At 34.0% G+C, this 72,089-nt stretch overlaps 2 protein-coding genes and 2 long non-coding RNA genes across 6 annotated transcripts; 3 read left to right on the top strand and 1 right to left on the bottom strand.

The window, feature by feature from the left end:
* The first annotated feature begins 19,000 nt into the window (after positions 1-19,000).
* LOC108201194 (zinc finger protein GAI-ASSOCIATED FACTOR 1-like) lies at positions 19,001-19,414 on the top strand. Its single transcript, XM_017369489.2, has one exon. The coding sequence runs from the start codon at positions 19,001-19,003 to the stop codon at positions 19,412-19,414; it is 414 nt and encodes a 137-aa protein (XP_017224978.2).
* Positions 19,415-35,521: 16,107 nt separating this feature from the next.
* Positions 35,522-38,002, top strand: LOC108200961 (uncharacterized). Of its 3 annotated transcripts, none has more exons than XR_010287726.1 (3): positions 35,522-36,082; positions 37,568-37,630; positions 37,765-38,002. It is a non-coding gene; the product is annotated as an uncharacterized LOC108200961 (long non-coding RNA). The 3 variants fall into 3 exon arrangements; XR_010287727.1 differs by having other exon boundaries at positions 37,512-37,630; XR_010287728.1 differs by lacking the exon at positions 37,568-37,630.
* Positions 38,003-39,420: 1,418 nt separating this feature from the next.
* LOC108201193 (protein FAR1-RELATED SEQUENCE 5-like) lies at positions 39,421-40,873 on the top strand. The gene is made up of 2 exons (XM_017369487.2): positions 39,421-40,130; positions 40,204-40,873. The coding sequence occupies exons 1-2, from the start codon at positions 39,421-39,423 to the stop codon at positions 40,871-40,873; spliced, it is 1,380 nt and encodes a 459-aa protein (XP_017224976.2).
* A 10,834-nt stretch (positions 40,874-51,707) lies between these two features.
* LOC108201958 (uncharacterized) lies at positions 51,708-53,946 on the bottom strand. Its single transcript, XR_001802974.2, has 3 exons — positions 52,963-53,946; positions 52,753-52,838; positions 51,708-52,019 (listed from the first exon to the last, which is right to left on the bottom strand). It is a non-coding gene; the product is annotated as an uncharacterized LOC108201958 (long non-coding RNA).
* Positions 53,947-72,089: the final 18,143 nt, after the last annotated feature.

Here is a 72,089-nt window from a genome sequence, read left to right as displayed (position 1 = left end):
CTTATCTTCTCTAGTAACTCTGGTCGAAAAGTCATTGTATATAATCCAGCTTTCGAGGGTTCACTTACTCTAACTTTTATTTCCAGCCTTTCAAATTCTTTATATATTTCCTTGGGTAATGTCAACACATTCAGTCTTTCTTTTCTACTCAAAGCATCTGCCACTACATTTGCCTTTCCGGGGTGATAATTGATAGTGCAATCATAATCCTTTATCAATTCTAATCATCTCCTCTGCCTCATATTAAGATCTTTCTGCGTAAAGATATACTTTAAACTTTTATGATCCGTGTAGATTTCACACTTTTCTCCATATAGATAATGTCTCCAAATCTTTAATGCAAACACTATGGCTGCTAGCTCTAAATCATGTGTAGGATACTTCTGCTCATGTGGTTTGAGTTGTCTGGATGCATAAGCAATGACCTTGTCATGTTGCATCAACACACAACCCAACCCCTTATGAGAAGCATCACTATAAATTACAAAATTCCCTTGCTCATCTGGAAGTGATAACACTGGGGCTGATACTAACCTTTTCTTCAATTCCTGGAAACTTTCTTCACACTTTTCAGTCCACACGAACTTTTCTTCTTTCCGGGTAAGCCTTGTCATTGGTACTGCAATCCTTGAGAAGTCCTGAACAAATCTTCTGTAATAGCCTGCCAAGCCCAAGAAACTTCTGACTTCTGTTGGTGTTCTTGGCCTTTTCCAATTCATAATTGCCTCAATCTTGGAGGGATCTACTTTAATTCCTTCTTTACTGACTATATGACCTAGAAATTGAACCTCTTGTAACCAGAATTCACACTTTGAAAACTTAGCATACAGCTTTTCTCTTCTCAACGTCTCTAAAGCCATCCTTAAGTGGGTTGCATGATCCTCAGTGGTTTTGGAATAAATCAAGATATCATCTATGAATACAATCACAAATTTATCCAAATATGGTTTAAAGACTCTGTTCATTAAATCCATAAAAGCTTCGGGGGCATTGGTTAATCCAAAGGCCATCACTAAGAACTCATAGTGGCCATATCGGGTTCTAAAAGCTGTTTTAGGTATGTCTTCCTGTTTAATCTTTAGCTGATGGTATCCCGATCTTAAATCAATCTTCGAAAAATATCTCGCTCCCTTCAATTCATCAAACAAATCATCTATATGGGGTAATAGGTATCTATTCTTAATAGTTAACTTATTAAGTTCCCGATAATCAATACATAACCTCATACTACCATCCTTCTTCTTCACAAACAACACTGATGCTCCCCACGGGGATACACTAGGTCTAATCACTCCCTTCTCTAGTAATTCTTGTAACTGGGTTGCCAATTCCTTCATTTCTACTGGTGCCATCCTATACGGGGCTTTAGATACTGGTTCGGTTCCAGGTGCTAAATCTATTGCAAATTCAATTTCTCTGTCTGGAGGTAATGCGGGTAACTCATCTGGAAATACATCTGGGAACTCATTTACTATAGGAATATCTTCAAGCTTCACAAATTCTCGACTCTGATCAGTTACATATGCTATATAAGCTTCACAACCTTGACGTAATAATCTCTTCGTTTGAATCATAGTCAAAAACTTCTTTACCTGTTTCTGCCCTCGAAATACTATCATCTTCTCGTTCGGTGCTTTTAACATCACCTTCTTATTACGACAATCTATCTGAGCATTATGCTTCGATAACCAATCCATTCCTAGGATAACATCAAACTCTCCCAACTTGAAAGGTATCAAGTCGGCACAAAACTTATTTCCTAAGATCTCAACATCACAATTCCTATAAACTTGACTAACAGGGACACGTTCCTGATTAGCCAACTCTATATTCATAACCTCATTAAGCAATTCTATAGGACAATTCAACTTAGGCACAAAATCTTCAGAAATAAATGATCTGGTAGCTCCAGAATCAATCAAAACCTTGGCACATAAAGAATTCACAGTAAGCGTACCTGCTACCACATCTGCATCTTGGACTGCATCTCTCATAGTCATGTTGTAGGTTCTGGCCTTGGGAACTTCTGGGACTACCGGAGTGGATCCCATAATTCTAAGTGTAGGGTTACCTGGAGCTGGTACCTTGCAATCCTTCACCATGTGTCCTGGTTTTCCACACCTAAAACATGTTATTCCAGCCGCTGGATTCCTGTTAGGTTGGTTCCACGCTGGTTGGTCTCGAATCATTGGGTTCTTTGCTGGTAGGTTCTGACATTCCCTAGAATAGTGCCCTTTCTGATTACACTTATAACACACCACATTCAATCTGTTACAGACTCCTCCGTGTCTTTTTCCACATACCTGGCACTCCGGCAGTGGAGGCCTTGGTTGATTTCCAATAGCTGGACGATTACCTTGTCAACTACCACCTACATTTGACTTCTTAAAAGTGGGATTTCTCCCCTGCTGGAATTTCCCTTTCTTCGGGTTGTTAAAATTCTGAAACTTCCCCTGCTGAAACTGTCCCTCATGATGCTTTGGTTTACGCTTCTTTCCCTCTTTCTCCTTCTGAGACATTTCGCTTTCCGTTTCCGCTATCATTGCCTTCTGAACTACAGCTGCATAAGTATCTAATTCCAATATGGCTAGCTTTCCCCTGATCCATGATTTTAAACCCTGTTGAAAATCTCTTAGCCCTTTTCCTATCAGTATCAATATAGGTTGGAACAAACCTGGCCAACTCAGCAAACTTTCTCTCATACTCAGCCACAGACATGACCCCTTGCTTCAATTCTAAAAACTGTAACTCCATTCGATCCTGGAGAAATTGAGGAAAGTATTTCTCCAAGAATAATTCCTTAAACCTATCCCATGTAACATCCTCTGTCTCTTCCATTGCCCTCACTGACTCCCACCAATAAGTAGCCTCCTCCTTCAGATAATAACTAGCAAACTCAGTCTTCTGCTCATCTCTCACTTTAACTAGCACAAATGCCTTTTCAATTTCCTTCAACCATACCCTAGCCTCAATAGGGTCCGCTGAACCCTTAAACTCTGGGGGATTAACAGACTGAAAGTTTTTGAAGGTAACCTGGGGATTAGCCTGCCTTTCCTGCTGCTGAGTCAGGTTGGCAGTCTGTTGGGCCAAGATCTGAAGAATCTGGGCCATTGTAGGTTCTGGATTATTATTATCATTGTTATCATCAAGGTTGGATGCACGGTTCTGTCTTATGGGAGGCATAGCTCTGTAAAGAAACAAGCAGTTTATTTAATCTCCAAAACTTTTAACAATTGTTTTTATAAAACAGAATATTTCTTTTTGAAAACATTTTTGATCCTTTAATTAAATAAATCGCATGCTTCTTTACAGAACAGAGCAATGATGAAAGAAATAGGGTACAATAATATCACAGGGTTTATATCAGGTACAGTTTGCAAAATAAATTAAACAAGTGCAGTATGTAAAGTAAATAAGATAGGTGCAATAAAGTAAAAGACAATATGAAAAGGAAAAGTTCTGATATATATAAAGAGCTGGGGGTACATCAGCGCAAGCGCTTGTCAAAAGTAAAACATAGCATCCAACCTACACACTAGTCAGCACCGCTAGTCTATACAGGGTCAAAATTGGCTGACGATATACTACACACTACACACTAATGTACATGGTACCGCCACTCTGTAACTACCACTGTCTAACTCCAGGGAAAAGTAGGACCTCCGAGCTTGTCCAACTCCTTCATCATCCATATGGCCCACTCTACTAGATCATTGTAGGTACTCTGGTCTTCAGCTACGACACCAAGCTTTGCCCTTGCGATCTCCCTGACATCCACAATCTTCTGCCTCAGCTCTCACTCAGCTCTACTAGGGTCCATCATCTGGATAACACGCTCTAACTCCCTAACCTGCCCAAGAAGGTACTGGCGCTCCATCGTTATCCCGTCATACTCATGGTAAGGAACAGGGTGTTGTGTAGTACGAAAGGAGGTATGAACAGAGGAACCTCGGGTGGAACTAGGGGTACTGGGTGGGGGTCCACGTAAGAGGGGCCTAGCACGAGAGGTCGAGGCTATGTCCCTGGGAGGAACTACTGCTGCTGCAGCCAACACCTCCTCCAGAGTGGGTGAAACAGGAGGGCAAGGCTCTGGTATCTGAGGGGGTGGGGGTCCATTAACAGTGGTGTCTGAATGCTGCGGATATGGGGGAATGATAGGGTCTGACATCGTGAATACCTGAAAGTCATATGATAAAACATATATAAGAATTCCTGATAATAAGAATACCTGTTAGTCACTATTACTCACCTCTCAACGTTCTATTTACCTATCACTCACTTCTAATCTTAATCCCTCTACCCAAACCCGATAGTCTAGGCTTGTTTCATTGACTCATAACCTGTAGCTCTGATACCAACCTGTGGCGCCCTCCAAGTCCGGGTCATAGATTTGGGGGTCACACGACAATATAAACCTGTTAACAATAATAATATATGCATTGACCCTAAACATCCACGAATCGCTCCAGGTTATAGTATGAAACAAGCCACAACTTAACTTATATTACAATACGTCGAATCCCAATCAATATCCTACAACTTACAACATAAAACGCAGTGCTTACACACAAAAGATACTCAAAAGTTCATAATATCAGCAACTCCTAGCAAGGCTTCCCAACATTCATCCTGATACCTTAGCTTGATGACTAGCCTGTGGGTCCTCGCTAACAGTAGTCTCTCTTTTCACTGGAAAAGAACATAAGGAATCGCAAGAGTGAACTTACAGCTCAGCAAGTAATATAAACAATAAACTGAAGTTCAACATTTATCAACAAGAATGAATTAAGACATCAAGTTCCTTTTTAAAGCGGTGATTAGAATTGGATATTCATGTTTTTATTTAAAAAAAAAAACCAAGGTTAGGCTGCTGATCAGTCACGCACTAACCCCGAGCAAGGTCCATACCAAGCTCTATCACTGGATCCAAGGCACACATTGGCCTAATGACCACGAATCTGGTCTGACCACGAATCTGGTCCACATTTATAAAACAATCCAATTCTTTAACAACATAACGAATTCAACAATATCTCAATAACCCAGAATCAATACCGTTTGAACAGAAGTAATATTACCAAATCAGAATCATTATAATCAGTGGTGCAATACATATCGGGATCAAAGGACAATTCAGAGATAGGTTTAAGTATCCTCACAAGATGTCTGAAGAATGTCTTGAGGTTGAAAGAACGATCGAGTATATGGTAAAAACAGTCTGGTGTTTGTAGAAGCAACAAAGATATGTGAGAATAGCTTGAGGTTGTAAGTGTGTTTACTTTGTAAAAATTTCAAGTGTTAGGGTGTATATGTGTGAACATTCTTCAAAAGAGTAATATAGGTATTTGGTAAGACATTGCATAACTTGATGAAGTATTGTAGTATATAGGCTTGTACTGTTTGATCATTTAAGGATGGAAGAATATCAAAGCAAATGATTTGTGTTGTCAAGTCTCAAGGAAATGGGTATAAGTACAATTGAAATCAAAATCCAGGTTCAGCTTGTAATTCAGGTGTTGAAAGGGTTTATTAATAATCAGGATCAATAGTATAATATATCATCAGATGTACTTTCAAATCTATTCAGAACAACAATATCATATGCAGAAGAGTACCCAAGGAGTTTACAGAAGTATAAGTTGAGAATAGAGCACTTGCCTTATCTTGAAGATTCACTTCTTTCTATAGCTTTCACTAAACAAATCACTCCAACACTACTTGCTTTCCCTTTCTAAGCCTGTCCTTCTCTGATAATCACAATATTCATCTATCAATACTCAATCTTATATTATCTTATTTTTTTCATAATCGAAACAAGCTTCTATCTACCCTTCGTTTCACTTAAATCCGACTTATGGTTCAAAAGATACGAATAAAACAGTCATACAATGTTCAGATAAGCATTTCACATATCAATCAAGTAACACATAGCACATAGCACATAAGATAATCAATAAAATAGCTTTTTAGAAAAGGTTTGGGGTTAAAATGATTTTTCTGGCATTTATTATGAATTTTCAAACATCTTTCGGAGTAAAAACGGGTAAAAGAATCAATTTATAACTAAATGAGCAAGTTCGAATACTCAAAATAAGGTTCGAAATCACTTAAAATCAATTAACGAACCTTCAACATATTTTAGAATAATTTTTCAACGCTTGAAACTATTTTTCTAGATTTTTAAAACAATTAAAACAATTAAATCTAATTAATAAATCAATTAGAATCAATTAATAAGTAATTAAAACAATTAATCAATTAATATTTAAATTAATTAACTAATTATAATAATTAGTTATTAATTAAAATCAATTAATAAATTAAATTAGATTTATTTTCGAATAAGGAAATAATTAAAAACTATTTTTGAAAATAATTTGGGGTGTTAAAATTATCCGGTGTACACAATGATTGATACGATAAATAATAATAAAATATTCATAAAGTCGTTCTGAAATTCTTTCACGTAAATCCGTACACCAGATGAGAAAAGTTAAAACACGAAAGTTGTTCAGAATGTCTTGAATAACAAACCGGCGAAATTTTCCCGGAAGCCCCCCGGGATTTAATTATCGAGTAAACGGGTTTAAAATCAATTAATAATAATATTTTATAATATACTTAATTAAATCCTTAAATCAAATATCAAATCATATAATAATCCATAATTTACGAGGTAAGTGCCTAAATTCTCCATATTTTGATCTGATCATATAACAATTACTCCCTCCTTCCCATTTTAATTGTCCACTTAGCCAAAATCACACATATTAAGAAATCATAAATATAACTCATTTTGTCTACTATCATTGCACGGATTACACAAAAAAAGATAAAACTCATCTGCCATATTAATTACTTACTGAATACAATGTTAGACTTGTTCACATATACTCCAGCTTCACAGCCAGCTTTACGTACTCCCGTAGGAAATTTATGGGGATTGTGCATATGGGGAGTAATAATCACTTCTTGAAACTACAATATTTGCTTTGAATGAAGAACTGGACTAATATTATGGGAATTTTTTTTTTTGCTAAGTGGACAATTAAAATGGGAAGGAGGGAGTATAATCTCACAAGCCATATCACACATAGACAATCATTCAACAAGTCACTTAACATATAATTCACAATTAATTCACATAATATTCAAAATATTCACATACTACTATAATTCAATACACGTCGAATTCCCGGATATTACAGTAAGGCTATCACAATGAACAGGTATTGCTCGTAGCGGTCGACTTACTACAGGTTTCCCTAACATAATTGTAACCAATCAGCCTTTGTCCACATGACATTAATGCACAACTCAGCCTCAAAAGCGAACCGAGTTATAATAGTCTGTCTGGTTGAATTTCAGGTTACTACTCCACCCACAAGGGTAAATCTAGTCACTCCATTGGAAATAGACCTCTTAGCCATCCAACTTGCATCATTATATCCCCAAGCACACCATAAAACATCCTGTAGTGCAAACCGAGATATATAGTATCTTTTGGATATCTAAGTACAGTGTCCAGAGCATCTCAATAAGATTTGTGTAGACAGCTTGTATATCTTGCTAACTTAGACACAGAATACGAGATATCTAGTCTAATACCATTAGCTAGATACTTCAAACTCTCAATAATTTAAGAATATCATAACCGATACATATATAGGCACACTTGATTCATTTTTCATAAGAGCGACTTTAGGATCATATGTTGTACAAGAGAATCTACAATCCAAATAACTGTATTTTTCATGTATAGATTTCACTATATAATGAGATTGTGACAAGGTTATTTCCTCAGTTGCCTGAGTCAACTTAAGTCCACAAATCACACTAGCCTAACCCATATCCTTCATTTCAAAGTACCTTTCCAGAAACTCTTTGTCTCGTTAATGATATCAATATTACTTTTATACAGTAGTATATCATCCACATACAAGCACTATGTTCATTTACTTTAACCTTATAGTAGACACACTATTCATTATCATTAACTACAAAATCAAGTCAAAATAAGTTTATCAAATGTGCCAGTCTCTAGGAGCTTGTTTGAAGCTATAGATAGCCTTGTCTAAATTACATAATCTTCTCTTGTTGTCAGATGCAACCAACCCCTCAGGGTGATCCATAAAAATATCTTTTTCAAGATCTCCATGAAAAAAAGCTATCTTTACATCCATTTGATGGACGATAAGTGTTATGAATCGAAAATGAGAGGGTGAGCTTCATGTTTTTGACTGCTCTCATTAGTCGAAGCTCGAATGGTCCTTACGATATGCCTACGTATCTTTACTAGTCTAAAAATTCAAGTAAAAAATTCTAGTTGTGTGGGGGTTGAGCCTTATATAGTAGTTTCCCAAGTCTTTGAGATGGACTAGGTTTAGGTTTTAGAGTTTGAGATATAATACAAGTATGTTTTTATCATTACCTATAGTTGTTCTTGATTATCGAGAAATCTTGGTGGTTATCTTTTGGGAATTTGGAAGCCATTTACAACTCTTAGTGATAAGATTCTAGATCCTCTCTAACTGGACTAGAAATTCAAGATACGGGTCATGATGAGGTTGGTGCATGGTCCTTATTTTTTAATTTTTCTAAATATTGTTGGTTGTAAATTCAAACCTTTAAAAAGAACTTACAACCCTCATCAAGAATCTACAATTACAACATGCATACACTTTGAAAATATATAAAAAAAGTTGTTAACGAGATATACTTATAAAAAATTTCATTGTTTCTTTGTTAGCACTTATACCCAAATCTAAAAGTGAGTTGGAATTTTTAACAATGCTTTAATTCCTTTCAAGATAATAGGTACTCCCTCCGTCCCACCCAATTGTTTACATTGGGTTTGGGCACGGAGGTTAAGAAATATGTATAAAGTAGTGAAAAAGAGGAAGAAAAGTGGGTGAAGTGGTGGGACCCATCGATTTTTAATATATAAAAGAGAGATAGTGGAGTAAAAGTAGTGTGAAAAGGAAGGAAAAGTGATAAAGTGGTGGGACCCATTAACTATTTTGGGAAAGTTTTGTAATGTAAAGAAATGGATGGGACGTCCAAAAGAGGTAACTGTAAAGAACCTGGTGGGACGGAGGGAGTAATATTTTATAAAGTGAAAGAATATATGTTTTATGTACTATAAAATAGATGTAAAAAAAACCAACTTTTTATATTTGTTGAATGACCCACAACTTGCACAATGAAAGGTAACCACATGTTAATTGGGAGTACTTGGCTCCAACTATTGACAAAAGCACATGCTCATCATTAATTAAAAAGTGGGAGAGAGTAATATGCAAGATTTGACAAATATATAAAACCATCTTCTCTCCTTTTCATAAGGGATTTTAAAGAACAAATGAAGTGGAATAATGTAAAAAAAAGATTTAAAAAGATCCATAGACAAGATACTTGTGAAATTCATGATTTATTCTTGTATAAAACTTTTACAGGTTGAAGAAGAAGTGGAAAACTAAAAATAAGAAAAAATAAAAGAAATAAAGATTTTTCGAATTTTTAAGAAGCTTGTCTCGCCATTAACTTAAAGACAAATAATTCATGAAAAAAGAAACAAACACACAAATTTTGAAATAAATAGACTAAACTCATAGTGTTTATTCACATTATTAAAGTTATTTTGGCAAATGTTAATTTTATATTAAGTAATAATATTGTTCATTACAGACCTCATTCAGACCATCTAAATTCTATAATTGGTAGGAGTATTTTGCAAAATTGTTGAGAATATTATTTTCTATATTTCATAAAAAGAAAGTAATATTAAAGATTTCCCCCCTTTGGTAAAATTCGGTATTGAATACTCACTAATTTGTTAAATATAATAGAAAATCAACTTTATTTCTTAAATTGCTTCAATTTTCTCCTTCAAGAATTTTAGATTTTTTCCTTTATTAAGACATCATAGGTCAAAAATGTCTTGTACAACGACTATACGTAGCGAGCCACTCTACTTTCTAACCTCACAGTGGGGTTTGGTAGGGTTTGTTTCTCCCAGCTGCTTAAAATTTTCTTTTGATTTTGTAAGTAAATTTCTCCCTTCAACACTGATTATATTTTTTTTTTTTCATGTTCCTATACAAGTATATATAATGTACGGTAACTTCATTTGGATTGTTGATGCAGACTTGATTTGTTAGTTGATGCAGACTCATTAACAATTCAAACTTGATTTATATACACTGTGGTATTATTGGCAGCCATTGCAGTTATGGATTCTTTCAAGGGACAAGAAGATAGGAAAGGCAAGGAAAACATGGAATCGACACCAGAGGAGAAACCAAAGCCCCAAAAGAATAAACCAATATGTCCCCACTTAAGAGTTCCCATGTCTTTAGAAGAGGTTATGGAGGATATGCGCCTCATGACGGGAAGCCGTCCAAAACGAGTGTCTGATAAAAGACCCAAAAAAGTTAAGCAAACTTTGGAGGTAAGACATCTATTTTTATTTTCAATAAGAATGATACTGCAGTATTATTTAACTAAGATATATGTGAAAAATGAATCTGTGATTCTTTGAGCAGTTTAGTTTAGCCTGAAAATTTTCTTAAACATTTATCTATGCAGACCCTTTTTCCCGGGACACAGTTGCATACAATAAGACCAGATGATTATGATGTACCTAAAGGATCTTGAGGCTAAGGCTAGAGAGGATTGTGATACCTAATCAGTCTTCATGCCAAGGACTATGCGATGTTATTGTGAGCATCATATATATAAAAATATGTCACCTTTGGTGTGGATTAATTGATGGATTCATAGTTTAGTTGGCTTCTTTATTATTTTCATTATGTATATCAATTTTTTTATGCCCTCCTGGTATTCAAAAGTTGATTTGTTCATAGGTTGATTACCTAAAATGTTCTTTGTTTTGCTATGATTTAAAATATTCCTTGGTGAGATTAAGATGATGAATTTGTTTTTTAATATTTACTTGTGGAATTGTCTGAGTAACAACAATGCAAACCTACGTTTTCGGTGTTTAGTTTCTTGAGACTATTGGATTTGTCTATATTATCATTCTTTTGGAGGTTTATGAAAACACTTTTGTGTTTTTGAAAAAAATCATAGAAAGTTGTTATTAGGATTGTAAAATTATTTTTAAAATCCAAAAACCAATTAAAGCACTAATATGAAATCAAGCAAAATGTTGATCTTTTTTTCAAAAAATTTTTAAAAATAGAAGATTTTCCTAAACTTTAACTTAATACGAGAACTATATCATTTTTTCCTTTCAATATTTGAAGACACAGTTGTAATATATATATATATATATATATATAATCTTTTTCCAGTTTGGTATATGGGAATAAAAGACCCTCACAGCTATTATCATGGACAACACTAACTATCTGTCAATATTATAGGATGTATTCAATCGCAAATTTAAAAGATTTTATTTCATTTACCAAATGCGTGTGTATTCAACTAAGATTTTGAAAAATGTACGAGGAGGTATTAAATTAAGATTTTTAATTATGCTAGGTGGTATTCACTTAGGATTTTAAATTAAGCTTAAAAATATGATGGTATTCAATTGGGATTGTTTATAATTCATCACAATCGGATGATATCAAATGGTGATGAATTTTTTTGGACTTCATAGAATTTTGGATTTTGTACGATATTTAGTGTATTTTAAGTTTTTTTAAATGCCATCAAAATCTCATAATCTCTATTAATTCTATAATATTTTATCCAATTAAATTCAAAATCAGATACAATCAATCGAAATTCATAGTTTAAAAATAATCCATCTCAAGACAATTAAGTCACTAATTTATCCAAAACTATAATAAATGAACAACAATTTAATTCATTTTCCGTATGTACCTTCACTACAAAAACAAATGGCCTCAAACAAAATCCATTGCACAACGATTTGAAAAAAGCCTTTGTCCCAATTCCAATATACAACATCTAAATATTTTTTTCTTAATATACTGTTGTCTAACAGCATAACAGATGGTGGTTATAAGACTTATTGTTAACTATTGTCTATGTGGTACCGCAAGCTGAACATATTTAGCATAATAAAAAAGTGGTCTCCAATAAAAAAGTTGTCTCTATAGATAACACTCTCTCTCTCTATATATATATATATATACATATGATCTTACTCGAATAGAAACATCCTTATTCTACAAAATAGAAACTATCACCAAGTTTCTAAGAGAATATCACTAAATTCTCAAACAACCTCACTTTCTCCTTCTTCTTCTCCAACCCAGCATCTGCCTCCACCTCGTCACCCCTGTCAAGTCTCTTCTGCTCTCTCCACCTCGATGCCGCCCGACCCTCCATAACACCACCTCCATGTCGGCCTCCGTTATTTATATCACCACCAAACCCCCATCCACCGCCCCTTCCATTCCACCCCCACCTCCACCTCCATCTCCACCTGCACTTTCGTCCTCACCTCTAGTACCGTCTACCCAGCTTAATGCCGATTTCAATTCCAGATCTTTGCCAAAAACTTCCGGACAGAACTAAAGGCTATTTCCATGTCCACCACCTCCATCTACACCTTGACCTTCATTATCTCCACCACTGCAACCACCACTTGAATCGGGAACTAGAACAGATCTGGAGATTGTGAGCTGTTTCTGGAACAAATCTGGAGATTCTGGGCAGTTTCTGCAAGTTTTCACTAATTCCTGCAACACGGATCACTAAATCCTAAGGAGAATATCACTAAATTGTACTGAGAATATCACTAAACTGAATTGGTTTTTAGTTTTTATCTTAAGGGTGGTTTGTATTTGATGATGAGCCTATATATATGTGTGTGGTTTTACTCGATTGGAAATATTTTAATTAGAAATTGAATAAAAATCATTGCTATTAAAGAATGGAGAAGGGTTATAGGGTCCGAGAATGGACTCCGAGGTATGCATTGTTGGGATCGAGATGGTGCCTAGTGGGGGCTCTTGATCTTGTATATTCTTTGTGGGGCTCTAATGGGCTTAGGAAGGATTGAGTGGGATTAGGGTGGGCTTCGGATATGTGAGGTCATTGGTGGTTTCTCTTGGTTTCTATTTAGTTTCTATTTAAGTATTTTTCCAAAATTATCACTTTATAAGCTATCATATTCGAACACGTTAATTGGCTCTTATCTATTGTCCTTTTCTATTTTTCACAACCTTCTTGCATGTTAGAGTTGGTTTCTTACCCTTTTTCTGAATTTTTTAATTAGGTAACATATAATTTATAATTAAAGAATTCGTTAAAACATATATTGTATAAATATCTAAAAAGAGATAGCAATATAAAAATTCCTAATCTTTTATGTTAATGCTTGACAACTTTGTTGTTAGTTCTATTTTCCTTGTTCATTAACTAAAAAATATAAAGTATATAATTATTAATAAAAAAAGTGAGATTTAGATTTTTTTTACTAATGATTAACTTTTGAATAATATCCTCTTAAGCTTACATATAATCATTTAGTATGTAAAATAGTTGTTGATGTATTATAACATATTACATTTTGTGCAGCTCCTTCCTGAGTGTGCTCCACAATCGGTTTCTTATATCCTCGAATTGTTGGCCACACATCACTGTCCTGGTTGCCACTTGTATCGTGCAGAAAACCACATTCAGGATGTATCTTATTAACATTCTATTTATTTTCACTAGTATCATTCTCCACAAAGCAGGTACTATAAGCTGTTGCATGTATATGAATATCTCATTTGAATTTATTAATCTATGTAGCCTATTTAGGATTGAATCATCCTCTTGTTCTTATAGTTCTTATTTATAGTACGTGTTAACCTTCGTGATCTCAACCTCTTTGTAGGCTCCATTTGGCCCTCCTTTTGCGATGATCCAAGGAACACTAGAAGCACATGGGACCATATTTAACAAAATCCTGAAAGAGCTCTCTTACCAGATAAACAGAGGATCAGTTGCATGGATTGGTTCTGGACCAGAATTCTTCATCGGCTTAGCCAATCATAATGAATGGAAAAATGAATATAGTGTTTTTGGCTTTGTTCTCCCAGAATACATGAAAGTCATGGAGATCATCTCCCAATTGCCTACCAAGCCAGACTTGTGGAATAACATCAATGTTTCTGTCTTAAAAAAAACAGTTCCTATAAGGTTTCGGAGATTTAGTGAGGATCTAGCTGCACAATAATAGTACGCAAATGTACTGATATAGGTTTTAAGTTAAGGTACATATTTCGATCAACTTTGTGGAATTATTTCAAGTTTTAATTTTGAATGAAAGATGAATAAGAAATTGGCGGTTATGAAGACTTAATTATTAGGTCTCCTCAATGAATAATTATTAGTTTCCAATTGTATACTCTCATCAATGCATTAACTTTTATGTAATTCTTGGAACTAATTAAGATGTAAAATTTTGGAAATTGGGTTATTGTGAAATAAAAATTAGGGTAATTAATACGCAACTAAAGTAACTAATTGTGACCTTCGTAATTTAAATGAAAGAAACGATCGTAAAGGTTTTGTATGGAGAAACGAGGGTGATCGTCAAGACGGGGTTGCTGTCATTGTAATCAGGACTAATTAATCGGTTCTTAGCAAGATGCGTATGTATCCCAACCTTATGTAGAGAATCAAGTCCGAAAAATATTGTTCTGAATAAATGTTTGAATGTATTTATAGAGGTTAGAGGCTCTTACACTTTGCATTGTTCTAAATAAATGTTTGTATGTATTTATACAGGTTATAGGCTCTTGCACTTTGCATTGCTTGTGCTTATAAAGAGCCCAAATATTCTCTGTCTAACCGATTCGGGATGTTAAATTTATAACATCCCAAGCCAACAACTAGATACATAACGGACCCAACAACCCACCACAGGTTGGCCCAAAAGTGCTCGCAAAGGTATACATTAGTTATTTCCTTGCTTATAAAGGGCTTACTCTCTGTCTAACCGATGTGAGATGTTACAATCGTTTATTGCATTCTTGGTTGATTTATGTCTTCTAGTTATATTCTTGTATAAATGACTACTTGCTGCTTAATTGTGAAGTACGGAAGTAGCAAATAACAGAGAAATAGTTTAGAGTAGTTGCATTTGACCCCTTTTACAAGTACTCCTGATTAACAAGTAGTATCACACTAGGTTGATTTAATTCTCAAAAAAAAATATCTATAATCATGTTGGAAACAAGGATGATAATTCGATGATTTCTACAGTGAAGAGGAATGAGTACATGAGATCACGACAAAGGCCCCAAGCCAGTGAAGAAGAACGTGAGATCTCTTCTTTTACAGGAGTAGGAGAATTTTGAAGCTAAATCTTGAGAGATTCTCACTAAGATTTATGATAGGTTTACAAAACTCGTTAATGATATGATCATGCATGTTATATATTACGAAAATAAGGATTTGAAAATTAAATTCATGAGGTCTCCACCAGATATGCAAGGTGAAAAATCAACAGCATTAAGAGAAGCTAATTATCTTGGTAAAATTTTATTAGAGGTTTTATATGGGAAACTCTAATCTATGGTACTTGATCCTGAGAAAATGTAAAGTGTTAAGAAGTTGATATCTTAAAAATCGCACTCTGAATGGACTGTTATCAGATGAAAATAGGTATGTTGATCAACCGAGGTGCACATCGATCTGTTTGGTTATTTAAGGGTCATAATGGACTACCCATTGTTAAAAACCAACTGGCATAATTGATAACCTTCAGGAAGGAGTGGTCATTTAAACACTTGAAGGTGAATTAGAGTTGATGGTAAATTGGAGCTAGTGACTGTGGTCATTTAATAATTTTTTGTTGCACCCTTGACCCGAATCTGAGAGTGAGTAGGATTTTTTGATAATTGGTTCAATTCCTTCTGAGATAATAAGTATAGAAAAACATTCAAGTATTGGAGCATAAAATTGAATAAAATATAATTTAGTCATTTAAATTTTTTATAATATTTTTAAACATCTGACAACCTACATATTATATTCTACAACATAAACATCGTAGAACAATTACTTATATAAATCGTAGGACACTATTATCTACAATATAACTCATAAGCAGAACAATAATCTTAATGCTTGTTAAAGTTGAAAGATATTAATGATTAATTGATAATTATGTTTAAAACTACTTATAAATAATAAATTATATACAAATGTGATAATCAAATTTATTATTTATAATTAAACTAAAAAATTATGACTGATACTCCTATCCTTCACTATTTTTTTTGTACTCCATAGAACTTGAACCTTCTTCAATTTATTTTATTTTGCATTACAAGGTGAAAAATATTTATGTGGGTATAATAAAATATATGTAAAAAACCGAGTGTGAGAGCTGTCCGAGTGAAAACGGGGCCTTACTTTGATTTAAAGGGTCACAGGTTCGAACCTCACCAGCTCCCGGGCGTTCACCCAAGTTGAAGAGACAGAGGGGACCTCACCAGCTCCCGGGCGTTCACCCAAGTTGAAGAGACAGAGGGGACCTCACCAGCTCCCGGGCGTTAACCCAAGTTGAAGAGACAGAGGGGACCTCACCAGCTCCCGGGCGTTAACCCAAGTTGAAGAGACAGAGGGGTTCCTATATCCCCGTATCGCAGGGAAGTTACCTTCGCCTTTTGAAGAAAAACAAAGCACATGTCCATCATTATTTATAAATTACGAAAGACTAATATCAAGAATTTAACAAACACTACAATAAACTCGAGTTTTTACAACAACTTTTTAACACTAGATTCGTCATAAATTCGTCATAAATAGTAGTTATTACGACAAAAAATTTCCGTCGCTTTTGCCCGCGTCTTAAGTTCAAAAATTGATCGCCTGTATAAATTTCGTCACAAATTGCGTGATAAGTTAATATACGGTGGGCTGTGGTCCACCTCAAAGTTATGACGGAAAAAATGTCAACTTTAAGTGTGGGTCCCATCAAGCAAATTTTTTGTCTGAATGTACGACAAAAATCTTCCATCATAAAATTGTTATCTTGGGACATAAATTGCGTTGTACTTTAGGAGTGGGTCCTAGCTAGGAATTTTCTTTGTGGACTTACGACAGAAAATGTTTGTCATAAATGGTTTTCCTTACGACGGAGGTAATGTCATAATTTAAGTGTGGGTCCCAACTCCCAACTAGCAATTTTGCTTCTGGATTTATTACAGAAAACAATTATCGTAAATGGTTTATGTTGCGACAAAAATAACATCGTAATTTAAGGGTGGGTACAAACTAGCGAATTTCTTCTGAGCTTATGACAGAACAATTTCATCATAATAAGTAGTCTATTGCTACGGATTTAAGAGTTATTTTTGATTAATAATTCTGTCGTAGGTTTAGAAAGAAATTCGCTAGTTTGTACCACCCTTAAATTCGCTAGTTCAGAAAGAAATTTGTTAGTTTGTACCCACCATGTTGTTTCCTAGTTTCCCGCCATGCAATCAAACTTCTTAAATTCCAAAATGTAAGCATATTCGTAAACATACAACGATATATTCGTACATTCATATTGGAAATGCCAAAATTTAAATATTTGTTACAAAAGTTTGTCCATGGCTCTATGCGATCGTACAAAGGCTACAAAAGCTTCACCGATTCTTACATTTACTATAAAAGTTTAACCCTATTACAAAAATAGTATTCATGCAACACTTACACAATATCTGTTTGCTCGGTTCAAACACCTTTTTAAGTGAAGACGGTTTATCAAGTATTAAAAAAAAGGTTGTTGCAAACAAGGCAAACAATGGTAGTTATAGACCGCCATCTCATGATATTGATGTTTCTGTGCACAACCAATCCAAAGAAATTGGAGGAACGTGACAATGTTAGCGAGAACATGATTATTTTTTTAAAAAAAACACAACTTAAATTACGATTCGTTGTGCTTTAAATCGTTAATTACATGTAGGAATTTATTTTCATTTTTTCACTCATAAATTATAGTCTAATTTTTCAATTTTATATACTAATATTGGTATTGCATCGAGATGTTTACAATATCAAATTTATATTATTCTAATCATTAGTATAATTTTTATAGGCCGGCATAAATTTATTTTATTCTACAAATATTAATGTCGAATCATTAAAATAATTTTTATAAGCCGCCGCAACGCGCGGCGTCTCAACTAGTTTCTTAACAATAGTGTACCCCCTACATATACAACAACCACACCAATCAAAATATATTAAATATATAAAATTCGGCATGTGTGATGGGCACACACTAGACAAACCCTTTGATAAATGTAGAAATCTCTGAATATTGACCATAACATTTTTTCAGATGAAAAATTGAAAAATATTTAATATTAATTTTGAGAATATCTTTTCCATAGCTTTAAGTAATTTATCTGATTAAAATACTAATAACTCTTTTATAAAAATTCATTTAAATTTTAGTTGAAAATTGATGAGAAATAATGAATACACGAGTGGACAAAAATGATCAAGAACAAACTAAAATCTGGCGCATTCAATAGATATCTTTTGATTAGTTTAAGATATCTGGCCTAATGCATTTATGACTTATTGTATATATAATGACACCTTCATGCCATTAATCAGACACACAAAAACTCATTCATCCCAAACAATGTCTTCACCTAAAACTCAAAAAATGTAGCATTCATCCTTCTCCTCCTCCATGAAAGACACACATCCTTTTCCCCCCACTTCCATTGATAAGACTAGGCCCAATTCCTCATCATCTCCCATGATTAATGCACCGCCCATAAACAATGAACACCCGATTATGACTTCTTTTGGGACTGCAGATGCTGCTTTTGATATCCAAGTAAGATCTCTCATATATGTGTGTGTGGGTGTGCTAGTGAAATTCTATGTTTTTGGTTTTATCTTTGTGTCTTTAAGATACATCTGAATAAATCAGATGTCTTCTAGCTTGTGTGAAACCCTGATCTGGAGATTTAAAGGGAATGAATAAGATGTGGCATATGGTTTTTGATTGTTTGATCTGTTTATTTGTTTTTAATTATGTGATATATGTATGTAAATGACAGATCCTGATGCTGAGGTTGGTGCGCTTTCTCCTGAATCTCTTACGGCCAAGAACCGTTTTGTATGTGAGCTGTGCGACAAGGGTTTTCCTCGGGAACAGAACTTGCAACTCCACAGGAGAGGGCACAATCTGCCCTTTAAGCTTAAGAAAAAGGCAGATCAGGAGGTGCAGAAGAAGGTTTACATCTGCCCTCAAATCGGTTGTGTCCATCATGATCCATCAAAGGCTCTCGGAGATCTCACCAGAATCAAGAAGCAGTTTGCTAGAAAACACCGTGAGAAGATATTCAATTGCAGTAGGTGTCACAAGAGGTATGCTGTGCTGTCTGACCTGAAAGTTCACAGCAAGATCTGTGGCACAAGGAGTACAAGTGCGAGTGTGGATTTACCTTCTCTAGGTAATGATTAGGGGCCATTTAGATAAGTTTAAGATAATTGCTTCTTGCTTAGAAATAAAGAAGTGAAGAAGAATTAGAAACAAGTGAAGACTTATAAGTGATTAAAATGTTTGAGAAAGAAATACAAATTATGAAATTAAAGCTAGTATATTTCTCAACTTTTCATAAGTACGGTATTCTTAACTTTTTACCCAAATGGGTACGAATAATTGTTTCTAACTTATAAACTCCGAAGCCGGGTTCTTAACCTCGGCCAAACATCCCTTATATCACAAATTTTTCTTTAATTAATTTCACAAATATAATTCTTGATTACATGCTCATTGGTGTTAATCATAATCCTTTCTACATAAATAATTTAATTTGTTTTTGTCTTTTTTTTTACAGAATTTGTTTTTTCTTGTACTCTTGTATGTGATCTATTAAACGGAAGTGTTTGTATGTATGATTTTTGATTGCATGCCCATTGGTGTAAATCATAATCGGGCCTCTTAGACCGGTCTGTCAATTTCCAACTAAAATTAATTATGTGAACTAATATTTTTATAAGAAAATTAGCCAACTAAAATTATTATGTAAACAAAATTGGCGAGTAAAAAGGGGAAGAGGGAAGATGTTATGTTAGTGAGGTAATTAATTATTATATACTCAAAATTGCAATCGGAAAATTGTTCAAACTCCTTTATCCAAACACTCACATTATTATATTTAAAACTTTTTTGTTGATGATGAGGGATAATATTAGTAGTTAGATGAACATTTATTGTTAATCTATCTTTATTAATATTATGTAAATAAGAATTTTTTAATGTATATAGCTTATCGAATCGAGTTCGAGTTAAAGTTTAACTATTCGAACTCGAGTTGGAGTCGTACATCTAAAGATCTCGGATCGACTTGTTAAGCTAATCGAACAAAGTTGATCATTAAACTCGAGCCCGTTAATGAGCCGAGCCAAACCGAGTCGAGTCGAGTTTCTTAACGACCAGCTCCGTTCGTTTTGAGCTTCATGAACCCCTTAGCTATTAACATAAAGATGTTTCCCTTGTGACTACGGGTTTTTGTTTATTGAATTAAACAAAACAAACTCTTTACATTTATATATAAAATATATATAGTCGAGATTTACCACTACTTGTATAAATTTAGTAGTGTTCACTAGAGTTTATTATATTAGGTTAGTTGACTCATTATTAGGGTTTGTTATAATATAATCCTTATTTTTAGTTGTTAGTCTAGTTTTTTTTTCTACAAGAATTTTACTATTTGATTTTATTAAGTGTTTATATTAAATAGAATTTCCTCAATGTGGCAATAAGAGATGGAAATAATGGTGAGCTGAAACAAATAACCACAGATTATGTTCTCATCATTGTTACTAGATTATTTTCTTTTAGCATTAATGCTACATTTGACATATCACCAACTTATTAATTTTGATATTAGCTTAGTCACAAATATTATGTTGCCTCGGTGAAAAAGTGTTGAAGACTGCAACATGCTTGTTTAAGTGTTGTCTTAGATTTTTAAAAGATAAAATTTTAATTTTTGTTAGTTAACATGAAAATTAGAATAAGTTTTAAATTTTCGTACTACTTAAATCAAATAAGAGTAATTGACACATTTGTTTCAATGTACAGATTGACCATTTTTTGACCAACAATTAAGAGCAATTCTTTTTTATTTTAAAAAACTGAAATTGCATTTTAAATTGATTGCATGTATTTTATAATGATATAATTTTTTATAATATTCCACTACACGATATATTGGATTCAACAACACTTTTTTCAGTGTTACAAGCAAAAGTGTAGTCTTATATGCCTCAAAATTGATCTATGGCTACACTATTTTTTGTTGTTACCATTAATATGAATAAATGTTACTATATACATGATTTGATATCTATGATTACACTGAACCCAGTGTAGCTGTTGCTCCATATAAAAAGTGTAACTAATTTAATGAAAAATGGGCGGGCACATAAATTTATCAAGGAGGGTCAATCAGCGTGTTATCAATAAAATTTTCACTTCGGGTTAATCAAAATTTTCATTCTCACTTGGAACTTTTAAATATCCTATTTTGCCTTTTTGATTAAAAGTGCTGGTAATTTGCTTGCAAAGGTGTAGCCATTAAATCCAAATTGTTAAGTTGTATGTGTTGGCAAAAGAATTAAAGAGTGTAGTCAAAAATATATACAAGTCCGCAGCAACACTGTTCTTGGTGCGTAACTATCGAAAAAACAGTGTTAGCGTAAATCTATAGTTACAAATAAATCGGTGTAGGTGCAGAGCCCAATGTGTTGGCATAGGTGGTCTGGAACTACACTTTTAGTGGTGTTGTCATAAAAAACATAAAGTGTTGCCTCAGACCCCTATGGTAGCGGCTATTTTTGTAACACCCTCAAATTTGGCACAAGTGTAGCCATAGCACTTTTTTTTGCTTTCGGTAACAGTTTTTTGGCTTTTGAACACAATTTTTCATGTGTTGCTCAAGGTCATATATGGTGTAGTGTACTTTCAATTATAATATATATAAAATTGAGTAAAACTTTGGTCAATTTGACAACAAAAAGTAAAAACCGGACAATTAAAAAAGGACGGAGCGAACACCAATTTGATGCCCTTTACTTTATTTTTCTAAAATATGATTTGATGAATAAAATTATTGAAAAAACTATATGGATTTATGAAATTCTCGACCCCAGATATCCTTGTTCTAAACCCCAATCTTTTGCCACGAAACCCTAATCGCATACTACTAAATGCTAATCACGATTATCAATCTTGAGAAAAAGACTGAGGCAGATTTCTAATGCAGTGAAGGAAGGCAAAATCGAAGAGGGCGATGATGTAAACGTTTATGGTCTACCAAATAAGAAAGAAATCCCCGACCATGAAGGTATAAATCTTCATTCCTTGCTTGAGTTTTTGAGTTCTGCATGTCAATTTCCCCTTTTGAGTAGCATGCATTTAAACTAGGGTTAAAAATAGATTTCTTGGCCCCATTTAGGGTTTAATAGAAAGTTGTGGTGCCAATATGTTTACATTTGTTCGAACATACCATGTTTTATTCCTTTCAAGTGTTGTGCTGTGTTTTATTTGTGCTCCATTTTTTATTGCTAGTGGTCATGTTGCTTGTCTCTCAGGCTTAGTTTAGAGTTTTTTATGGCTAATTGTTATCTATAAAACTGGGAAAATGTGTGATATGCAGAGAGCACTTTTACTTCACTTCAAAACTACATTATGGTGGGAAATTTAATGAAGAATGTAGTGCTTATGAGGGGGGATTACTTATTTTGACATGTGTTCTGTGAATGGTCTGACTTTACATAAATAAAACCAGTCAAACTTGCTTCAAATACACTTAAAAATACAAATGAATGTTACATCAAAAATCTCATGCATCTTCACCCTTGCACAAGCAGTAAAGCAATATAGCTATCCATGTACAAATAAGCAAACCGAGTGATGTGTTGCAACCACAATTGAGTTGAACTTTCTTCACCTCTTTTTTTCTTGTTTGGCTCGAAAAGGTGAGACCTTCGTTCAACCCTATCACCAAGCCATTACTGTTAGCTCGATTTAGCTGGGATTCAAGATGGTTGATTCTACATAACAGACCTGGGATGATGATTCTTGCATGCTCACATAATGGAGCAATATCAAATCCACCTAAAGTACCTACAACGCTCACAAAAAAAAACGGTGGCCGGGACTGGAATCTGTCCAAGCAGTTTTGGCAACGACGATGTTTCCACAAGCACACTACTCCCTCATCTTTTCTCCAGTTGGAAAAGCAAAAAACAAATAAATTAGAGCTAATGAACATGGCTTATATAGAGTAAAATGGGGAAAGAAGACCGTTAGAAGTGGATTTTCCCATTTTATCCCGGCCTAAACTAACGTTAAATATTTATATTTAACAGAGGTTGACCGAAAGGGTACAAATTACCGCGCAGAAAATACCTGTGGGTGGCGAACTGCAATTATCTAAAATTTGCATACTAAAGTGTTTTTGGGCCGAAGTCGGGTTTGAATTGCAATCAGCTCTATATAAAAATAATATTTTAAGATTAAATTTACTAATTTTCCAATAATTATTTGAAAACTCATTTAGTTACAAATTATTAATTAACAACCATTTACAAAATTTGAAATATTTTTAATAAATTTAAAAATATAAAACTACCCGGATTTGGATATATTTATAACTTTAATATGATAAATAATTGGTATCGATAATAACCAATATAATTTCTCGATTTAAATGGCAATTTTGAATCATCCAAAAATAAAAAAAAAACAATGTTTCTCATACCAAATCCAGCCATGAGTGAATTTAGGCCGTCAGTGATGAAAAAGAACAATGGTTGAAATGGCACTAAGTTTGTTATAGGGAATGCATTGGCCTTGTCAGTTTTGAGGGGAAACAATTCGTCATTCAATTTATCTTTTGAAGAGACTACTTGTGCTGCGTCCGGAGAGTTACACCATATGAAGCCTAGTCTGGAAACAGACCACATATTAGACCCAGTGGCGTTTTTGGGTGTGTATCATATATTAAAATACAGAGTATGAATTCGAAGAAGCTAGATGACAGAAGTAGAGTAGTGATTCATCCCCGGAAAGTGCCTGGAATTAGATTGTTTGACCTAGAGGTAAAAGGTGTACGTTAGCAGAGATATTTATGCAGGTAGTTGAGTTAGAAGATGATGAGCTAGTTCTCATAGGGGTGGATGAACCTGTGAATTACACACAAGCACCGATAGAACATAAATGGAGGGAAGCTATGAAAAGGGAAATGGAAGGAGTTATGAAAAATAAACCTGGGATCTAACAACACTAGCTACCACGTGGACAAAAACCAATTGATATGAAATGGATTATCAACTTGGTAAAAGGATATGTGCAGAGAATATTTTAAAAAAGGAGACACCTTAACCAAGGCTCTTGAAAATTCCAGGTTTGAAAAATTGTGAAAACACCTTGGTGTGAAGGACCTACTTGCACAAGTTTATTAGGGGGAATTTGCTTGAATTAATCTAAACTTGAGCATGCTTTGTTTTTTTTTTTGTCAGCCTCACGTAGTTGTCTACTGAATGAGTCTTTGGCTGGAGATTTAGTCTTTAAGTGCGAGTGAGATCGTAGGAGAGCAGTGGAATAAAGTAATTAGTGGATTAGTATTAGGAGAGTTGATTTATTCTGTTCCTAGTTTTTAACTAATAGTCACTACAACAAACTGGGCTATTTACGACGGACAATATCCGTCGTTTTTCTCAAGTAGTAAGTTCGAAAAGCCGTCACAATTTTCCACGAGTGTCGTAAGTTTGATCAAGCATCTCAAGTATTAACAAGCGTCGTAAGTTGACCTGGTGGGGCCCACAATTCCAGCATATTTTTGGTTCCGTCGATAGTTATCTCACGACTGAATCTATTTAAGAACATCCATCGTAAATTATAGAGAAATCTCGGACTTATGACATATATATTCATCGTAAGTTTAGATTTATATTTTAAAGCACTTGCTGTTTTCTATATTTCTGCCATTTTATATCATTCGAGAATGGTCAAAAACCTGTCCATGAAAATATTCAATACCTAACAAACATTTTAACTATTATACCAATCCAAGCAAATAATCAATCCACAATACCATAGTTTTCATTAACCAAAACATCCCAAACACATAGTCATACACAAACAAAAGACCAAAACATCCAAAAACATCCCAACAAATTCAATTACATTCACACAACTTAACATCAACCCTTAATAACCGGACCTCCCCTAGAGATAACAACACAAGGATGACTCATATCATGGACTTCGGAGTCCGTGCTTTCATTACCACTTCTGGCTTTATCAACGTCAGCTTCATCCCCAGTGTCGATAGCCTTGCCCTACAAAATATACATACAAAATAATTCAGTAAAAATTGAATAGAAACTCATTTCTATATTCTAGATAGAAACATGCACCATATGTTTTTTTTCTTTAATGTACGCCCCTGTCTATAATTTAGGTTATGTTTATTTTTCATGTATTTCGTCTATGCTTACAATTAGCCGACCTTACTTGTCTATTTGAGTACAGGTGGAATTAAATTTATAGGCAAGTTTGTGTCCACAACATTTATGAGAATGAGATTGCCCTGTTGCATCATTTCTCATATAGTAGTATATGACTAACACAAGCCTTTTATTTTACTCTTCAACTGGTTATAGATAATATGCATCTGATATGTTTTAGAGCTTGTAATTAGAATTATTAAGAAAATAATAATTTGCACATAAAAAGATATATCAGAGAATATATTAATATATATATATATATATATTTGAGAAAAAGGAGGTGAGGTTAACCTCATTTAAAATAGTTGTTTACATGAGGTTAAACGACACTGCTGTTGTCGTTAGGTTAACGCATCCACCTTATTTTACTTAAAAATAAAAATAACTCTGTTTTACCTAATAACATGTAGGTACGTATATCAAAGTAAATCAATTCTTCTTTCTTGGGAATGGAACATCAGAAAGTGGGACAGCAAACACACGCATCCGAGGTGAGTATAAATTCAAAATCATTTTCTTGTCAAGTGGCTTATCACTCACTTAACATTTATATGCGTGTAATTTACATATCAATATGAATGATGCAAGTATTAGTATCATTATTACCTTATGATTATATATCATGCCACATGTTTGATGAAAATCTTCTCAGAATATACTTCAAATTTTTCAGGAAATAAGCAATAAGTGTTGGTATTAATCTTGAATTAACATTAATATTTCATGTCTTTAGGTGTCTAGTCAGCTGTGCAACGTTAATATTAATATTTCGATTAGGTCGTGGTTTATCAGAGTTATTTTAGGAGTCTCAGCAAGTAATGGATGTAGTGGATGTAGTTTAGGAGTGTAGGTTTCTATCTGTTCCTATTTTGTAGCCACTCTGTGGGCAAGTTATTTCTTTTATTAGCATTGTATTGTTGGTTTTGAGTATAGGATTCTAGTATAATTTAAGTATAAAATATAGAACAGAACATAAAAGGAATAGTAAAACTATTTTTTGGGAATATTTGTTGTTCTGATATATTAAAAGATATTACAAGCTTCTCCATTTATAGTAGGAGAGTTCAGATCATCAAACAGTTACAAACTTTTTCAATTCCATGGATCACACTTAATAGGAGACTTTACGTATTTCTCTACAAATACATTTTCAGGTTCTATGTATGTGTGTTCTGCCTTCCAGAATATTCCTCAGAATACAAAGAGTTAAGTTTATCCAACATATTCCTCCCTTAAACTAACTGTTTTCGATCCTTCATTCCCATCAACCTTTTGTAAGCATCAAACAAATTTCTGGACAATGGTTTGGTCATCACATCCGCAATCTGATCACAACTAGCAACATGGCACAAATGCACATTCTTCTCCTTCACATGCTCACGAATAAAATGGAATCTCACATCAATGTGTTTGCTCCTTTCATGATGAACAGGATTTTTGGCAAGCTCTATTGCTGACTTATTATCAATTCGAACTTCAGTAGATTTCTGATGTGGACAATTTAATTCACTAAGCAACCTTCTTAACCAAATAGCATGACAGACGCAGCAAGAAGCAGCCACATATTCTGCCTCACATGTTGATAATGAAACTATAGGTTGCTTCTTAGAATACCATGTAAACGCCGTATCTCCCATAAAGAACATATATCCAGTTGTACTTTTACGATCATCCACATCTCCACACCAATCACTATCCGAGTATCCCAGTAACTTGTACTCCGCAGTACTTGAATAGAACAATCCTAGTGACTTTGTTCCTTGAATATACCTTAGAATCCTTTTAATTGCTTTCCAATGTGTCTGTTTTGGATTTTCCATAAATCTGCTTACTACCCCAACACTATATGCAATGTCAGGTCTTGTGCATGTAAGATACCTCAAGCTCCCAACCAAACTCTGATTTAAATTTGCTTCTACTGGATTTCCTCCCTCAAATTTAGAAAGCTTTGTGTCTAGTTCCATTGGTGTTGCGACTGGATTGCAGTGTTCCATTCGAAATTTCTTTAGAATACTATTAGCATATGCTTCTTGAGAAATAAAAATACCTGACTTATCTTGCTTCACCTCAATGCCAAGAAAAAATCTCATCAAGCCCAAGTCAGCCATCTCGAATTCTTGAGTCATCTCCTTTTTAAAATCTTTAACCATCTCCTCATTGTTGCCCATAAAAATAAGATCATCCACGTAAAGTGCAACAACTAGTAAATTACCTTGCTTTTCTTTGACATATACAGCAGGCTCATAAGGACATTGCACAAAACTGTTCTTCCGGAAGTAGGCATCAATACGAGTGTTCCATGCTCGTGGAGCTTGTTTTAAACCATCGAGCGCCTTATACAATCTCAACACCATTCCTTCTTTACCTTCCTTTATATATCCGGGTGGCTGGTTAATGTACACTTCCTCTTCGAGCACTCCATTTAAGAAAGCAGACTTCACGTCCATCTGGTAAATAGGCCATTTGTTTTGAGCTGCTTGAAAGACGAGAAGTCTTATTGTCTCCATTCGGGCCACGGGTGCAAAAACTTCATCATAGTCGATTCCGGCCTTTTGACGGTAGCCCTTTGCAACTAACCGCGCCTTGTATCTTTCTATTTCTCCTTGAGCATTCATCTTCTTCTTATAAACTCATTTAACATCGATGGGCTTACAACCTTCTGGAGGTTCCACTAGCTCCCAAGTTTTGTTCTTTTCGATTGCTTTGATTTCTTCATCCATTGCATCCTTCCACTTCTTGTCTTTCACTGCTTCTTCAAAAATAACATTCTCTGCATCGGCCACCAAACACACCAGATGCACCTCATCTGTTGTTTGATATAAATCTTGCAAACTTCGTATTCTAGGATTCCGGGGCTCATCCTCATTTACTTCATCATCTTCTGGTGCATCAATATTTGTAGGTGAGATTTTAGAAATTAGAAAAACACCTTCCTTTGGTTCTTTTTCTGGTTCTTTACTCCAGTTCCACGCATAGTCTTCTTGTACTTGTACGTCTCGACTTATATCCACTTTCATAGTGATAGGATCAAGAAGTCTGTAGGCTTTTGTCTTCTCATCATATCCAACAAATATATATTTTTTGCTTTTGTCCTCCAATTTCGTTCTTCTTTGATCTGGTACATGAGAGTATGCCAAACTCCCAAAAACTTTCAAGTGAGATACAGTAGGCTTCTTTCCATTCCACAATTCCTGAGGTGTTTTATCTCCCAAAATTGAGTGTACACAGCGATTCTGAATATACACTGCACACTAAACAGCTTCTGCCCATAGTTCCTTTGGTAGTTCCTTGCACTTTAACATTGATCGAACCATGTCTAAGATAGTCCGATTTTTTCTCTCAGCCACGCCGTTCTGCTGTCGTGAATATGGGGCTGTTAGGAATCTTCTAATGCCCTGTTCTTCACAGTATTCCGTGAAAGCATTTGATGTATATTCTCCTCCACTATCTGAACGCAATGCCTTGATATTCTTTCCCGTCTTCTTCTCTACCAACATTTTGAATTTCTTGAATACTTTCAACGCCTCAGATTTTTTATTTAAAAAATAAACCCATGTCCTCCGAGAATAGTCATCAATAAACGTAAGAAAATACCTCTTGGAGCTATATGACTTGGGTGTGATAGGCCCACAAATATCCGTATGCACCAACTCGAGAGGCTTTGTAGCACGAAAGATGGCCTTCTTTTGAAAAGAATTTCTTGTTTGCTTCCCCAATACACAATCTTCACAAAAATTTCCTGAAAAATCCATGCGTGGTATTCCATGAACTATTCCTTTATTTGACATCTCCTTTAGACCACCATAGTGTAGGTGTCCAAGTCTCCTATGCCACAAGGTTGCTTTGTCCTCCATCTTTACTTGCATACATGTCTCCTGTATATTCCTCAAGTTTAATTTGAGCATCCGATTATGAGACATTCCCACACGAGCTATTGTTCTTCCACTTTTGTCCTTCAAGAACATGGCCTTTTCTTCCATAAAAATTGAGTATCCTTTTTCAACCAGTTGTCCAAGGCTAAGAATATTGTTCTTCATGTCTGGAACATAATAGACATCTTCAATTCTGCCTTGTCTGCCATCCTTGCTAGAAAAGCATACTTCACCTTTTCCTTTGACTTCAATCTTTGAGGCATCTCCAAAAGAAACAACACCAGAATCTAGTTCTTTTAAATCAGTAAATAGATGTTTGAGCCCTGACATATGGTTGCTGGCACCGCTGTCAAGATACCAAAGAACCTCCTCTTCCGGAATAGTATCTTTGCAGGCCATTAACAAAACTCCATCTTGTTGCTCTCCTGTTTCAGCTATGTTTGCCTTTTCTTCAATCCTTTTGTTAAACCAGCAATCTTTGGCAAAGTGACCAAATTTTCCACAATTATAACATTCGATGAACCTTCCACCTCTTCCAGAATTTGATCTTCCTCCTCTGCTGCGATCACATCCTTGTCCTCGCCAGTTTGGTTGATTTGTCTGCTCTCTTCCTTCAAATCTATTGCTTACATATCCACGTCCTCTGCCTCGGTTAAATTTTGATTTGCACGTCCACGGCCTCTTCCTCTAGTATGTTGTGAATACAGCAGCTTGTCTTTGTCTTCAACAGAGGCATTAGTTTTTAACACATGGGATTCCGTCTCCTCCTTTTTCAATAATCTTTCAGAATATGCTTGTAATGATCCCATGAGTTGATCAGTGGTCATGGTTTCCGTATCATTTGATTCTTCAATAGATATTCCAAAAAGTTGCAATTTTGTATTCAAAGATCTCAGTATCTTTTCATTGACACGAGAATCTTCGATTTTTTCTCCATAATTCTTCATTTGGTTTACAACATAAGAAACCCTTGTGAAATAATCTGGGACTGATTCTGATTCTTTCATATGCAATGCTTCAAATTCACCACGTAGGGTTTGTAATCGTACCTTTTTTTACTTTGTCAACCCCTTTAAAGTTGTTCTGCAGAATCTCCCAGGCCTCCTTCGCTTTTGTTGCTGATGCCACCTTTTCAAACATGGCTTCATCTAAGCCCATGTGTATAATTGACAAAGCCTATTGATCTTGTTTTCGTGCTTTCAGTAGATTATTTTTCTGAGCATTCAAGGCTCCCTCATTCTCAGGTTCATCATAGCCTCTATCAACAATTTCCCATGCTTCCTGTGATCCTAGCAAAGCGTTCATTCGGATACACCAGTGACCATAGTTTTCTTTGGTAAGTTTTGGAACAGCAAAAGAATTATTCATGGTTGTTGGCTCTGATACCGATTTGTTGGTTTTGAGTATAGGATTCTAGTATAATTTAAGTATAAAATATAGAATAGAACATAAAAGGAATAGTAAAACTATTTTTTGGGAATATTTGTTGTTCTGATATATTAAAAGATATTACAAGCTTCTCCATTTATAGTAGGAGAGTTCAGATCATCAAACAGTTACAAACTTTTTCAATTCCATGGATCACACTTAATAGGAGACTTTACATATTTCTCTACAAATACATTTTCAGGTTCTATGTATGTGTGTTCTGCCTTCCAGAATATTCCTCAGAATACAAAGAGTTAAGTTTATCCAACATGTATTTCGTTTCAGAATAGTAAGAGAGAAACCAGAAAAGTTGCTCAGCAAATATTGTTGTCTTGTGGTTTTTACAAAGTTCCACTATCATCAATACCTGATATCAATTCTAAAACATCATTTGGTATCAGAGCTTGGTTTAAGTATCAGATATTCGTTGAGTACATATGTCAAAACAGCAGGCGATGGATATTGGGAAGAGCAAAGGAGGGTCGATGGGCTTGAGCTATCCTATGTTAACTAGAATGAACTATACCGTCTGGGGAATGAAGATGAAAGTTATAATGCAAGCACACGGTGTGTGGGAAGCAATTGAACAAACGGATCCTAAGGTGGCTGTAGAAGAAAGAATGGACAAGGTGGCTCTTGCTATGATCTATCAAGGCATTCCTGAGGAAATGTTATTGTCTCTCTCTGAGAAGAAAAAGGCAAAAGAAGCCTGCGATGCTATACGAACTATGAGCCAAGGCGCAGATAGGGCGAAAGCAGCAAAAGTTCAGACCTTGAAAACAGAATTTGAGGCACTGACCATGAAGGAGACAGAGCTGCTGGATGATTTCTGCTTGAAGCTCAACGGACTCGTAACAAACATACGAGCACTTGGAGAAGATGTGAAAGAGACCTATGTCGTGAAGAAGTTGCTCCCTGCTGTGCCTCCAAAATTTCTGCAAATTGCCTCCACCATGGAGCAATTTGGAAATTAAGGAACTATGACACTAGAAGAAGTGGTTGGTTCGCTTAAAGCTCATGAAGAAAGAGTAAAAGGAAATTATGAAACTCCAGGGAATCAATTGTTGCTTACAGAAGAAGAGTGGAATTTGCGGGAGAACAATGAAAGCAAGGACTGAAGATGACGAACCGGCTTTACTTCTGGCCAAGTGTGACAAAGGACCGAAAAGATCGATGTTGAACGAAGAAAGTGTGACACCAACTCTGTTGGCTGGCAGACAAGAAAAGAATGGAAGCTCGAATGTTTAGTACTTGGACAACGGAGCTAGTAATCACATGACGGATGACAAAGAGAAATTTGAGGAATTAAATGACAAAATAACTGGATCAGTCAAGTTTGGTGATGGTTCAACTGTTCAGATCAAGGGAAAAGGATCTATTGCCTTCCGGTGCAAGAACGGAGAAGAACTTGTGCTTCGTGAGGTATATTTCATTCCTTCTCTTCGTAGCAACATTATTAGTTTGGGTCAGCTATCTGAAGAGGGAAATAAAGTAGTTTTAAAGGGAAGCTTTTTATGGTTGTATGAGGAAAATGGTAAACTATTCATGAAGGTCCAACGTTCACAAAACAGGATGTATAAGTTAATTGTAGAAATTGTGAAGCCAACATGTCTGTTGTCGAAGTATGATGAGTTGTCAAACTTATGGCACACTCGCTTGGGGCATGTTAACAATTTGTCTATGGTGTTGATGTCAAAGAACAAGATGGCATATGGTTTACCGAATTGGTCAGCATCAAACGAGGTGTGTACAGTATGTCTTGTGTCAAGGCAAACAAGGAAAAGTTTTCCGAAAAAGGCCTGCTACAATTCCACAAAAGCTCTTCAACTAGTGCATGGTGATTTGTGTGGTCCCATCGAACCAACCACACCAGGAGGAAGTAAGCATTTTTTCTTGCTGGTGGATGACTTCACTCATGTCATGTGGGTATATATGCTCAAGAGTAAAGATGAAGCTTTCAGTGTGTTTAAAAAATTCAGAGCTAAAGTCGAGAACGGAGATGAGAAGAAAATTAAAGTGTTTAGAACCGATCGTGGAGGTGAATTTAATTCGAATGAATTCAAAGCTTATTGTGAGGATGCTGGAATAGAGCGTCATTTTACAGCTCCCTATACGCCCCAGCAAAATGGGGTCGTGGAACGGAGGAATAGGACAGTCGTTGAGATGGCACGAAGTTATTTGAAAGACAAAGGTGTGCCAGCAAATTTTTGGGGTGAAGCTGTTCGGCATTCGGTGTACGTCTTGAATAGACTACCAACAAGAGCCTTATCAAATCAGACTCCTTATGAAGCATGGACAGGTGAGAAGCCAAATCTAAGTCATCTACGGGTTTTTGGGTGTTTGAGTCACATGAAAATTCCTAGTGTTCATATAAAGAAGTTAGATGACAGGAGTATGCAGGTAAAAAATCGTGGGAGTGAACGTGGCACTAAAGCATATAGGTTATTTGATCCCGTGGGAAGGCGTATACATGTTAGTAGGGATGTTGTTTTTGAAGAATCCAAAAGTTGGCCATGGCAACATCAAGAAGAGAATCATTCACGTTTGTCAAGTTCATTTTCTGTTCCAGATGAGTTCGAGAATACTACTGAAGAACAAAATGAAATTAGTCACGACGGTACTGGAGACTTCGGGGGAGCTGATCACGTGACACTAGAAAATTCGCCTGTGAGGAACAGAGTGGAGACTGGGAGCATGAAAGCAACATAAGCCTCACATGCAACTGTTAGTGCAGATAGATATGATGACAATGGTGAACCTCGACGGTTCAGAGCAATTCAAGATGTGTATGCAGAATCAAAAGAAAAAACATTGGACGAAGAATTGTTGTTTGCTGGAATTGATGAACCACAGAATTTTGAGCAAGCTGTAAAAGAAAAAGTCTAGAGAATAGCCATGGATAAAGAAGTCGAGTCCATTGAAAAGAATGGAACTTGGAAATTGACCAAGTTACCAGATGGGCACAAAGTAATCGATTTGAAGTGGATTTTTAAGCTAAAAAGGGATGCAAGTGGTAAAGTAACAAAGCACAAAGCACGGCTAGTTGCGAAGGGGTATGCACAAGAGCATGGCATTGACTATGAAGAGGTGTTTGCACCAGTCACTAGGATGGAAACTGTTCGGTTGTTGTTGGCATTGGCGGCAAAGAACTCATGGCAAGTCCACCACCTTGACGTCAAAACTGCGTTTCTAAATGGGGACATCAATGAAGAAGTGTATGTTGCTCAACCAAAGGGGTATGTCAAGCAAGGTTATGAGAACATGGTTTGCAAATTATATAAGGCGCTATACGGGTTAAAGCAGGCACCCCGCGCATGGTATTCGAAATTAAACAATTGCTTGGAGAAACTTGGTTTTAAAAGATGTCCATCTGAACATGGTGTTTATACTCGAAGTGACAAAGGTGATTTACTGATAATTTGTGTGTATGTGGATGACATTTTAATTACTGGAAGTAATGTGTCAAGCATTGATACATTTAAGAGACAAATTAGCGAAAATTTTGAAATGAGTGACTTGGGTCTGTTAACGTACTATTTGGGAATAGAGGTGAAGCAAGGAGATGGGGTTATTGAGTTGAGACAGACGGGATATGAAAAGAAGTTACTGGCGCAAGCTGGGTTAGAAGAGTGCAACCCAACGAAATTTCCTATGGATACAAAGGAACAGCTGACTAAGAATGAAGGTGGGAAAAGTGTTGACAACACTAAGTATAGAAGTCTGGTGGGTGGCTTAAGGTACCTGGTGCATACCAGGCCTGACATTTCTTTTGCGGTGGGATGGTAAGTCGTTATATGGAACATCCCACTGTGCTGCACTTAAATGCTGTGAAGAGGATCTTGAGGTACGTTAAAGGGACGTTGGAACTGGGTCTGGTGTACTCAAAGACAAGTGGAAACAATGTTTTAACGGGGTTCTCGGACAGCGACTTGGCTGGCAATCCTGAGGACGGACGAAGTACAAGTGGGATGGCATTCTATTTAAATGAAAGCTTGGTGACATGGGTGTCTCAAAAACAGAGGTGCATGGTTTTGTTGTCGTGTGAAGCGGAATTTATGGCTGCAACTGCAGCGGCATGCCAAAGCATATGGCTTCGTAATGTTCTGCAGCAAGTTACAGGTGAGCTTATGGGTCCAGTGACATTATATCTTGACAATAAATCTGCTATTGATCTTGCCAAAAATCCAGTGTTCCATGGTCGTAGTAAACACATTGATGTGCGATATCATTTCATTCGTGAATGCATTGAGCGTGGTGAGATAATTGTGAAGCATGTGCCAAGTGAAGCTCAGCGTGCAGACATTTTAACGAAGGCTTTAGCCACTGTGAAATTCGAGCAAATGAGGCTCCTTCTGTGAGTTAAGAACGTTGGTGAATCAATTCAAGATTAAGGGGGAGATTGTTGGTATTAATCTTGAATTAACATTAATATTTCATGTCTTTAGGTGTCTAGTCAGTTGTGCAACGTTAATATCACTACACCATATTTGGCTTATTGCAACGGCAAAAGTCAATATTGTTGCAAAAAATGTTGCTATAGGCAAAAAATAGCTACCCTTTTGTAATATTTTTTGAAAATGTTACCTAAAACTGAAAAGTGTTGAATGCCTCATAAGTTTTTCAGAGATTTAAAAATTTTGATACCAATTGTAACATTCTTGTCAAACGTTACAATAGTTTGCAAAATTTTTGTCAAACTGAACAAAAAAATAGGCGGGCTTCTTTAATTTAGTTGGCGGGTAAAAACCAAAATCCCGAAAATTAACCCCAAAACCGAACTCCCCAAAACAAAATGAAACATTAAAACATATAATCTGCCGTCTTCTTTGGGAACCCTAGCCCCCTTCTTTCTCATTCTTCAATTTGTTCATACAAGCTCCGATGCGCTCATTCTGGTTGAGTAAAAGCTTATACAAGCTCCTATGGTCAATTAGAAGGTCATACAAGCTCCGATTTGTTTTCTTTAGAGTTTCGATTGTTCGATTTGCTCATACAAACTCATAACACCTCCGGGAATGTCATTGTCTGGGTCTTTCTTGCATAGATTTGTTTCTTTGTGTCAAGGATGTATGTGTCTAAGAACTCAATATTTCAATTAGCTTCTTTTTGTGTTATTTTGGTTTGTTTACTTAGGTGGGTCAATTTTTTCGATGGGGTCATGTGGGTGTAAGAGGGTCAAGTGGGTTTCGACCGAACTTTAGAGCTTGAAGTTCAAGTGGGTTTCAATTAAAATTTGGAGTTTTGGTTTGTGATTGGAGTTTGGATGTTTGGGTTTTGGTTAGTAGCGAGGTAACCAAAGTGAGGTATTATTCTATTCTGTTACTTCGTTGCTTTCTTTTTTAGTACTTGGTTTCTTAGTGTATTGCTTGCTTGGAACTTTGCTCGTTTTTTCTTTATTAGTGAGTATGTATATGTGTTTCTCTGTTTTAATGTATAAAGATGTCATGCCTGTTTGTTATTTTGTCATATGCCTGATCCACATGCCAAATTGAGTTTTATTATAGTGACCTTTATTTGTATTTTCTTTGACTTTTGGAAATAGTTAGATACTAAAATGGTTAATTGGTTGTGAAAGAGCATATGTCCAGCTATGTGTTAGTATTTTCACTTTGACATAATTTTAAACACTATGCTGCAGGACAAGATTTAACGAAAAGGAAAACAATAATGAGAAATAGAGAACTAACTGAAACAAGGATGATTTAAGTTGATTCTCTCATCCATCACACATTGTGTTAATATTAACAAACCATTTACATATGTTAGCTTATAATAAATCTGAGATGAATGACATAAATTGTATCAGGCTCTAAAGGGGGATCTGTCTTCTTTAGAATTGCGGCCAAAGGAAGAGTTTGATGCACAAAATGCTACCAAGATGGTGTTTTATTTATACATATCTTTTTATATTTAATTTTCTAATTTTGTTTGTATATGTTCATTATTGATTGTTTACTCACTTTTACTCTCTGTTTACTTAGCCTATGTGTGATAAAAGCTAACCATTACTTACAAACAACTTTGAAACTTACTTTAATACTACCAGTAGAACTTAAAGTAGTTACTTTTAAATATAACGCATGTTACTAGACTTGTAAAAGAAGATCACTGGTGATTGCACTGAAGATGGCATCCTCACTGCTTCATATGGGTACATACGGGGGCATGAAGGGAAAAGTATATGTAGCTCGTACATTCATGAGGTGTAAAAACTAATTTATTATTTCTTTTTATCATATATATATTTGCTGATGTTTCTCCCATCAGCTTTGATTAGATACAGAACCTAACTAGATGGGGAGGTGCACTACTGGAATTATCTCAATTTGGCGGTATCACTGAATCTAAATAGATGATTAAGGGTATTCCTTTTACTTGTGTTGGTTCTTGGACTACATATTTCTTGCCTTATCTCCTTTCATGGCTCAGTCCAGGATCGAGGGAACATAAAAATAAGATCGAGAGACCGGCATATTCTAAATAATATAGTGTCACAATTGTATATAAGTATTGAATTTCCAGAACAGGTACTCATCATATAGAGTCAGGATAAGATAACAATTATGTTGTGATTGTCTATATTTGATACCCATCCATAGTAGAATAAGGGTTGCGTCTACGGAAAATGGTACACAAATCAATCTACCTCATTCTTTAATTATTTACCTTTGATTATATTGCACAGTAGTACTTATGTAAGACTATCTCATTATTGCACGCTACTAAAATCAGTGTAGGAGTTGATGTGTGCATGGTTAATGAAAGAGGCTTCTATTTCAACTTTGCAGAAATTCAGAAACCTCTCTATGCTAATAGGACTAATTTAAATATGAATGGGTCATGTGCACAAGGTACATGTAACATATATAACTTAATTTTCGACAAACATATTTAGTATTTGTACTTATAGAATTTAAATTTGGTTCATGTTATTGCCTTGCAATCTATTAAACTACACTTATACAGATGAAAATATCGAATGCAGCTTTTAGTCACTTTGAAACGAGGAGGATTGGAATGCAGCTGCTCAACATAGTGATGAATGAAGATTTTTAGTCACTTTTTTTTTTACTTCTTCATCTATTCTTGCTTTTAGATTGACTTTTGTAAGAATGGTTTATAAGTTGGTGCCTTAGTCTGGTTTCTATGTATCTTTCAACTCGATGACTCGGTTTGTACTTTGTATTTTCTTTTTGTCAATTTCAAGTCAAGAAAATTTCATAGTACTATTGCATTTATATAGTATCATTGTAAATCAGGCCTCAAAAGTATTGCAACTGAATACATAATGTTGCCAAAAAATTTAAAAGCATTACAATACACATAAAACTGTTGCAGAAATGTGTTACCAAAAAACCAAAAAGTATTGCAATTGGTTTAATATTGTTGCACAAACTGTTACAACAAAATTTCAAATTATTGGTATGCAACAGTTTTTAAGGATATAGTGTTACAAAGAAATGTTACAGTAAATTTATTGTAACACTATATAATTGTTACCAAAGGCCTCGAAAATGTTGCAACAAATTACAATTGAAAGTCTATGGCAATACCTCAAATATCTGTTGCAACAAGGGTCTATTGCAACGGCAGCAAATGCAACACCGAATTTTGGCAAAAATGTTACCAAAACATCTATTGTAACAGTTTTAGGCCCTAAGGTTACATTTTTTAGCCGTTTCAACAGGTAAAATATGGTGTAGTGTATTAATATTTCGATTAGGTCGTGGTTTATCAGAGTTATTTTAGGAGTCTGAGCAAGTAATGGATGTAGTGGACGTAGTGGATGTAGTTTAGGAGTGTAGGTTTCTATGTGTTCCTATTTTGTAGCCACTCTGTGGGCAAGTTATTTCTTTTATTAGCATTGTATTTGGTTTCAGAATAGTAAGAGAGAAACCAGAAAAGTTGCTCAGCAAATATTGTTGTCTTGTGGTTTTTACAAAGTTCGAGTATCATCAATATCTGATATCAATTCTAAAACATCAATAATATTGAAGATTGTCAAATTCTTGAAGATTCACCTACTGAGAATTTATTGTCCGCTGATTTACAAGATACCAGTTCTGATGAATTGGATATAGAGAATGGTACACGAGCATCTGTTATGCCTCATGAAGGTATGTTATTTCATTCACACGAAGAATCATACAATTTTTATAACAGCTTTGGTTTGACGCATGGGTTTGCAGTACGTAAATATTCTACGTACAAGTCTAGAAAGGATGAAGTTATTGTCAGAAGAACATTTGTATGTAATAGAGAAGGTTTCAAAAAAAAGCAAGAGGTTGATAATGAGGACAACATAAAACGGCGTTGAGAAACTAAATGTGGTTGCAAAGCTTCAATGGAAATTATCCTAAATAAATTAGGAACATGGGAAATTAAAAAATTTAATGATATCCATTCTCATGACCTGCTCAAGAGTCCGAATAAAAAAAGAAAATCAAGATCTCACAACAAGTCTTATAAAGATGCAACTTGTAAGAAATTAATTGATAAATTTAGTAGTTGTGGAGTTGGGCCAGCTAAAATATCACGCATTATAAATAGTGCAAGTGGTAGTGCTATAGATGTCGTGACACCCCAACAATGTTCTGAACATTTAAGAATCAAGAGAAAGAATAATATTGGCAAAGAGTGTATGGTTGTAGTGCAAAGTTTTTTAGAGAGAAAAGCAAGAGATTCTGAATTTTACTATGCCATTCAACTTGACGAAGAACGCGGATGCAGAAGAATTTTCTGGTGTGATGCTAGAGCGAGAAAATCTTATAAAAAAATTTCTGATGTGATAGTATTTGATGTTACGTACAAGACAAATAGCTTTTCGATGCCTTTTGCATCTTTCACGGGTGTGAACCACCATAGACAGTCTACTTTATTTGGTTGTGCTTTACTTTCCGATGAGCGAGAGAAAACATTTGTTTGGTTATTTAGACAGTGGTTGAATTGTATGTGGAATGAATCTCCCGGAGCAATTATAACTGACCAAGACCTTGCAATTTGTAATGCCACTAAAAAAGTTTTTCCGCATACACATCATCGATATTGTCAATGGCACCTTGGGCTTCATGAGTGCGAGCACCTAAGTTCACTGCAATGTGTTCACCCATCATTCAATGAGGACTACAATATGTGGGCTAAGAAATGTAGAACTATTGAAGAATCTGAGGAATATTGGAGCGTGTTGTGTGAGAAATACAAGCCACATTATGAAGAACCTTTAACAGATTCTCAAAAAAATATTATGAAGTCTTGGAAATGGATTGTGAACATGTATGAAAAACGACATCATTGGGTAAAGGCATACCTAAAGGATACATTTTTTGCAGGTAAATCGTCAAATAGTATCAGGTATTTACAATTTAAATTTCTTTAGTCAGATTTATAAGTTTATCTAATCAGGACTGATACAATTTTTTTGCAGGAATGAAGTCTCTCAAAGAAGTGAAAGTATGAATTCGTTTTTTGATGGTTATGTCAATAGCAATACTCCGTTGTCTGACTTTGTTGATCAATATGAAAAGGCAATTGCTAGCCGTCGCGATACAGAAGAGAAAGAGGATTTGATATCAATGACAACCAGCTTGGAGGCTCATGCTGGAAAAGTTTATTCTCGGAATATATTCAAATTATTTCAGAATGAATTTATGCAGATTTTGCATGGCCAGCACAGCAAAAAAGTAGTTACAGGTGTCGAGATGGTGTATGCTGTAACTTTCAAGCATCACAATAGGTCACACACTGTTAAGGTAAATATTTCCATTCAGTTTTGCAAGTGTTCATGTGCTAAATTTGAGACATGGGGTATTCTTTGCAAACACATACTATATATCATGAAGCAAAAATTAAGATTAAAGATCATACCTGCTGAATATATTTTGTCGAGATGGACCTTAAATGTGAGGCATACAACCAGTTCAACGACCAGTGGGAACAATGATGGTGCACCTGGTTTGAATATAGATTGCAGCACTAATGAGGTAACTTCTCTTGAAGCTTGGACATTGCGAGGTGATTTTAATAAACTTTATGAAAAGATAATTACTCATAGAGACCTCTATGAAGTAATAGAAAGGGAAATAAAGATGTGGTGAGAAAAAGTTGGCGAGATTGAAAATAAACAAATGCCACCACCGGTGTCCGTAAATGTAGATGATTTTTCAGAGGCAAATAGAACGGATAAAAGCCCTCAAGAGATGATGTTCAATTTCACAATCAGCGATCCTAGCAAATGCAAGACGAAAGGTAGACCACGTAACGCTCACGAATCCCTACTGGAATGCAGCAATCTCAGGATTTGAAGCAGAAAAGAGTTTGTGGAAATTGTGGTCACAAGGGGCACTACAAGAGTACATGTAAAAGTAGTAAACAATGATTTATGTAAAGTACTCTGTTTCCTTGTTTTTTAATTGCAGAAGTTCTTCTCAACTTTGATTTGGTTTCAGTTTTTTTATTTAAATTAAGTTCAATAAGTCTGATGTGTATTCTTTCTGATGCTGGAATTGTTAACCGGGAAATGTGCCACAATGGCAGGGGATAATGCTGGCTATTGTGGTGTAAGGGATAAACAAGGTTCTTAGAAATGTTTAGTGACAACTAAAACTTTACTTCCTCTGTTACATGATACTATAAATCACACTCAAAGCATGATTTAATAGCATTTAAAGTTAACCTGCAACTGAAAGTAGAACTGCAGAGGCATGATTAAAGCAATATAGAATCGTATACTGAAAATTGAAACCAATAATATTCTTATTATCTCATGTTTTTCATTTACATTCTGTATACACGGTTCCAATCCGGACTTTGGTAATAGTGAAGGCACTGGGTAGAGTCACACTAATTTATAAGGTGTGGAGAGTCAAGAACTCAAAATGCCTGGAATCACTTGCACTTCCAATTGCATGCAACATTCTGTCTTTTGTTAGTAAACGATTGTTTAATATTGCGAGCCAGAAAATTAATGCACACTTCGGATTCCTGGTTATAAATCTATAGCATACTACATTCGACTAAACCACATTGGTACCAACACTTCTCATAGTTTGATAAGTAGAGAAAAAGAGAAGACCTATGTTTATCAACATGATATGAGTCAAGTAAGCTTCACTCCCTGTAATGAAATTACCAACAGCAGCTGTCCGACAAGACTTAGCTATACTCATTATAGGATGATTAAACTGGAGGATCAAAGGTCTATAGCCAGTTTAATACTACTTGACAAATCATTGGTGGTCTGATACAACTATTTCTACCAGGTTCTAATGTTCACGGCATCGGGATTACGTGTCCGTTTTCTTAAGGTATGTGGTTAAGTGTTCCATCTGAAAACTTTTTTTTTAACTGCTAGAACTCAACTATTATGTCTGTGCGGGTAGGTTTGGGAGAAGAGAGTGGATACAACACAGCTGGTTCTTATGAAATAACGTGCTAGCGAAGACGTGATATACATATATAAGCTCATACAGTAACTACTTTTCTTTAAATAATTAAAAAAGGCAACTGCTCCGTGTTTGTTTTAAAACGTCCGCTAGCATTGTCGTTTTAACCTCATGTAAGGCACTCTTATATAAGGTTAATCTGACCTCCATTTCTCTCTCTCTCTCTCTCTCTCTCTCTCTCTATATATATATATATATATATATATATATATCATAATTACTATTAATTCTAAATTTTATACATCATCAGCTCCAGGTTCATTTGTATTGTACAGATTGTTGTGTACTTCTAGTGCCACTTGGATAATTTCTTGTTGTGTTTCTCTCGCATCTCGATGGTCAGCAGGATGAGAAGTCTGCTCAGCTTCTACAGCTTCACGTGCTATAACACGGACCTGCTCTGGTGTGAGAGAGAACTGTTTAGGAGTGAGCGTCTCATCAACTACTCTCAAGAAGAAGTCAACAAGTCATCTTGTATGCGGGTCAATGCAGAGCTTCCTTCCTCTTTCTGGGCTGGTGGTGCACGTTCCTCAGGCCCCGTGATAATTAGATCATTTTATTAACTGATTAACCAAAAATGATATGGAAGGGCTAAAACATGTAAAACATAAAAAAGATAGCATAAATATGAGAGGCACGGAGCCGCGGATGTCCAAGAATTGTGTTCTTCTTAACACCTCTCAATGCCTCTATCCAAAACTGAAGATGTGTGCTCTTAGAATCAATACCTTTCTTCGAACATATAGCAACATAACGCTCCTGAAAATAAAAAATTAATTAGTATATGTATGAGTGTGTTGAAAAGTAATAGTGGTCAATAGATATGTTCCCAATCAGAGCATAAAACACTTGTAACTAGAAAGTAACCATCACAAGCAACATAAGGACACACTTGTTTCTAGTGGACTGTTGTAACATAAGCAACTATTATAGTCATTCCTTATTATTCTAGGAACAAAATTAAATATAATCTTGATCAGATACATAATTTTTAGATTGGGAAATCACAACATATATGTGTATGCCTACTTACTATCTTACTATTATTCTTATGAACCAAGATTTAAGCCTACAAGCAATAATACACCATCAAGAACAGATTTGGATCCTTCATTCACATACTATATGTGGAAGGTTGTACACAAGTAGTACAACTCGCCATACTGAGTATATTGTAGATGTAGCATTACTGTATGGGAGGAATCCATCAGTTGGAAGACCAAGTCTGACATTACAAAAATCTGCTACAAAATTAGGATACATCTTGTCAAATTCTTTCCATTCTTCTCCATATGCAGGATGACTAAGAACCCCTTCATCCACAATTTTGTACTTGTGATATTTCATATGCTCAGCAGTGCGGGTAGACATGTACAAACGCTGAAATCGAGGAGTGATTTTAAAGTATCTTAATACCTTCCTCGAAATGGTATTGTTCCCCGCATGTGTTGCAGCTTTGTATCGACTCAAGTTACAAAACTAACAATTATACAAATCTTTATCATCACTTAAAACAACATACAATCATTCTCACAGGCATGTATCTTTTCATAAACTCAGCTTCTTAACCATCTTCTTGACATCATAATAATTGGAAGGGAGCTTATGCCCCACCGGGAACACGTCCCCGAGTAAAAGGAGCAACTAATCAAAGGCTTTATCACTACATTGGTTACGACTCTTCCAATGTAGTAATCTTGAAACAAACTTCAATTGTGTGTGTACTTGATATTGCCCGGATATATTGGCTCCCCAACATTGTTCACATTGTCCAAAAATTTAGTTGCTTGCTTTTTCGAGTTCTCGGGAATGTGATTCTCCTCTTCCAAAGCGTCCGGCCCAAAAGCATCCCTCAACATCTCATATTCATCATACACATCTTCGTGATCATTCATTTATTCATTTCTCGACCCGCTAGATTCGCCTTAATAGTGCCATTTGGTATAACTATTCTAAATTAAGCGAGACCATTTAGACAATAGTACTCCATGTCAACATGTAGAATTTAATTTAAATTCATGAGCATTTTCTTGAAAAAACTTATTTCCACTCCATCCCCATCATATTTTCTATATAAATGACAACGAACTTGTGACGAGAAACATTGTAGAGATGCCATCCATCTATCTAATTGAAAAGTCTTTTCTCAAGAAAAATGTTAACTTAATAATCAATTATGTAACTGTAAGATTTATGTCCACTCATCATGTCTTTATGTTCTAAAAGATGGTTTTCGAACTAGATTTAGATTCTTGGTTCAACTTCTCTATCATGACCAATTTCTCTCAAGATAGATGTGCATATTACTACTCTTATATCCTTTCTTTTTCTCAATCATTTAAACACGCAATTCATTTGTGGACTCCTTTAGTAAAGTTATTTATCAAGTATGAACCAAATTTTAAATCTTTAAAATTGCTCTTTTTGATGGCGAAAATGATGTCTGTGATTTATAACTTGATCATCATTTAAATACCATATCTATACTCCTTTGGTAATTGAAAATTAATAAAAGTTATGGACTAGAACTCAAACCCAATACGCTTTAATGGTCTCTTTTTTTATTTTAAAGTCTTTGACATGTGACTTACTTCAATTCTAATCCTAAATATGTCTACTATTTACTATTTTCCTATTATGAGTATGAGTGAGTTTGTAGTACCATTCATCGGTAGTTTCCTAGAATACTAATTTGTACGTGATTTAGAATTTTAAACTTAAAACCTTAAATCATTTATTGTACCATTTGAATCAATTTTTAATGTATGAACCTTAAATATAGTATCCGTCAATATTGTATGGTAAATGATTAATGTAGTTCTTCATATATACTATGAACATTTCTTGTTGTATAATATATGGGTCATGCCGTTAGCAATATTTCAGTTAGTATTTGTGATGTAATGTAATTAAAAAACGATGAATAACAGTGAATAACTCCTTTCCAATATTATTTTTCCTCACCCTATTTGAGTGTCACTCCCTACATTCCTAATAGGACTGAGCATATGGGCACATCTAAATGTGAGATAATAAATTCTATTTAAACTTAATTTGAAATAAAAATCAGTTAAAAGATATTTGTATAAATACAAAATAAAAAATACATATATATTGGATTTTATTACATATAGATACAATTCCCAAATCATTGTGATATTTTCTGAACTCATTTATAACATACATGTAAAATGAGTATAATTTTTCCCGCCCTTTAAATTAGAAGCCCATTGGGCTTGTTGCACACATCATCTAGGCCCTCAATTAACCTACATAATAAGGGGTACTACTATGTGATACAACTAGCCATTTAACATCTCTCTAAGAATTGAGCTTTTTTTTTTTTGTTTTCCCTACCTTGTAGATCTAAGTAATTCGAGTCTCATGTAAGTATTCTGTAATCTCTTCTTACTTTGCAATGATATTATTTATGAGTGTATGAATGTATTTTATTGTTGTTTGAATTAAGAAATGAATATATCATTAGGCACTAACACTTAACTTGAATTATACAACTATTTACAGCAGCTATGGATTTGACAAAAGGAAATGAAAATGGGAACAAAAATTGTGAAGACAAAGAGAAAAAGAAGTCAAAATCTCCACCCATATGTCCAACTTTAACTGTACCTCTATCCTTGCAAGAGATCAAGGAAGATTGGTACGGTATGTCAGGACAGGCTACAAGGTCTTCTAATAAAAGACCCAAAACTGTTGAACAGAATTTGAAGGTATGACCTTATTGTAGTAATTGATTGTGTTGTTGTTGATTATTTGTTTTCTTATTTACTCTCTTGAAGATCTTAAATTTGATTTATACTTTAGAAAGATTCTGAATAAAATCAAATTAGAGAATTTAGATTTTAATATTTTGTATTAATTTAAGTTTATATGCTTATCACATCTCTTAATTTATTTATTTATATGAGATATATCGGCTTGTATATAATTATAAATTAATTTATTTACAAATTTATGTGATAAGTGTTGAATGAAATTGATATGATACCAAAAACTTACGTCATCAATATAATTTTTATTTATTTTCTAAAATTGACCAATTATTTCTTAATAGTGTCCAAAATATTTATAATACCATTATTCTTTAAAGTTCAAAACCAAATCATTTGAACAATACTATTTATTCGTCTTCTCAGTGAAATAAAGATAGATTTGTACAATTATTTATATTCATTTTAATATTATTAACTAATGTTTTGTTCAATATTTGTTTCTTAATTGTAAATTACAATAAATAATTTATTAAATTCAACGACATATATTCTCTTTGATGGTGAAAAACTAATTTATCATCAAAATTGTTCATGGTTCTTATTAATGGTGCTAAATAATTTTAAGATATTGTGTATGAAATAATATGTTCCTTTCACTACTTATTTCTATGTGATATGCATATATGTTTATATGATTTTTAATTAAGATTCATATTTAAGTTTTAGTTTTGAATAATATATATGTTTGTGTTTGCAGAAACTTTTTCCCGGCACAATGCTACACACAATAAGGCCTGAGGATTATGAGGTTAAGAAGTGAGGGAATGGTGATATATTTATATTGTGTCTGATGGTGAAACTAGTTGTTTTGTTCTTATGTTAAAGAATATTATTAACTTTTTTCTTATATATGCTGGTTTGCTACATTGTTCTCTTTTTATTTAAGGAATTGCATGTTTAAAAGTTGATAATATCTCTTAGGCATAAAATTTGATTGTCAAAGGGAGCTATGGTGTAGTAAAACTTTTCCTGCCATTCCATGAGGCTTTTCTTATATCAACTCTAAGTTAAGTCAAGTGTTTAATATGTGAAAATTATTTGCTGTGAATAGTTTTCTTACCGAAGGAAATTTTGGAAAAGTTCATGTAGTTCATTCTTCTTCTACATACAGTAATAGCACATGATTATTTTGTGGATAAAAAATATGGCATGATTTTTGTGGACAAAACTTATCACCTGCTTTTTTTTATTGTGCATACTTGTACTGCCTACTTTGATTTCTAATACTAATAAAAATTAGTGTATGGCCATTTTGTTTAGTGTAATGTTCTTGGTGTAGTAATGTTGGCAAAGAAATAAGTGAATAGGCTGTACAATATTATACTTATTAAGTCTAGCGAATAGTTTTGGCATCCTCGTCTCAGCCACGTTGACCTTAATGCCATAGTTAAGATGGTTTCAAAATAATTTGTGCATACATTACATAATTAAGTTAGATCATCCTAAGGAAGTGTCCACGGGGTGCCTAATTTTTAACACACAACAAAGTCCTTTCCAGGTTAGTCGAGTTTCCGTGCTAAGGAAGTATTGGATTTGGTACATGGGGACATATGTGGTCCGATCCCACAAACTATATATTTTTAACACACAACAAAGTCCTTTACTAGAAATGAAGGATGAAATGTTTGAAGCAATTTAAAAAAATTCGATGGAGCACGAGTGTAGGATGGTCCTCATAAGAGACTAAAGGTTTTCACAGTAAATAGATGAGGAGAGTTTTACTCCAAGAAATTCATAAATGATTATGAATAAAATTATACCACAAGACGATTCACGGCACCCTACCGACTGGAGCAAAATGGTGTCGTAGAGTGATGAAGTACAATGATAGTTGAAATGGAACTAAGTTTGTTAAAGGTAATGCAATTTGTAATTCAATTTATCTTAGGAACATGATGTGCCTGGAGTTACACCATATGAAGTGTATTTTTGGAACAAGCCATATATCGGACACATTCATATATTTTGGTGTGTAGTATATATGAGTATACCAAGTGTGAATTTGAAGAAACTAGAGGACAAAAGTAGAGCAGTGATTCAACCCAGGAAAGAGCATGAAACAAAAGCTTATAGAATGTATGATCCCGAGGTAACACGTCTATATTAGTAGAGATGTTGTGTTTGAGGAGAGTCTTGGATGTGGAAACACGATGAAGAAAGTCAGACAAATCAGATGGAGACGTTTGTTGTATTTGGTTCTGGTATGGTACAGACTAGGGAGGAGTCTGATACTGCACAAGACAATTACTTTGTAGAATCTGTACATAAATGGCGTTCATCTACATTAATCTCAGAGTCTGAATCGAGTATTAAAGCTCACAACTACAGGCCTCTCCAAGATATTTATGCTACTAGAGTGAGGAAGTTGCGGCAGCAGATGATGATCTTCTCATGGTGGGATGAACCTAAAGACTATATGTTTCTTAACCTAAAGGATTTGTTACCAAGGAATGAGCATTGTGTCTACAAATTATATATGTAAAGCTTTGTATGGGCTGAGACAAGCGCTTCGCACCTTGTATGTGAAATTGAAGAATTGTTTAGAGAAATTAGGTCTTGTAAGGTGTCCTTTATGAGCATGCAGTGCATACCAAAAGGATTAGAAGCAAGATGTTAATTATTAGAGTCTATGTTGATGATCTATTAGTGACTGGTATGTTGGAATTATATTCTAATAATCTAAACTTGGAATAAATAAATTAGTATAACCACTAATTGTTTTATTAGTAGAGGATAATTTAGAGAAATTGTGGAAGAGTATTGGATTAGTAATGAGTAGTTTTTGTTGATCTAGGAAGTAGTTAGTAGTATCCTATTCTGTTTCTACCACCTGTGGGTGTGTGTTTCTATTTATTCAGCATGTAATCATCAATGTTAAGCAATGTTGTAGTATATTTTCTTTCTCCAGTTTTCATACATATATATACAGTTTATATATTTTTATCTCTACACTTGGCATCAGAGCGAGGTTTTGTTGTTCCGCCGCTAGTGGTGGAGGCGCACAATAAGTGTCTGACAAGGTAGTTTCAGGAAGGCGTTGTAAAAGGATGGTGGCAAAGCTGCATATGTAGTATGTGATGCATGTGTAGTATGGGGCAACCGTGAAAGACGAGACGATGCCGGAGAAGCTTGTTGAAGGCAAGGTAAGAGCAGTGGGCGGCTGCTTGTTGTTGTGGTGATGTTGCAGGTTGTCGATACATGAGTACATGTGTTACATGTATGTGTTTGGCCTGAACATATTATAGGAGAAGAAAGATGTAAGCATGATGAAGAAATAGAGGAAACTAAATGACGTAGGAAGAAGATGATGGTGATTACATTACTTATTACGCCAACTTGGTGTAACTGAAATCATTATGGTGCTATACGAGCAACAAATTTTAAATGGGAAGAAAGTCATACGGGCTTAGCTAAACGGGTTGACGAAGGTGTTGTAGAATACAACATTATTAAGCCACACGGGCTGATGAAGATGTTGCCAGAAGGCAAAAACAAAATAGCCATACGGGCTTAGTTTAAAAGGCTATACGTGCCAATAAAGAAAGTCAGATGGGCACCGAAGAACTTGCCAAACGGGCATAGAAGATAAGTTTAGATTAAGGAGAAAATGTTGGAAATATATTCTAATAATCTAAACTTGGGATAAATAAATTAGTATAACCACTAATTGTTTTATTAGTAGAGGATAAGTTAATTAGAGAAATTGTGGGAGACTATTGAATTAGTAATGAGTAGTTTTTGTTAATCTAGGAAGTAGTTAGTAGTATCCTATTCTGTTTCTACCACCTGTGGGTGTGTATTTAGTAAGCGTCAATGTTAAGCAATGTTGTAGTATATTTTCTTTCTCAAGTTTTCATACATATATAAACAGTTTATACATTTTTATCTCTACATGGTATAAGCAAAACAATCATAGAAATTTTCATGGCGCCGATGAAAGAGAAATTTTAAATGCGTGATCTAGGTTTGTTGTCTTACTACTTGTGAATTGATGTTAAATAATGCTTAAGTATGTAGAACTCAAGCAAACGGTATATATTAAAAGGATCTTGATGAAAAGGCAGGTTTGGGAGATTGTAATCCAATACCTAATGGATCTCAAAGAATGGATTACCAATGACCAATAAGGCAAAATGGTAGATATAACACAATTTAAAAATATGATTGGATGGTTGTTAATCTTTATCATAAATGACTAGACATTGCTTTTTCAGTTGGTATTGTAAGCAGGTTCATGAAGAAGCCAACCACGATGCATTTAAATACAGTAAAACGGATACTAAGGTATGTTAATGGTACGTTGAGTTTTAGCCTCATATACACAAAAGACAGCGGAAATAACATCTCAACATGATACTTAGATTGTGACTTAATTAGTGGGGAATGTTGCTGATAGAATAAGTACAGGGGATATGGCTCTCTACTTGAATAAAATCTTCATAACGAGTGTGTCACAGAAGTAAATGTATTTAGACTTGTTATCATTCGAGGCTGAATTTATGGAAGAAACAACGGCTGTGTGTCAAAGCGATTTGGTTGAAGAATTTATTGACTCGGGTAACTGGTAAGTGCACTGGTCGAGTGGTGTTGTTCACGACAACAAGTCATCCATTGATTTGGCTATAAACCTTGTGTTTCATGGACATAGTAAACATATTGACATTCATTATCGTTTTGTTAAATAATATGTTGAAAAAGGAGCTAGACATCATTGTGAAACATATAAGTACTGATAATAAACATGCAGACATCCAAACCAAGGCTCTTGCAACTTCCAGGTTTGAAAAATTGTGAAAACTCCTAATTGGTGTGAAGGACCTACCTACACAAGTTTATATTAATGGGAAGAATGTGTTGGTTTTAATCTAACCTTGAGCATGCTTTATTTGTTTTTGTTGGTCAGTCTCGTGTAGATGTCTGCAGACGGAGTCTTTGGTTAGAGATTAAATTTTAAGTGCTGGCGAAATTGTAGGTGAGTAGTAGATTTGTATTCTGAGAGTTGTTTTATTCTGTTACTAGTTTTTAGCTCATAATTGTAGTCTGTTTCTTTATATTTTTAATGTTTCCACTGACATAAAATCAAGTCTTTTGGTGAATCTATTTTCTTGCCGTTTTGATATCTAGACACATTTACATATTACAGTAGTTTTGGTTTATAATTTATCAACAATATTTTCAAAAGTAACCCCATCTCCAACAATCTTTTTCCATAACTAGTACAAAAAGGGTCTATAGCATCGGTCAAAATATACTTTTAGCGTCGGTCAAGTGACGTAGTATATGTAGGCGACACTAAAGGTATGGATCTATTGCGTCGGTTATTTAGGCGACGCTAAAAGTAGGCAGAAGCGTCGGTTATCTAAAATGCTGACACTATAAGTGTAGGCAAGAGCGTCGGTTATATAAAATGCCGACACTATAGGTATAGGCATAAGCGTCGCTTAACTAACTGCCGACGCTATAGATATAGGAATAAGCGTCAGTTAACAGAAATGCCGACGCTGTAGGTATAAACCTACAGAGTCGGTTGATAAGAATGCCGACGCTACAAGTATAGACTTACAGCGTCGGTTAACAAGAATGCCGACGCTTAAAGTTGTTTTTTTTTTAAAAAAAATAAATTTGTTTTACTGATAACCTTAACTTGCAATCTTACATACACAATACACCTCAAAAAAACCTTTGACCAGATACTAAATTCAATGTATTAATGAGTCATTTAACGAAGGTTGTACTTGTATTGTATACATACATACATAAATGTTGATAATGATGGCATTATTTCTTTTTACAAAAAAGAAGCATTGCAATGAAAGAAAAAAATTATGACTGGCTCTGCTGATTATCTATCCAATTGCAAATCACTAGCTTCTCCTAGTTTGAACTCAGGTATCTCCGTGTGCTTTCATCTTCAGGATTTGCTAATAATGGCTTCCACACTATAACAAACTTCTGACTTATGGATTCCAAGCGCCAGAGAGGGGATCTGTGGCTACAAAATATCCCTGTACAAGACATAATCAGAGGAGTTTCGGGTGCAAGATATAAAATTCCATACATCACAATATTAATTTCACAAAATACTAGTTAATCCACTAAGTAGGTTAAAGCAAACACTACATATGCTATGATTAGTGTCAACTTATTTTTGAATGACAAATATAACACAAAGTACTTAATTTTAACTAATACTGTAACAGAGAATAGACCAACATAATATTATGCCATATCATTTTATAAACTGCAGGTGTAAATGAGGCTGCGGGTCTTGAATATTTCACTGGAACCTTAAATAGACCTGTAAAGTGTCATCTTTATTCCCTGATGAAAACTCCCTTGGCAAAATATATGTCCCCATCTGCCAAAAACTCATCAGGCCCATGACCTGAAGATCGCAGGTTCGAGCCTGTGCACTAAAATCCCCATTGAAATTGACCAAGGGCAAGAGAAAACACAACATTATTACTAAGAACTTGGCAATCCCTGATTAGTGCAATCCTGAGTGTAACTTAATGGAAAAACTATGTGTATAGCCGCAGATAGTGCACAACTGGTCTAAAGACCAAAGTTTGAATTTGTTAATAAAGATTTAATTGACAAATGAAACGATTTCAACAAGGAACATTTTAAAAAAAAAAAGAATCAATAGAGTAATGACCTTTACAAATGATATATTATACAAAATTTAATAAGAAAACAATCTGCATCGCATAGGTTCTCAAAAATGAGTGAGATTACCTTTAGCAAAAAAGAGCATATGGAGGACCTCATTGCCTACAACACATCAACTGTTGAAGTAACTACTTTTTCATATACTGATAAGCCTGCAAACATAAGGACAGTGGGATATGGTCAACCTCTTTTATACAGTGTTGCGTGGATGATGTGCACTTACATGATATAATTGATGAACAAAGAAAGGAAATCTGTAAATCAGATTGGCATTACCAATGCTCCACAAGCCAGAGTGTGCTAGCCTTCTATGATTCTATTGCTCCAAACAATAAAACAAAGTGCTCTGTATTTAGAGAAGCCCAGTCTTTAAGAAACACCATATATAATACCCAACTGAAAGTATGATAAATGTATCACATAATCTAATTAGCTAGAAACTAACCATATATACTTTTCGACAAGTTGGACTGCATTAAGCGCCAAGTTGATCCCGGACCAAATTCTACATCGCTAATCTCCATCTTTGTCATCTTCAGACATTGAAATACTAATTATAATTAGCATCACTCTGATACATAGCTTAGTGGCTCACTCTCAGAATCAAGAAATCCCTGCAGCCTAAGTAATTCAACATATGTATATTCTGGCTGACTAATATTTGAGTGTGCAATAGTGCAAGGTGCCTGAGAAATAAAAAAAAATAAATCAGAATTTATGAGAAATTCTAATCTGCCGAAGTTTATATAAAAGTATTTGTCTGATCATATTTGATGATCAAGTGATGATTCTTGTTTAATGGTATTTTCAGTAACATGAGCAATTTCATAGTGCCTCATTGGTTTGCATTGCAGTTTTTACAAGCCAGGAAACTCATTTATTTTATAGCAAGATTTTTTAACAAGATTGAAATATCTTCAGACATTGAAATACACTATAATACCAATCATCTATACATTAAACAATTCATTAAAAAAACCCACCCAAATCATACCGATCTTCTTTTCTTTAGTAATAAAATTGATCGAGACAATTCTGGAATATACATACCAACAAATGTATGATTTTACATCCAGATAATCAGAAAATCAACAAGCCTTACAGGATCAATACATAGAAAAAAATAATTTCACAAGAAGGAAGTACAAGAATCAAAATATCAAAATATCTTCGAATAATTACACATGGCGATTCATAAATAAATATCATAAAAATCAAGAATCGGCAACAAAATAAATTGAATCAGATCCAAAACTAGATAGAAGAAACAAAAAAGCTTACGATAGAGGGAGGGGAGCAACGTCCCAGCCTAGACGCTGTCGTTTTCGGGGACGGCGATCCATGTTTATGTTGGTGTGGGGAAAGTCGTGTTGGAATAATCTTAAATTTAGTTATTATTATTATTATTTGTTTAGTTATTTATTTTGAGGATTAATTCTAGATTGAAGTAGTTGCATGATTGTTGGAGTTCTAGAGAGTTTGTAGGAGATATTGAGTCTATCTTGGTTTAGGAGATTTATTAGAAGTAGTAGAGTATTGTTAGGAGTCAAGTACGTTTGTTTTAAATATGGCATGTAATCTTTTTTTTAGAGGAACAAGAATTAATAAAATAATCAGTTTTATATTCTACACTTGGTATCCGAGCGAGGTTTTGTTGTTCCGCCGTCAGGCGGTGGTGAAGCCGCCGCTAGTGGTGGAGGCACATAGTGAGGGTTTGACGAGATAGTTTCATGTAGGCGTTGCAGAAGGATGGTGGTAAAGCTGCATGTGTAGTATGGGATGCATGTGTAGTATGAGGCTGCCGAGAAAGATGAGGAGATGCCGGAGAAGCCTACTGAAGGCGGAAAATGAGATATGGTGGCCAAAGGCCATGTAGAACGAGATGGATCTTGTGTTTTTTATGACGGAATAGAGGGAGAATTATTTTATTTTTTTTTGAATTATGGGTGATTATGGGTACCTGGAGAGAAGTGCTCTAGTGAATTTGGTGTTGATGAGAAGTGCATCAACAATGAATTTGGCGTTGATGAGAAGTGCATCAACAAAATGATGTTGATGAGAAGTGCATCAACAAAATGATGGTGGTGAGAAGTGCATCACAAATGAAGAGAAGTGTTTCAAGTGCTTCATAAACTTTGTTAAGTAAATTTAAGATTATGGGGTGATTGTTGCAATAATCTTAAATTTAGTTATTATTATTATTATTTGTTTAGTTATTTATTTTGAGGATTAATTCTAGATTGAAGTAGTTGCTTGATTGTTGGAGTTCTAGAGAGTTTGCAGGAGATATTGAGTCTATCTTGGTTTAGGAGATTTATTAGAAGTAGTAGAGTATTGTTAGGAGTCAAGTACGTTTGTTTTAAATATGGCATGTAATTTTTTTTTTAGAGGAACAAGAATTAATAAAATAATCAGTTTTATATTCTACAAGTCGATCATACGCTCCGCTCCGTCTCCATGTACATCAAGGATCAAGGATTGTTATAATAATAAATTGGATTAGAGTGTCGAGTCTTAAGTCTCAACTCTCAACCCTAATTTAAAGGCTTCAGATATGACACGGGCTTTGTTTTGGTTTTCTGCTGGGCTTCTTTTACTGTAAATCTGAACGCATAGTAGACGGCCATGACTTGTCTTAGCAAAAAAATGTTTATACATCTAATTAATATTGATCCGCAGGTGAAAATTGGTTTTAATCCAAAAAATTAATTTCTAGTTTATATTTATACAAACCTCTCATGCTTAAATTAAATATTCCCTCTTGTCGCGTTTGACTTTTTACACGTATATTTAGAAGGTTTGAGCACATGCTTAAAATTAGTATTTTTTAAAATTTTCTTTTTTAAAATAAAAATATTTATGTAATATTTTTATTTTGGTAAAAAAATTATAAAAATAATAACATTTGCTATATGATCAAAACATCTAAAATTACGTGTAAAAAGTCAAACGTCCAATATAACGGACCAGAGAGAGTAGATCTTTTGTCTAAATTTGTGATATTCACTACAAATTATTCTATTTCTCATTTTTAAAGGATACGCAAAACTTCTTATTTCTAAAATGGATAATAATAAACAATAATTGTGGGATATTTTTCATACTATAAAAAATGGAAAAAATCCCAGAATTTTTCATTATTATAATATTAATATATTAAATGTTTTCTTAATTCTTTTAAATATTTTATATTATAATTTTCATAACTAAATATGTCGTATACTACTACCAAATTATAACAACCGTACCTTACAAAAGAAATAAAAAAAATATAACAACCGTATTTAAAAAATTCATAATTTGGTATATGTCATTGTCACATCTCTTCTTATTAAACTTTCCAACGCAACTCGTATTTATGTGATCTTTTTATTCATCTAATTTCACAAAAAATATATTAAATTTATTCTCGTGATAGTAACCTTAAAAGCAAAAATAAATATAGGGTACTGAAAATTACATTATACCTATTCTAAATTATTAATAGATACAAAAGATAAAAATTACTCCCTCCGTCCCAAAAAGCTTTTCCCGTTTGATATGTCGGGATTGTTCATAAGACAAATTACTAATTTACGTCTAATCTATAACACTAAATATAGTCATGAGTGATTTTGTTGGTTTCATATTTATGAGTACTTTAATACGGTGAAGTTTAATATTTAATACTGATATGAAATTAAAGATATTAATGATTAAAATTGTGTGGGCAAAGGTGATAAAAGCAAACAGGAAAAGTGTTTAGGGACGGAGGGAGTAAAAGTCATCAAAAAAAATTAAATTATTCAAGATAATTAGGTTAATGAAAATTCTCAATTATTTGAAAATATAATTTTTATCACAAGTATTTAAAATAATCAATTTCAAACTTTTCAGGATAGTTAGGTTATAATTAGGTTATAATTGTGTGTAGTTGTTTTCAAATGAAAACAAAAGCTCTATTTATAGGCTTCATTCCTTAACCATGGTTAAAAGGAGTTGGATCCAAGAATGCAGTTCGATCCCAGGCTATGAGTTGGTTCTATCACATTGATCACCATGGAGTTTTAGTTACTTAGACAAAATCTTGAGTAACAGAGTTGGTTCAAAGAGAGATGCATTGTAGTTGGCGCCAGGTTAACTAACTAGGGTTAGTTAAACTTGAGTTGGCGCCAAGTGAAGAGTTGGTTCCACCCTGTGTACTTGAGATTCTTTGCCTTAGTAATTATGCACCATTCATGAGTTGGCTCCTTACACTGGAGTATTGTGAGCGCCAACTAATTGCAGTTGGCGCGATAGTTACATACATACATGCATACATACATATATATATATATATATATATATATATATATATATATATATATATTTACCTTTAATTCCTTGAGGATGTGGATTAATCTTGGAGCAATAACTTCTACAATTTGACTTGATCAGATATCGTGTTGAATAAATACGATGAACCGCTTCGTACGTGTTGACGTTTAGTGCACTAGTCTGGTTCACAAATGACTAACACTAAAAGTGAACTTTGTATTGGCTTTAATGAATAACTTTGATTAGTCAGTTCCGAGTTAGGAATACTTCGAATTTTGATTATAAATAATCATTGAGAAGACACTAAAACCCATTAGCATTGATACTGAATCTGTAGACTGCTTTGATCAGTGAATCACTTAAACTTTATTGGTCACTGAGGCCTAAACATTTTAATAAACTTCTTTCAGGGACTTATAAGTGCTTCAGATTTCTTGACTGTCTGATCCCAGGTAACCTCATATTCATTGCGTAAATTCCTATACACTACTTATTCATTGTTCCGTCTTGATTATACTGTTAGGCTATCTCTATTACATATTACGTTACATTGTGCTTTACATATATTATCTTGAGTTTCGATGAATCTATTGTTATTGTCCCTCAGACACCAAACCCTTTATAGACTTAATTCTAACTTCAATGTGTCTCTTTGTTTTAGCATTATACTTGGCACTTCTGATCATGTCAATAGTTGTAAGGCTATCACAATGAACAGAAATTGCTGGTAGCGGTCGACTTACTACAGGTTTCCTTAACATAAGTCCATGCAACCAATCAGCCTTTGTCCACATGACATTAATGCACAACTCAGCCTCAAAAGCGAACCGAGTTATAATAGTCTGTCTGGTTAAATTCCAAGTTACTACTCCACCCACAAGGGTAAACCTAGTCACTCCATTGGAATTAGACCTCTTAGCCATCCAACTTGCATCATTATATCCCCAAGCACACCATAAAACATCCTGTAGTGCAAACCAAGATATATAGTATCTTTTGGATATCTAAGTACACTGTCCAGAGCATCGCAGTAAGATTTGTGTAGACAGCTTGTATATCTTGCTAACTTAGACACAGAATACGAGATATCTAGTCTAATACCATTAGCTAGATACTTAAAACTCTCAATAATTTAAGAATATCATAACCGATACATATATAGGCACACTTGATTCATTTTTCATAAGAGCGACTTTAGGATCATATGTTGTACAAGCGAATCTACAATCCAATTAACTGTATTTTTCATGTATAGATTTCACTATATAATGAGATTGTGACAAGGTTATTTCCTCAGTTGCCTGAGTCAACTTAAGTCCACGAATCACGCTAGCCTCACCCATATCCTTCATTTCAAAGTACCTTTCCAGAAACTCTTTGTCTCGTTAATGATATCAATATTACTTTTATACAGTAGTATATCATCCACATACAAGCACTATGTTCATTTACTTTAACCTTATAGTAGACACACTATTCATTATCATTAACTACAAAATCAAGTCAAAATAAGTTTATCAAACTTTTTGTGCCAGTCTCTAGGAGCTTGTTTGAAGCTATAGATAGCCTTGTCTAAATTACATAATCTTCTCTTGTTGTCAGATGCAACCAACCCCTCACGGTGATCCATAAAAATATCTTCTTCAAGATCTCCATGAAAAAAAGCTACATCCATTTGATGGACGATAAGTGTTATGAATCGAAAACGAGAGGGTGAGCTTCATGTTTTTGACTGCTCTCATTAGTCGAAGCTCGAATGGTCCTTACGATATGCCTACGTATCTTTACTAGTCTAAAAATTCAAGTCAAAAATTCTAGTTGTGTGGGGTTGAGCCTTATATAGTAGTTTCCCAAGTCTTTGAGATGGACTAGGTTTAGGTTTTAGAGTTTGAGATATAATACAAGTATGTTTTTATCATTACCTATAGTTGTTCTTGATTATCGAGAAATCTTGGTGGTTATCCTTTGGGAATTTGGAAGCCATTTACAACTCTTAGTGATAAGATTCTAGATCCTCTCTAACTGGACTAGAAATTCAAGATACGGGTCATGATGAGGTTGGTGCTTTGTCCTTATTTTTTAATTTTTCTAAATATTGTTGGTTGTAAATTCAAACCTTTAAAAAGAACTTACAACCCTCGTCAAGAATATACAATTACAACATGCATACACTTTGAAAATATATAAAAAAAGTTGTTAATGAGATATACTTATAAAAAATTTCATTGTTTCTTTGTTAGCACTTATACCCAAATCTAAAAGTGAGTTGGAATTCTTAACAATGCTTTAATTCCTTTCAAGATAATAGGTAATATTTTATAAAGTGAAAGAATATATGTTTTATGTACTATAAAATAGATGTAAAAAAAACCAACTTTTTATATTTGTTGAATGACCCACAACTTGCACAATGAAAGGCTACCACATGTTAACTGGGAGTACTTGGCTCCAACTATTGACCAAAGCACATGCTCATCGTTAATTAAAAAGTGGGAGAGAGTAATATGCAAGATTTGACAAATATATAAAACCATCTTCTCTCCTTTTCATAAGGGATTTTAAAGAACAAATGAAGTGGAATAATGTAAAAAAAAAAATTAAAAAGATCCATAGACAAGATACTTGTGAAATTCATGATTTATTCTTGTATAAAAATTTTACAGGTTGAAGAAGAAGTGGAAAACTAAAAATAAGAAAAAATAAAAGAAATAAAGATTTTTTGAATTTTTAAGAAGCTTGTCTCGCCATTAACTTAAAGACAAATAATTCATGAAAATAGAAACAAACACACATATTTTGAAATAAATAGACTAAACTCATAGTGTCTATTCACATTATTAAAATTATTTTGGCAAATGGTAACTTTATATTAAGTAATAATAATTTTCATTACAGACCTCATTCAGACCATCTAAATTCTATAATTGGTAGGAGTATTTTGCAAATTTGTTGAGAATATTATTTTTTATATTTCATAGAAAGAAAGTAATATTAAAGATTTCCTCCCTTTGGTCAAATTCGGTATTGAATACTCACTAATTTGTTAAATATAATAGAAAATCAACTTTATTTCTTAAATTGCTTCAATTTTCTCCTTCAAAAATTTTAGATTTTTTCCTTTATTAAGACATCATAGGTCAAAAATGTCTTGTACAACGACTATAAGTAGCGAGCCACTCTACTTTCTAACCTCACAGTGGGATTTGGTAGGGTTTGTTTCTCCCAGCTGCTTGAAATTTTCTTTTGATTTTGTAAGTAAATTTCTCCCTTCAACACTGATTATATTTTTTTTTTTTCATGTTCCTGTACAAGTATATATAATGTACGGTAACTTCATTTGGATTGTTAATGCAGACTTGATTTGTTAGTTGATGCAGACTCATTAACAATTCAAACTTGATTTATATACACTGTGGTATTATTGGCAGCCATTGCAGTTATGGATTCTTTCAAGGGACAAGAAGATAGGAAAGGCATGGAAAACATGGAATCGACACCAGAGGAGAAACCAAAGCCCCAAAAGAATAAACCAATATGTCCCCACTTAAGAGTTCCCATGTCTTTAGAAGAGGTTATGGAGGATATGCGCCTTATGACGGGAAGCCGTCCAAAACGAGTGTCTGATAAAAGACCCAAAAAAGTTAAGCAAACTTTGGAGGTAAGACATCTATTTTTATTTTCAATAAGAATGATACTGCAGTATTATTTAACTAAGATATATATGTGAAAAATGAATATGTGATTCTTTGAGCATTTTAGTTTAGCCTGAAAATTTTCTTAAACATTTATCTATGCAGACCCTTTTTCCTGGGACACAGTTGCATACAATAAGACCAGATGATTATGATGTACCTAAAGGATCTTGAGGCGAAGGCGAGAGAGGATTGTGATACCTAATCAGTCTTCATGCCAAGGTCATGCCAAGGACTATGCCATGTAATTGTGAGCATCATATATATAAAAATATGTCACCTTTGGTGTGGATTAATTGATGGATTCATAGTTTAGCTGGCTTCTTTATTATTTTCATTATGTATATCAATTTTTTTATGCCCTCCTGGTATTCAAAAGTTGATTTGTTCATAGGTTGATTGCCTAAAATGTTCTTTGTTTTGCTATGATTTAAAATATTCCTCGGTGAGATTAAGGTGATGAATTTGTTTTTTAATATTTACTTGTGGAATTGTCTGAGTAACAACAATGCAAACCTACGTTTTCGGTGTTTAGTTTCTTGAGACTATTGGATTTGTCTATATTATCATTCTTTTGAAGGTTTATAAAAACACTTTTGTGTTTATGAAAAAAATCATAGAAAGTTGTTATTAGGATTGTAAAATTATTTTTAAAATCCAAAAACCATCCAAGGCACTAATATGAAATCAAGCAAAATGTTGATCTTTCTTTCAAAACATTTTTAAAAATAGAAGATTTTCCTAAACTTTAACTTAAAATGAGAACTATATCATTTTTTCCTTTCAATATTTGAAGACACAGTTGTAAAATATATATATATATATATATATATATATATATATATATATAATCTTTTTCCAATTTGGTATATGGGAATAAAAGACCCTCACAGCTATTATCATGGACAACACTAACTATCTGTCAATATTATAGGATGTATTCAATCGCAAATTTAAAAGATTTTATTTCATTTATCAAATGCGTGTATATTCAACTAAGATTTTGAAAAATGTATGAGGAGGTATTAAATTAAGATTTTTAATTATGCTAGGTGGTATTCACTTAGGATTTTAAATTAAGCTTAAAAATATGATGGTATTCAATTGGGATTGTTTATAATTCATCACAATCGGATGATATCAAATGGTGATGAAATTTTTTGGACTTCATAATATTTTGGATTTTGTACGCTATTTAGTGTATTTTAAGTTTTTTTAAATGCCATCAAAATCTCATAATCTATATCAATTCTATAGTATTTTATCCAATTAAATTCAAAATCAGATACAATCAATCAAAATTCATAGTTTAAAGATAATTCATCTCAAGACAATTAAGTCCCTAATTTATCCAAAACTATAATAAATGAACAACAATTTAATTCATTTTCCGTATGTACCTTCACTACAAAAACAAATGGCCTCAGACAAAATCTATTGCACAACGATTTGAAAAAAGCCTTTGTCCCAATTCCAATATACAACATCTAAATATTTTTTTTCTTAATATACCGTTGTCTAACAGCATAACAGATGGTGGTTATAAGACTTATGGTTAACTATTGTCTATGTGGTACCGCAAGCTGAACATATTTAGCATAATAAAAAAGTGGTCTCCAATAAAAAAGTTGTCTCTATAGAACACACTCTCTCTCCCTATATATATATATATATATATATATGATCTTACTCCAATAGAAACATCCTTATTCTACAAACTAGAAACTATCACCAAATTTCTAAGAGAATATTACTAAATTCTCAAACAACCTCACTTTCTCTTTCTTCTTCTCCAACCCAGCATCTGCCTCCACCTCGTCACCCCGGTCAAGTCTCTTCTGCTCTCTCCACCTCGATGCCGCCCGACCCTCCATAACCACCACCTCCATGTCGGCCTCCGTTATTTATATCACCACCAAACCCCCCTCCACCGCCCCTTCCATTCCACCCCCACCTCCACCTCCATCTCCACCTGCACTTTCGTCCTCACCTCTAGTACCGTCTATCCAGCTTAATGCCGATTTCAATTCCAGATCTTTTCCAAAAACTTCCGCACAGAGCTAAAGGCTCTTTCCATGTCCACCACCTCCATCTCCACCTTGACCTTCACTATCTCCACCACTGCAACCACCACTTGAATCGGGAACTAGAACAGATCTGGAGATTCTGATCTGTTTCTGGAACAAATCTGGAGATTCTGGGCAGTTTCTGCAAGTTTTCACTAATTCCTGCAACACGGATCACTAAATCCTAAGGAGAATATCACTAAATTTACTGATAATATCACTAAACTGAATTGGTTTTTAGTTTTTATCTTAAGGGTGGTTTCTATTTGATGATGAGCATATATATATGTGTGTGTAGTTTTACTCGATTGGAAATATTTTAATTAGAAATTGAATAAAAATCATTGCTATTAAAGAATGGAGAAGGGTTATAGGGTCCGAGAATGGACTCCGAGGTATGCCTTGTTGGGATCGAGATGGTGCCTAGTGGGGGCTCTTGATCTTGTATATTCTTTGTGGGGCTCTAGTGGGCTTAGGAAGGATTGAATGGGATTAGGGTGGGCTTCGGATATGTGAGGTCATTGGTGGTTTCTCTTGGTCTTTATTTAGTTTCTATTTAAGTATGTTTCCAAAATTATCACTTTATAAACTATCATATTCGAACACGTTAATTGGCTCTTTTCAATTGTCCTTTTCTATTTTTCACAACCTTCTTGCATGTTAGAGTTAGTTTCTTACCCTTTTTCTGAATTTTTTAATTAGTTAACATATAATTTATAATTAAAGAATTGGTTTAAACATACATTGTATAAATATCTAAAAAGAGATAGCAATATAAAAATTCCTAATCTTTTATATTAATGCTTGACAACTTTGTTGTTAGTTCTATTTTCCTTGTTCATTAACTAAAAAATATAAAGTATATAATTATTAATAAAAAAATTGAGATTTAGATTTTTTTACTAATGATTAAGTTTTGAATAATATCCTCTTAAGCTTACATATAATCATTTAGTATGTAAAATAGTTGTTGATGTATTATAACATACTAGCCTTTAACCCGTGCGAAGCACGGACGGGTATATATTTCGTAATTTATTATTTATAATTTAAATTTTAACATCATTTTATTAGGATTTTAGTATTAATGGATTGAATTTTAATTAAATTATATTATTCAACTGACTATATTTTCTCTCGATTATTTAAAAATGGACAAACCCTAATATATATATATATATATATATATATTTATATATTTTAGGATTTTAGTACATTTAATCCGAATTTAGTACACGTAGATTTAAAAATAAAAAAAAATCAGAAAATTCTAATCTTTTCCAAACTTAGCCGATCGTGTAATACCTTTGAAAAATTCAGTAATCTAATCAATTTTTATTTATGACATCATTATAATATTTTTAATGAAATATTATATGATAATGTATTGTTAGGAGTGTTTTTAGTATTTGAAACTGTTTATAATACTAATAGACTCCACATTTGTAGACTTGTAGTACAAAAGGAGAGTACCAAACCAAAAAATATAACTAAAACCCTGGACTACAAATTATAGCCAGCTTATTATAGTATAGTATAGATTACATTTACTAAAACCCTGGACTACAGCCATGTTGGCTTATTATAGTATAGTATAGATTACATTTTGTGCAGCTCCTTCCTGAGTGTGCTCCACAATCGGTTTCTAATATCCTCGCATTGTAGGCTCCATTTGGCCCTCCTTTTGCGATGATCCAAGGAACACTAGAAGCACATGGGACCATATTTAACAAAATCCCCAAAGAGCTCTCTTACCACAGATAAACAGAGGATCAGTTGCATGGATTGGTTCTGGACCAGAATTCTTAATTAGCTTAGCCAATCATAATGAATGGAAAAATGAATATAGTGTTTTTGGCTTTGTTCTCCCAGAATACATGAAAGTCGTGGAGATCATCTCCCAATTGCCTACCAAGCCAGACTTGTGGAATAACATCAATGTTTCCGTCTTAAAAAAAACAGTTCCTATAAGGTTTCGGAGATTTAGTGAGGATCTAGCTGCACAATAATAGTACGCAAATGTACTGATATAGGTTTTAAGTTAAGGTACATATTTCGATCAACTTTGTGGAATTATTTCAAGTTTTAATTTTGAATGAAAGATGAATAAGAAATTGGCCGTTATGAAGACTTTAATTATTAGGTCTCCTTAATGAATTATTATTAGTTTCCAATTGTATACTCTCATCAATGCATTAACTTTCATGTAATTCTTGGAACTAATTAAGATGTAAAATTATGGAAATTGGGTTATTGTGAAATAAAAATTAGGGTAATTAATACGCAACTAAAGTAACTAATTGTCACCTTCGTAATTTAAATGAAAGAAACGATCGTCAAGGTTTTGTATGGAGAAACGAGGGTGATCGTCAAGACGGGGTTGCTGTCATTGTAATTAGGACTAATTAATATGTTCTTAGCAAGATGCGTACGTATCCCAACCTTATGTAGAGAATCAAGTCCGAAAAATATTGTTCTAAATAAATGTTTGCATGTATATATAGAGGTTAGAGGCTCTTACACTTTGCATTGTTCTAAATAAATGTTTGGATGTATTTATACAGGGTAGAGGGTCTTACACTTTGCATTGCTTATGCTTATGTATTTATACAGGGTAGAGGCTCTTACAAGTTGAAAGATATTAATGATTAATTGATAATTATGTTTAAAACTACTTATAAATAATAAATTATATATAAATGTGAATAATCAAATTTATTATCTATAATTAAACTAAAAAATTATGACTGATACTCCTATCCTCCGATATTTTTCTGTACTCCATAGAACTTGAACCGTCTTCAATTTATGTGGGTATAATAAAATATATGTAAAAAACCGAGTCTGAGAGCTGTCCGAGTGAAAACGGGGCCTTACTTTGATCTAAAGGGTCACAGGTTTGAACCTCACCAGCTCCCGGGCGTTCACCCAAGTTGAAGAGACAGAGGGGACCTCACCAGCTCCCGGGCGTTCACCCAAGTTGAAGAGACAGAGGAGTTCCTATATCCCCGTATCGCAGGGAAGTTACCTTCGCCTTTTGAAGAAAAACAAAGCACATGCTCATCATTATTTATAAATTACGAGAGACTAATATCAAGAATTTAACAAACACTACAATAAACTCGGGTTTTTACAACGAATTTTTAATGCTAGATTCGTCATAAATTCGTCATAAATAGTAGTTATTACGACAAAAAATTTCCGTCGCTTTTTTCCGCGTCTTAAGTTCAAAAATTGATCTCCTGTATAAACTTCGTCACAAATTGCGTCATAAGTTAATATACGGTGGGTTGTGGTCCACCTCCAAGTTGCGACGAAAAAAATGTCAACTTTAAGTGTGGGTCCCATCAAGCAAATTTTTTGTCTGAACGTACGACAAAAATCTTCCGTCGTAAAATAGTTATCTTGCGACATAAATAGCGTTGTACTTTAGGAGTGGGTCCTAGCTAGGAATTTTCTTTGTGGACTTACGACAGAAAATGTTTGTCATAAATGATTTTCCTTACGACGGAGGTAATGTCATAATTTAAGTGTGGGTCCCAACTCCCAAATAGCAATTTTCCTTCTGGATTTATTACTAGAAAATGGTTATCATAAATGGTTTATGTTGCGACAAAAATAACGTCGTAATTTAAGGGTGGGTACAAACTAGCGAATTTCTTCTGAACTTATGACAAAACAATTTCATCATAATAAGTAGTCTATTGCTACGGATTTCAGAGTTATTTTTTATTAATAATTTTGTCGTAGGTTCAGAAAGAAATTCGCTAGTTTGTACCACCCTTAAATTTGCTAGTTCAGAAAGAAATTTGTTGGTTTGTACCCACCATGTTATTTCCTAGTTTCCCGCCATGCAATTAAACTTCTTAAATTCCAAAATGTAAGCATATTCGTAAACACCCAACGATATATTCATACATTCATACCGGAAATGCCAAAATTTAAATATTTGTTACAAAAGTTTGTCCATGTCTCTATGCCAGGCTACAAAAGCTTCACCGATTCTTACATTTAATATAAAAGTTTAACCTTGATCACAAGACCATCTTTTTATCTAATATTACAAAAATAGTATTCATGCAACACTTTCACAATATCTGTTTGCTCGACTCAAACACCTTTTTAAGTGAAGACGGTTTATCAAGTATTAAAAAAAAGGTTGTTGCAAACAAGGCAAACAATGGTAGTTATAGACCGCCATCTCATGATATTGATGTTTCTGTGCACAACCAATCCAAAGAAATTGGAGGGACGTGACAATGTTAGCGAGAACATGATTATTTTTTTTTTTTTAAAAACACAACTTAAATTACGATTCGTTGTGCTTTAAATCGTTAATTACATGTAGAAATTTATTTTCATTTTTTCACTCATAAATTATAGTCTAATTTCTCAATTTTATATACTAATATTGGTATTGCATCGAGATGTTTACAATATCAAATTTATTTTATTCTAATCATTAGTATAATTTTTATAGGCCGCCATAAATTTATTTTATTCTACAAATATTAATATTGAATCATTAAAATAATTTTTATAAGCGGCCGCAACGCGCGGCTTCTCAACTAGTTTCTTAACAATAGTGTACCCCCTACATATACAACAACCACACCAATCAAAATATACTAAATATATAAAATTCGGCATGTGTGATGTGCACACACTAGACAAACCCTTTGATAAATGTAGAAATCTCTGAATATTGACCATAACATTTTTTCAGATGAAAAATTGAAAAATATTTAATATTAATTTTGAGAATATCTTTTCCATAGCTTTAAGTAATTTATCTGATTAAAATACTAATAACTGTTTTATAAAAATTCATTTAAATTTTAGTTGAAAATTGATGAGAAATAATGAATACACGAGTGGACAAAAATGATCAAGAACAAACTAAAATCTGGCGCATTCAATAGATATCTTTTGATTAGTTTAAGATATCTTATGTAGGAGTTTCAAAATTAATAATAAGATATCTCAATTGATGATTTGAATGGGTGATTTGATAATATCTAGGATTAATTTAATAGATTCGATATGTATAGAATTGTTTATATATAATGTCAAAAGTAATGGTAAAAGTTTATGTACCTAGACCTTTTATATAATAAAATACAATATCTCTCATTCATTACAATAATAGTAGGGGTTTGAGATTTTTTCTTAATGATATCTGGCCTAATGCATTTATGACTTATTGTATATATAATGACACCTTCATGCCATTAATCAGACACACAAAAACTCATTCATCCCAAACAATATCTTCACCTAAAACTCAAAAAATGTAGCATTCATCCTTCTCCTCCTCCATGAAAGACACACATCCTTTTCCCCCAACTTCCATTGATAAGACTAGGCCCAATTCCTCATCATCTCCCATGATTAATGCACCGCCCATAAACAATGAACACCCGATTATGAATTCATTTGGGACTGCAGATGCTGCTTTTGAAATCCAAGTAAGATCTCTCATATATGTGTGTGTGGGTGTGCTAGTGAAATTCTATGTTTTTGGTTTTATCTTTGTGTCTTTAAGATACATCTGAATAAATCAGATGTCTTCTAGCTTGTGTGAAACCCTGATCTGGAGATTTAAAGGGAATGAATAAGATGTGGCATATGGTTTTTGATTGTTTGATCTGTTTATTTGTTTTTAATTATGTGATATATGTATGTAAATGACAGATCCTGATGCTGAGGTTGGTGCGCTTTCTCCTGAATCTCTTACGGCCAAGAACCGTTTTGTATGTGAGCTGTGCGACAAGGGTTTTCCTCGGGAACAGAACTTGCAACTCCACAGGAGAGGGCACAATCTGCCCTTTAAGCTTAAGAAAAAGGCAGATCAGGAGGTGCAGAAGAAGGTTTACATCTGCCCTCAAACGGTTGTGTCCATCATGATCCATCAAAGGCTCTCGGAGATCTCACCGGAATCAAGAAGCAGTTTGCTAGAAAACACGGTGAGAAGATATTCAATTGCAGTAGGTGTCACAAGAGGTATGATGTGCTGTCTGACCTGAAAGTTCACAGCAAGATGTGTGGCACAAGGAGTACAAGTGCGAGTGTGGATTTACCTTCTCTAGGTAATGATTAGGGGCCATTTAGATAAGTTTAAAATAATTGCTTCTTGCTTAGAAATAAAGAAGTGAAGTAGAATTAGAAACAAGTTAAGACTTATAAGTGATTAAAATGTTTGAGAAAGAAATACAAATTATGAAATTAAAGCTAGTATATTTCTCAACTTTTCATAAGTACGGTATTCTTAACTTTTTACCCAAATGGGTACGAATAATTGTTTCTAACTTATAAACTCCAAAGCCGGGCTCTTAACCTCGGCCAAACATCCCTTATATCACAAATTTTTCTTTAATTAATTTCACAAATATAATTCTTGATTACATGCTCATTGGTGTTAATCATATTCCTTTTTACACAAATAATTTAATTTGTTTTTGTCTTTTTTTTTTGACAGAATTTGTTTTTTCTTGTACTCTTGTATGTGATCTATTAAACGGAAGTGTTTGTATGTATGATTTTTGATTGCATGCCCATTGGTGTAAATCATAATCGGGCCTCTTAGACCGGTCTGTCAATTTCCAACTAAAATTAATTTTGTAAACTAATAATTTTTATAAGAAAATTAGCCAACTAAAATTATTATGTAAACAAAATTGGCGAGTAAAAAGGGGAAGAGGGAAGATGTTATGTTAGTGAGGTAATTAATTATTATATACTCAAAATTGCAATCGGAAAATTGTTCAAACTCCTTTATCCAAACACTCACATTATTATATTTTAAATTTTTTTGTTGATGATGCGGGATAATATTAGTAGTTAGATGAACATTTATTGTTAATCTATCTTTATTAATTTTATGTAAATAAGAATTTTTTAATGTATATAGCTTATCGAATCGAGTTCGAGTTAAAGTTTAACTATTCGAACTCGAGTTGGAGTCGGACATCTAAAGATCTCGGATCGACTTGTTAAGCTAATTGAACAAAGCTGATCATTAAACTCGAGCTCGTTAATGAGCCGAGCCAAACCGAGTCGAGTCGAGTTTGTTAACGACCAACTCCGTTCGTTTTGAGCTTCATGAACCCCTTAGCTATTAACATAAAGATGTTTCCCTTGTGACTACCGGTTTTTGTTTATTGAAATAAACAATACAAACTCTTTACATTTATATATAAAATATATATAGTCGAGATTTACCACTACTTGTATAAATTAAGTAGTGTTCACTAGAGTTTATTATATTAGGTTAGTTGACTCATTATTAGGGTTTGTTATAATATAATCCTTATGTTTAGTTGTTAGTCTAGATTTTTTTCTACAAGAATTTTACTATTTTATTTTATTAAGTGTTTATATTAAATAGAATTTCCTGAATGTGGCAATAAGAGATGGAAATAATGGTGAGCTGAAACAAATAACCACAGATTATGTTCTCATCATTGTTACTGGATTATTTTCTTATAGCATTAATGCTACATTTGACATATCACCAACTTATTAATTTTGATATTAGCTTAGTCACAAATATGATGTTGCCTCGGTATGTTGCCTCGGTGAAAAAGTGTTTAAGACTGCAACATGCTTGTTTAAGTGTTGTCTTAGATTTTTAAAAGATAAAATTTTAATTTTTGTTAGTTAACATGAAAATTAGAATAAGTTTTAAATTTTCGTACTACTTAAATCAAATAAGAGTAATTGACACATTTGTTTCAATGTACAGATTGACCATTTTTTGACCAACAATTAAGAGCAATTCTTTTTTATTTTAAAAAATTGAAAATTGCATTTTAAATTGATTGCATGTATTTTATAATGATATAATTTTTTATAATATTCCACTACACCATATATTGGATTCAACAACACTTTTTTCAGTGTTACAAGCAAAAGTGTAGTCTTATATGCCTCAAAATTGATCTATGGCTACACTATTTTTTGTTGTTACCATTAATATGAATAAATGTTACTATATACATGATTTGATATCTATGATTACACTGAACCCAGTGTGGCTGTTGCTCCATATAAAAAGTGTAACTAATTTAATGAAAAATTGGCGGGCACATAAATTTATCAAGGCGGGTCAATCAGCGGGTTATCAATAAAATTTTCACTTCGGGTTAATCAAAATTTTCATTCTCACTTGGAACTTTTAAATATCATATTTTGCCTTTTTGATTAAAAGTGCTGGTAATTTGCTTGCAAAAGTGTAGCCATTAACTCCAAATTGTTAAGTTGTATGTGTTGGCAAAAGAATAAAAGAGTGTAGTCAAAAAATATACAAGTCCACAGCAACACTGTTCTTGGTGCGTAACTATCGAAAAAACAGTGTTAGCGTAAATCTATAGTTACAAATAAATCGGTGTAGGTGCAGAGCCCAATGTGTTGGCATAGGTGGCCTGTAACTACACTTTTAGTGGTGTTGTCATAAAAAACAAAAAGTGTTGCCTCAGACCCCTATGGTAGCGGCTATTTTTGTAACACCCTCAAATTTGGCACAATTGTAGCCATATCACTTTTTTTTGCTTTCGGTAACAGTTTTTTGGCTTTTGAACACAATTTTTCATATGTTGCTGAAGGTCATATATGGTGTAGTGTTCTTTCAATTATAATATATATAAAATTGAGTAAAACTTTGGTCAATTTGACAACAAAAAGTAAAAACCGGACAATTAAAAAAGGACGGAGCGAACACCAATTTGATGCCCTTTACTTTATTTTTCTAAAATATGATTTGATAAATAAAATTATTCAGAAAACTATATGGATTTATGAAATTCTCGACCCCAAATATCATAAATATTTTAATTTCCGGAGTACAAAAATATATTTAAAAAATTCAAATAATTTTTTGGTATAAATTTATAAAATTTCCAACTTTTTATAATATATAAAAGATCTTATTGCAATTCGCACCCCTAGACTTCGGCCCAAAAATATTTTAAGTATGCAAACTTTATAATTGCACTTCGCCTAATTATAATCCCTTCCGTCTAATTTTAACGGTTCCCTCAAATATTAAGGACAGTTTAGACATTTAAAAAAAATTAAAGAATTAACCCACTATTGGTGGGATAATTAGACAGTTTAATAAATAAACCAAATTGAGCCCGCCCAAAACATAAACATCAACAACGCGCCCATTGAAAAAATCTTGATTCACAACCATTGCCACTTTACTAAAACAAATTCATTGTTCTAAACCCCAATCTTTTGCCACGAAATCCTAATCGCATACTACTAAATGCTAATCGCGATTATCAATCTTGAGAAAAAGACTGAGGCAGATTTCTAATGCAGTGAAGGAAGGCAAAATCGAAGAGGG

Source organism: Daucus carota, chromosome 9 (assembly GCF_001625215.2).
Source record: "Daucus carota subsp. sativus chromosome 9, DH1 v3.0, whole genome shotgun sequence".
Lineage (NCBI taxonomy): Eukaryota > Viridiplantae > Streptophyta > Magnoliopsida > Apiales > Apiaceae > Daucus > Daucus carota.
The sequence above is the reverse complement of the archived record's forward strand: the minus strand, read 5'-3'. Positions and strand labels throughout refer to the sequence as shown.

Excerpts from the sequence above, each read along its gene's own strand:
- LOC108201194 (XM_017369489.2), top strand. The coding sequence starts at position 19,001 with ATGACAGATCCTGATGCTGAGGTTGGTGCGCTTTCTCCTGAATCTCTT.
- LOC108201193 (XM_017369487.2), top strand. The coding sequence starts at position 39,421 with ATGGTTGTAGTGCAAAGTTTTTTAGAGAGAAAAGCAAGAGATTCTGAA. Across the intron at positions 40,131-40,203 it reads AAATCGTCAAATAGTATCAG|GAATGAAGTCTCTCAAAGAA; the intron begins GTATTTACAATT and ends ATTTTTTTGCAG.